This window comes from Meles meles, chromosome 3 (genome assembly GCF_922984935.1).
Source record: "Meles meles chromosome 3, mMelMel3.1 paternal haplotype, whole genome shotgun sequence".
Classification (NCBI taxonomy): domain Eukaryota; kingdom Metazoa; phylum Chordata; class Mammalia; order Carnivora; family Mustelidae; genus Meles; species Meles meles.
This window is the reverse complement of record NC_060068.1, coordinates 27,984,277-28,054,274: the sequence shown is the minus strand read 5'-3', so window position 1 is coordinate 28,054,274 and position 69,998 is coordinate 27,984,277. Positions and strand designations below refer to the sequence as shown.

Here is a 69,998-nt window from a genome sequence, read left to right as displayed (position 1 = left end):
CGGTTTAAATGTGATTAGTGCCCTCATAAAAGAGGTCCTGGAGAGCTCCCACTCATCCCTTCCACATCAGTGAAAGCTTTATCACCACTGAAAAGACTTCCAGCTGTCTAGCAATCAGGAAGCAGGCCCTCACCTAGCCCGCAGAACTGGAAGAAATAAAGTGTCACTTAAGCCACCCAGTCTATGTGATTCTGCTGTAACAACTCAAATGGACTAACATCTTCACGAGGTGAAGGTGGCCAACTGGAGCTGATGCCAGGGATCCTCCCACACCCCCCTCTCCTTTGAGTAGCTGAGAAATGATACACAAACTACACTTCAAAAGGTACAATAGCAAAGCCCAGACAGGACAGAGAGGAAGGAGGAGGTTTGGGCTGAAACAGAATCAAGGCTGAGGAAAGGCCTGAGTGGAGAAGAGAGAGAGGAGGCAGGAGGGCAATGGGATGAAAGCACGGCAAAGGAAGCAGCTGAACCTGGGAAGACCTGTTGACATAGCCTGGCTCACCTTGCAGGTGGCATGGTTGAGCATCTCCTGCCAGGTGGGGTCTAGCCGGTTCTTGTCAGCCATGACACCCTGCTCAGCCACAAACACCATCTCCCGGGCAGCATTATGCATGCTCACAGCCCGCTCGTACCGCAGCGCTGCCTTCTGGGTCTCTTGCTGAGCCTGGGAAGAGAGGGCCATCAGGATGGGGAGCCCCAAGGACCCCTGCCCGCCCATGGAGACCCCGCTTAGATGAGGACAAGGAGGAAGGCCGATTGCAATGTAGGCTTCACTTCCCAAACCGCACTGAGCGTAAGGGCCAAAAAAGTAACATTTTACCTATAAAGAGAATTTTGTAAGGCTATGACAAATAAAGAAATGTAGAAACAAAAGTTGGAAAATGATACTGCCACTAGAGGGTGAGTGTGTGAAATCGGCATTTGCAAAGGCCACCGGCCTTTTCTCCCCTGCAGAGAACAAAGAAAAATCCCCACCACTTTAGATGCAAGGTGGTTAGCGACACGGACCAAGTCTTACAGAAAACACACCCCTGATTTCATCAACTCCAGCTAAGCAGGTAAGCTGACGAAAGGAAGACAAGCACTCAGAGACAGTCATCACAGCCATGCTTATCACAAAACAATGGAAACCAACCTACGTTTTCAGTTACAAGCAACTGATTAAATGAAAAATAATAATAAAAGGAGGAGAGATTAGGCAGTTCTTAAAAATTACAGCATGGATGTGTATTTTTTGACACGGAACCATGTCATAATATAAGTAAAATAAAGGAATAAAAATAGCACATACCATGTCATCTCATTTTGGCAAAATATGTACCCACCCCCAAAATTAAGGGGTTATCTGTGCTATATTAAGTATGTTTTTTATTTTCTATATTTTTGATGCTTTGAAATCTTGGGGGCCTTGTGGAACTCCCAGGGCTAGCTAACTCCTAAAAATAGTAAACTCCCCTATGAGCACACCTCTCAAATGCAAACCAACCAATCCAAATCGCACCACCCCCTTTATCTAACTCTCACACACCAGCCAGTGTTTCCCCTGCCCTGTGTTACCCCAGGGCCAGACACCAAAACACAGAGACCACCCCCAGAGTCCAAAGCCCATAATTATTTAAGCCATCTAATTCTAAATTTGCTAAAGGTTGCCTACCCTGCCTTACCCATTCCTTCCCATTATAAGCACAATAAAGGCTCTAAGCCAAGGTTTCCTCTAGTACCTTCCGTCCCCTACATGGTGTGGCATGTCCTTTCTTCTCGGAAAGATTAAGTAATAGACTCTCCTTTCAAGGCAGCTGTCTCTGTGTCTGCTACCCTACCATACTTGACTGAAACAAATCCTAGGTACAAAAAACATGAAACACGCACACGGTAGGATTTGGGGTGATTTTGGTTTTCTTCTTGTCTTACAGTTACAGTTACATTACAGTCTTCCAATAACGAACCCACAGTATTTGTGTAGAAAGAAAGAAAAGAAAGAAAATAAGGGGCGGGATGGGGAAGGGGAAGGGAGAGAAGGAAAGGAAAGGAGAAAGAAAGAAAAAGAAGGGGAAGAAAAGGGTAAAGGAATGGCGGGGTGAGCAAAGAAAAGAGAAATGAACCAAAGGGAAGAGACATAAAAAAGAAATGAGAAAGTGTTCCGTCTCACACCCCACACAGAGACAGAAGAGTCCAGGGCCGGGCTCTGCACACGGCCATTCTGGAACACACATCAGCTGGCCATACCTCCTTAGCAAGCCTCCGAGCCTCATAGTAAGGCCGGGCCTTCTCGATGCAACTCCCCAAGTGGGAGCCCTGCGTGTTGAGCTTCCTTGCTGACTCCTGCAGGATCCTCCGATAGGTGGTCCTGGCCTCCTGGCAAAGGGATAGGGACACAGGGCAGAGGGAAGGCATATGTGTGGGTCCCAGCCCCTCCAGCTTTTCATACATGCCCCTTCCCTGCCGCCATATTGAACAGGGAGAGGAGACACCTCCAAGACCAGCCCCAGGGCGTGAGGAAAAGGAGCAACACTCACATCCAGCTGCAGCTCCACCTGGTTGATCTCCTCGCTTGCCTGGTTCAGATGCTCTAGCTCTTCCTGCCGGAGAGGGGCAAAAAATTAGAGCAGTGGAAAGCAGCCTCATGCGAACCACGTGGGCTGGAAGGGCAGTGCAAGGAGGAAAGTCCGCCTGACCAGAGAAGGGAAGAGATGCAGGAGGCTCTGCAGAATGGCTCCTTGAAGGAGACCTAATAACATAGTCTCCTGCAATCCTCCCCAACTCCATCTCTGCATCCGCTCATTAAACCCCCATTTTAACAATGAGGAAATCAACATTCAGCAAATGGAACACACATGCACCCGCAGCAAAATGGCAGCAAGCCTGCCCTCTCTTCATCAGATCGTGCCACCTTCTCTTCACACTCCAGCCAGAGGTCTCTGCGGAGCTAAGTCAGAGAATGCTACCCCTAGCTACTCACCCATCACAGGTTTTCTACATATGCATCACAGCTCAGCATTGCTGAGACCCCAGCACTCAAAAAATAAAGAGGTGGCCACTCTCGGCCCAGTAAGCAAGCAACAGGCCCTTGGCAGTGCAAGCAGCTGTAAGAGGTGGGCATGCTGGGGGCAGCAGGGTTATCTGCCTCGGCAGGAAAGGCCAGGGCAGGATGCTCAAAGTACTTGCTACTAGGCTGGGCCTTGATGGATACAGAGAAAAGAAAACCACCAGTGACAGGAAGGAGCCAAGAATCAGAAGGAGAGCAGGTGCCTGGGGCAGGGAGCTTGTCAAGTAAGAAGCCAGCAAGGCTGGGGCACAGAGCAAGGATACCACAACTTTTCCCAGTGGCAGGGGAAGCCCCTCAGCTTGGCACCACCTGGTCTGTGGTTCAGGAAGGCAGATCTGAGCCATACGAGGGACGTTTACAAGAGCCAGGGAGAGGCTGTCTGCAGTATTCCAGGTGGGCGAGCTCAGGGAGGATACCAGACAAATGCAGGACACAGAATTATGAGTCTGACAGGTAAGGTCAAAATTAGGAGTATCACATGACTCAAGAGGCTTCTAGGCCTGCCTGGGCAGTGGACTGTCAGAGACCCCAGGTCCTCACATAACCGAGTCTGTTGCAGGGAGGGAGAACCTCAGGGAGAAATCATGAACCCACCATGCCAAGGACACTCCTGAGAAAGAGCAATGCCCAGTGAGATTCATGACACTCAGCTACGGGATCCTCTCCCAGGGGCCTCGCAGCCCCTGGACAGGGTGGTGGAACCCAGCCTGAGTCTGCTTGCTGCCCACGACCCAGACATGACCCGCACTTGGCAGTGAGTGATGCTGCCATCAGTGGCCCCACATGCCTCATCTGGCCCTTCCAACAACCCAGTATATGATCCCCTTTGAGTCTTTTTATTTCTATGCCTTTCCTCAACCCCTAAAAGGTTTGAGTCAGCAATTAAGAATCCAGGAAACCAAATTATATGCCCAAATTACAGTGAAAGGAAGAAACATATAACAGAACCAGGAAAAAGGATAGGGAAATATGCACGCCAACAACAATGCATGCCCTGCCTCAAAGAAGGCCATAAATTTGGCTCCAAACTTTACAGAGCAGAACAATCCAACAAATATATGTGAGCCTCGGATTCAATTTTTAGTTTTCTGGCAACCATTTTTTAAAAATGCAAAAACAAACAGGTTAAGTTGTTAACAATACATTCCACTTATCCCAAATACCCAAAATGTTAAAATATTAACATGTTATCAACATAAATGATGGAACATTTTTACATTCCTTTCAATTTATGCCTTTGAAATCCTGGTACATTTAAGCCTTAGGGCACATCTCAATCTGGCCAGCAGCATGTAGCTCCCACCCTGGACACTGTGGCTCCAGAAGCTGGTGTACGTTAGTCACACAACCCAGTGACCATAAGATCACATCAAAATGCTATGGAACTACAAACAGGTGACATGGCTCAAAGGACCCCTGAAGAGGACCAGGGGCAGAGCCAACACCACCCGACACACACAGTTCTGAGTTTCACAGAACTTTCCTACCCAGGACATCACCTTCAGTCGAGGGAAAGATTCCTCAAAAACCACAGTTCTTCCTGAGGATACACACAGACTGAAAGTGAAGGGATGGAGAAGCATCTTTCACGCCAATGGGCCTCAAAATAACGCCGGGGTAGTGATTCTCATATCAGATAAATTAGATTTTAAACTAAAGCCTGTAGCCAGAGATACAGAAGGACACTACATCATTTTAAAGGGACTATCCACCAAGATGATCTAACAATTGTAAATATCTACGCCCCCAATATGGGAGCAGCCAATTACATAAGAAAACTATTAATCAAGATAAAGAGTCATATTGATATGAATATATTGATAGTAGGAGATCTTAATATGCCTCTCTCAGTAATAGATCATTGAAACAGAAAATTAATAAAGAAATAAGAGCATTGAATGAAACATTGGACCAGATGGACCTCATAGATATATACAGAACATTCCACCAGAATACTCATTCTTCTTAAGTGCACATGGAACCTTCTCCAGAATAGACCACATACTGGGTCACAAAGCATGACTCAACCGATACCAAAAGACTGACATTATTCCCTGCATATTCTCAGATCACAATGCTTTGAAACTGGAGCTCAACCACAAGGAAAAATTCGGAAGGAACTCAAACACCTGGAAGCTAAAGACCACCTTGCTTAAGAATGCTTGGATCAACCAGGAGATCAAAGAAGAACTTAAACAATTCATGGAAACCAATGAGAATGAGACACTTAGGTCCAAAACCTATGGAATACAGCAAAGGCGGTTCTAAGGGGGAAATACATAGATATCCAAGCCTCCCTCAAAAAAATAGAAAAATCAAGAATAGACCAGCTGTTTCTACATCTTAAAGAACTGGAGAATCAACCACAAATCAAACCAACTCCACATGCAAGAAGGGAAATAATCAAGATTAGAGCAGAGATCAATGAGGTAGACACCAGAGATACAGTAGAATGTATCAATGAAACCAGAAGCTGGTTTTTGGAAAGAATCAATAAGATCAATAAACCACTGGCCACACTAATCCAAAAGAAAAGAAAGTCCAAATTAATAAAATGATGAATGAAAAGGGAGAGATCACAACGACCACCAAGGAAATAGAAACAATCATCAGAAATTATTACCAACAGTTAAATGCCAATAAGCTAAGCAACCTAGATGAAATGGATGCATTCCTGGAAAACTACAAACTCCCAAAATTGAACCAGGAAGAAATTGACAACCTGAATAGACCAATATCTAGTAATGAGATTGAAGCAGTGATCAAAGGCCTCCCAAAAAACAAGAGCCCAGAACCTGACGGATTCCCTGGGGAATTCTACCAAACTTTCAAAGAAGAAATAACACCAATTCTCCTGAAGCTGTTTCAGAAAATTGAAGCAGAAGGAAAACTTCCAGACTCTTCTTATGAAGCCAGCATTACCCTGATCCCCAAACCAGGAAAAGACCCTACCAAAAAGGAGAATTTCAGACCAATATCACAGATGAATATGGATGCAAAGATTCTCCACAAGATCCTAGCAAAGAGGATCCAGCAGCACATTAAAAAGATTATCCACCATGACCAGGTGGGATTCATCCCTGGGTTGCAAGGTTGGTTCAACATTCGCAAATCAATCAGTGTGATAGAACACATCAATAAGAGAAGAGAGAAAAACCACATGGTCCTCTCAATTGATGCAGAAAAAGCATTTGACAAAATCCAGCATCCGTTCCTGATGAAAACGCTTCAAAGTATAGGGATAGAGGGAACATTCCTGAACTTCATAAAATCTATCTATGAAAGACCCACAGCAAATATCATCCTCAATGGGAAAAAGCTTGCAGCCTTCCCGTTGAGATCAGGAACACGACAAGGATGCCCACTCTCACCACTCTTGGTCAACATAGTATTAGAAGTCCTAGCAACGGCAATCAGATAACAAAGAGAAATAAAAGGGATCCAAATGGGCAGGGAGGAAGTCAAACGCTCTCTCTTCGCAGATGACATGATTCTTTATATGGAAAACCCCAAAGACTCCACCCCCAAACTACTAGAACTCATACAGCAATTCAGTAACGTGGCAGGATACAAAGTCAATGTACAGAAATCAGTGGCTTTCTTATACACTAACAATGAAAATACAGAAAGGGAAATTAGAGAATCAATTCCATTTACTATAGCACCAAGAACCATAAGAGACCTGGGAATAAACCTAACCAAAGAGGTAAAGGACCTGTACGTGAGGAACTACAGAACACTCATGAAAGAAATTGAAGAAGACACAAAAAGATGGAAGACCGTTCCATGCTCTTGGATCGGAAGAATAAACATTGTTAAAATGTCTATACTGCCTAGAGCAATCTATGCTTTTAATGCCATTCCGATCAAAATTCCACCAGTATTTTTTGAAGAGCTGGAGCAAATAATCCTAAAATTTGTATGGAATCAGAAGAAACCACGAATTGCTAAGGAAATGTTGAAAAACAAAAACAAAACTGGCGGCATCACGTTACCGGATTTCAAGCTTTGCTACAAAGCTGTGATCACCAAGACAGCGTGGTACTGGCATAAAAACAGACACATAGACCAGTGGAACAGAGTGGAGAGCCCAGATATGGACCCTCAACTCTATGGTCAAATAATCTTCGACAAAACAGGAAAAAATATACAATGGAAAAAAGACAGTCTCTTCAATAAATGGTGCTCGGAAAACTGGCAGCACCACCAACATGTAGAAGAATGAAACTCGACCATTCTCTTACACCGTACACAAAGATAAACTCGAAATGGATAAAAGACCTCAACGTGAGACAGGAATCTATCAGAGTCCTAGAGGAGAACCTAGAGGCAGTAACCTCTTCGATATCAGCCACAGCAACTTCTTTCAAGATATGTCTCCAAAGGCCAAGGAAACAAAAGCAAAAATGAACTTTTGGGACTTCATCAAGATCAAAAGCTTCTGCACAGCAAAGGAAACAGTCAATAAACAAAAAGGCAACCCACGGAATGGGAGAAGATATTTGCAAATGACAGTACAGACAAAAGGTTGATATCCAGGATCTATAAAAACTCCTCAAACTCAACACACACAAAACAGATAATCTTATCAAAAAATGGGCAGAAGATATGAACAGACACTTCTCCAATGAAGACATACAAATTAACTATCAGATACATGAAAAAAATGTTCATCATCACTAGCCATCAGGGAGATTCAAATTAAAACCACTTTGAGATATCACCTTTCACCAGTTAGAATGGCCAAAATTAGCAAGACAGGAAACAACGTGTGTTGGAGAGGATGTGGAGAAAGGGGAACCCTCTTCCACTGTTGGTGGGAATGCAAGTTGGTGCAGCCACTTTGGAGAACAGTGTGGAGATTCCTCAAGAAATTAAAAATAGAGCTTCCCTATGACCTTGCAATTGCACTGCTGGGTATTTACCCCAAAGATACTGATGTAGTGAAAAGAAGGGCCATCTGTACTCCAATGTTTATTGCAGCAACGGCCACAGTCGCCAGACTGTGGAAAGAACCAAGATGCCCTTCAACGGATGAATGGATAAGGAAGAAATGGTCCATATACACGATGGAGTATTATGCCTCCATCAGAAAGGATGAATACCCAACTTTTGTAGCAACATGGACGGAACTGGAAGAGATTATGCTGAGCGAAATAAGTCAAGCAGAGAGAGTCAAGTATCATATGGTTTCACTTATTTGTGGAGCATAACAAAGAACATGGAGGACACGGGGAGATGGAGAGGAGAAGGGAGTTGTGGGAAATTGGAAGGGGAGATGAACCATGAGAGACTATGGACTCTGAAAAACAACTTGAGGGTTTTGAAGGGGCAGGGGGTGGGAGGTTGGGGAAGCAGGTGGTGGGTAACAGAGAGGGCACATATTGCATGGAGCACTGGGTGTGGTGCAAAAACAATGAGTACTGTTAGGCTGAAAACAAATAAATAAATTAAAAAGAAAAAAAAAAACAACACAGTTCTTGTCAGGATGAGAGGCAACCTCTCTCACCATGAGCCTACTCTCCTCTAGCTTGATTAGGCTCGTAGCAGGTTTCAGGCTATCCCGGAGTGGAGGTAACAGTGCTTCCAGCAGCTCCTGCAATACTCTTTCTCAGCTCATTCAAATTTGCTGGATCGGAAACAATGAAGCAGGGAATTAGGAGCAAAATTGAAACTGGACCTAGGACCTGATGAGGAATCTGGCTTTCCTGCTACTGTGACCACCATCCTAGAACTAAGGACATCCTTGGATGGATGCCTCAGAGAAGACAGGAGTACAACCACCTAGAAAAACCACAGTCTTGGTAGGAAAAGGACATGCAGGCCTCAGGAGGAAATAAACTGAGTCTAGAGGAGAAGAGGAGGTCAGTAAAGGCCATCCTGCATCATTCCCGTGGGCAAACCAAGGTCCGATACTGGATGCCACTCAGTTCCATGGCCCAGCGTGCTCCCAGATCCTAAAAAGATCATCACAGGAGTGAACAACTCTCCATAAATCATCCCCCTGGGAAAAGGATGTGAAGGGATCCAGCTACCGGCAAAGGGCAGGAGTGGGCACATCTTTCTGTAAGGGAACTTGTGCCCACACAGCACTTTCAGCAACTAAAATCTTTTGATGATGAGGTCCACCACTCAGTAGCAAAGCTCTTTCTAACAGGATCAGGAGACCAGGGAACAGAGTAGACTAGAGGGCAGGGTGGACAACCAGCCTGGGGCAGACCCAGGGCAAGGCTGAATGGGAAGCCAACGAGTACTCAGGGCTCTGTTTGGGGAAGCTGGCAACACATTCCATTTGGCCTGCTCCACCAGGGATTCCTGGCACCCGGATGAAACGGAATTTGAACACGATGAAGTCTGAGTCAGCACACATCATCCATCAGGGAGGCCGCAACCAGCAGGGAGGGTGAACTTCCTGGGGCACACCGGGCACATTCCAAAGATGCCAGGCCACTGAGTCAAAGGCACGGGTGCTCAGCTGACAGATGCTCCTGCCCACCTTGCGCAGGCCACTGAAACATTTAAACCCATGGTGATGCAGGGCCAGCGTGATGCATGGCCCAAGGATTGAGAAATAGGGGAAATCTGACTGTCCTGTGAGAGCTAAACTGATACTGGGGAGGAGGATGAAGAGGTTACAAAGTCACTCTGAAGAGCCTACAGAGGAGGTAAGTGACTATGTCCACTCACCTGAGGATGAACATGCCCATCACAAACGAAACTGAGAAAGTCGCAGGGGAAGAGACGCAGACCCATCCTAGCACCACCCTCCTTCATTTCTTCCCTCCACGGGGACCCTTGCAGAAAGCCGAGCACCAGACTGAAGGCCTCAGAGAACTATGCTGAGGTCAAGGCATGGAAATAAAACCAGTAACCTTCCCTGGGGGACAGCACACTCCAGGCAGGCCTAGAGCTGGCCTCCAGCTGGCTTCCCTCCAACTTCCAGAGGCATCCACCAGACAACAGCAACACAAACTGCCTGCCAAGAAACCCTACTCCCGACAGGAGTAAGAGCCTTGCCTTAAGAGTGACCATTTCTGGGAGTGTCAGAAAATAACTGAACAGAGTCCCTAGCCTTTGGGATATCCCCTGGCTCAGCAGAGACGTGCAGGCTGCATGTCAGATCCACTTCTCACCCCACCAACACCAGAATTCACATTTCTGGGCATGGCTCAGGAACGGGTCTTTTTAAAACCTGCCAGTGGATTATGACAGGTCTGTTAGTGGAGACCCACAAAATACACTGAGAATCCATTTAAAGCACTGAGACAGTTACTCCCGAATAACATGGTCTTGTGTACTATCAACACCAAGAGGGAGCTCACATGACACATGTCCCAATGTCTTCCAAACGCAGAGTGAATTCCCGCAGCTGAATGCTACCAGCTTTCTCTGAGAGGTGCCCCTCACATCAGGCTACCTCTCCCACATGGCAAGAAGATGCAAAGGCACTGCTAAGGGCAGGGCACTGGCCCAGCCACGAGTGTGCCGTCCAAGGTGGAGGCCCCTACGACAAGACCTTCCCTCCATACACGACCCACACCGTTCCACAATGTGCCTCCCTGTTTAGCAAGAGAGACTGCGGTCTGCCTGTCCCTCTGCTCCGCTAACACTGTGAGCTCCCTGGGTTCAAGGCAAATCTTATGCCTTCGTGGTACTCTCCGGCTCTCATCCAGTAGGACTCTGATGGTGGAAACTGTTCTACCTCTGCAATACCAAGGGCAGCTGGAGAACTGCAATTCTATTTTTTATTTAATTTTAATTGATCTTACTGAAGTAGCCACATGCGGCTAACAGCTACTTTATTGAACAGCACAACATGAGAGTGCCTCTTCGTGCTGCGGCCTTTGCCTGTGTGGGCACTGGAAAAACACGGAGGAGCAGGAGAGACTGAGCGAAGAAACCACCCACAGCAGATTCTCCCCTGGAGCAGAGCAAGGAGCACTGGAAGGAGATGCATGAAGCGCAACACCCAGCCATCCTGCCCACAGAACAGAGATGGGTCTCTTTCCCTAAGTACTACCTACGAACTTCCACCGAGAGATAAGCAGAAGAGTTGTGAGAGCCAAGAATCAGGACCACGGCAGAAGAGAGCAACGAGCTGAGCCAATCAGCTCCACCAACTCCTCACTTTATAGATGAAGGAGGTGAAGCTCAGAGATTACATAACTCGCATGAGAATCACAAAGTAGGGGGCTGGAGGTTACTCCAATCCCGGCCCAACGCGTTTTTCCCTAAAACTTACTTCCTCAGTAGATGACGAATCTGTGGAATTAGGAGAAACTGAGCTGTTTTCAATGCGACACCCATGAGACATGGCAGAAATAAATTACTGGCTCACGCCAGTAAACAATCGGCTCACCACAGCTCCAGTGTAAGCGTGGACACAGCTTCCTGCCCCCACGTCCAGGGAACCCCCAGCAAGAGGGTAGGAGGATACTAGGATCAGATTTTATTTCTTCTTCACTTACAGAAACAACCTAATAAAGGCCTGTTGGCAGAGAAGCCCAGGACTGCAAGCCCTGAGATGCTCTTGCTCATCTACAGGTGTGAGTCACCTCTACAACCAAATCTTGGAGATGCTGCCAGACCTTACAGCAGACTCGGCCCCCAACACACGGGAACCTCCCGCCTTCACCCGCCCAAGCAGCTTTCCCCGTCATTGCCCGGAAACACTACAGTCCCACCTCCGCTGACCAAGCATCTCATCCGCACCTATGCCTGTCCTCCTCCCCCACGGCTCCGAGGTCCCCTTCAAGGATCTGCCCATCCTAACAACTACTTGTCTGTCGATACTCCAAGGTAATAAATCAGCTTCTCTGTTCATTGGTTGTAACCAGAACTGGGAATCTGTGTTATTAAGGACTGACCATGGCTCACCACCACTCCCTAAACACATGGGGACTTCCCTGGAGGCCCCCCTCTGTGGAGCCACTGCAGCACGTAACATGTTCCACCATCTACAGATGCGACCGTCCCTGGGAAGGCGCTGATGAGGAAAGGAGAGAACGGAAGATTCGAAACTGCCTCCCAATCCCAAAATCACCGTGTCGCATGGCGCATCTCTGAGCTGAGAGCCCCTTCACTTGTCCGGAAAGGAGAACAGGAGTCCCCCTCTCTGCTGACCCAGAGGAGGCCCTGCATCTGAGGCCGGTCTGCAGCTTCGCGGGGTCGGGAGGCCTTCGGCAGCGGCCCCTCTCGGCACTGGCCACGCCGTCCTGCGAGGACCTGCTGACAAGCCTGCCTCCCTTTCCTGCCCCAGTGCACAGGGCACAGGACAGAGGGTCAGTATGACCCGTCGCTCATCGGACAGCTCCCCCGGCGAGCTGGAGTCTGGGCGCCCTGCGTCTTCTCACCTGTATCCGAGGATCCAGCTCTTCCTCTTCCCTAGTAGACAGTTTGGCCTCGCCGCCGTGGCTGCCGCCTCTCCCGGGCTCCTCCGCGATCGGGCTCCGCGGGGCTTCATCCTCCACCACCTCGGCCCGAAGCTCCCCCTGCGGGGTCTCCCGCCCCCCTGGCGCCGGCCTGAATTCGGCCATGCTAACCGGGAGAGGGCACAGCCCTACGCACAAGAGAGGACTGACATGCTGGGACCAGGGCCCCAGCTTGGGACCTCCCGGGCTCTGGGCTGCAATAAGGGATTGTCCTCTCGACGGGTGGAAGAGGGAACAGAGGGACACCCCCACACCGGGTTAGAGGCCGAGATTCAAGGAGTTGGAGGCGCTCCTGCAGCGACAGCCTTGTCTGTGGAAAAGTTCTTCCCTGTCCGCCACGAGCAGTCCACCGGGGGAGACCCGGAGCAGCCGCTCCGAGGCAGGGGGCAAAGGGGGTCTGGATCCCGGGCCGAGGCCTGCGAGGAGTAGCACCATTCGGGAGGGCGGAGGCAAGCGCCTCCAGGCTGTGGCGGCAGCTGGAGAGACAAGGCTGGCCGGAACCGAGGCTGCGGGGTGCCGGTGTCGGGGGAGCTGCGGGAGAAACAAAGGCCAAGCGCTCAAGCAGCGTCAGAACACACTTGGGCCACCAGCTGCGTCCGCCCCCTCGGCCCCCCGGGAACAGCACGCTCGTCCTCGCAGACTCCCACATCCTGAGCGGACCCCGGAGCGACTACTTTCCCCGGCCCTCAAAGGCTTGAGGTCCGACACCCCTCCGCGTCCCAGCCCCTCCCCGACTTCCCTCCGAGCTCCCGTCCTCTTTCCACCCTCCCCTTCCCTCAGCCCGCCCCTATCCACCCCACCCCGGACCCGAGCTCTGCAATTCCCCTAGTAACCCCCCCAGCCCCGCCCCACCTCCTCTCTTCAAACCTGAGGACAGCCTGAGCCTCCCGCTCCCAACCCCACTCGCTCCCTCAAATCCCGATGCCCCTGCCCCCAGTCCTCCTCCACAGCCGAGTACAAAGCCTCCAGCCCCCCACACACGCGCGCCGAACCTTACCTCAGTTTACCCTCCCGTACACTGAGCTCCTCCACTGCAAACAATCTTCCCCCTCCCTCCCCGCAACAAGCCCGTCCAACCAAATACGACTGGGCCGAGAGGAAGCGGAAATACATCATCCGCTAACCCCCGCCCCCTCCCTTTCGCCCCGCCCCACACGCGCTCTGGTTCGCGCGGCCAAGTCTGGATGCCCCAGTACCTCGTCCCCGCCCGGCCTTTGGTCTCCGTACAAAATGGCGTCCTGCGGCGCTCACGGTCGCCACCGTACATTGCCTCTGGCCCATCCTGCACCCTGGCTGAATGACATGGAAACATCAGCGTGTTGTGCTGAGAAACGGCGGATCCGGGATAGCAGTCGAGAGTCCCTGGCGGATGGGGAAGGGCTAGAAATAAAGCGAAGATCGGACAGTCCCTTCGAAGAGAGTGCTGCCATCTTGCTTCAGGCGCGGCGGCGCGGGCGGCCGGAAAGCTACTTCCGGCCTCGCCCGGGAAGGCCGCCGCGGCGCCTCAAGTGAACCTGTTGGCTTCCGTCGCAAAGGCGGTGTGGCGGCCGGAGTGCTCGGACGAACCCGCTCCGCAGTTAGGACGGAAGGTCGTGGTCCTGAAGTAACTGATCACTCCGGGAAGTCAGCGGTGCCTTAATAACGAGGGCTGAACGAACAGCTGTACTAGGTAAATGTGTCCTTTCGGGGCCGCCGGCCGGCGCCTCAGCAGCCCCGTGCGCGGCCCGGCCTCTCGCACAGACGGGAAACGTTTCCCGCGCGAGCACCCGTTAGAACCCTAGGCCACCCGAACTCGGTGCTTCAGAGCCCGCGAGAAGTTTGTTATCTTGCCTTGTATGTCGGCGAGGGGACCTGACCTGAACGACCCGGGGTTGCGGGGGGGGGGGCACTTCTAGATGCCGGCAGGCGAGGCTTACGGGGAAGACTTGAGGGCTCCGGTCTTATTTTTGCAAAAGACCTAACTTACTAAGAACCGCCTCAAGGGTTGCCCTGATCGCCTCAGGGAAGGCGACTGAACTGAATGTTCTTCCTCGCCTTTGGATTTCGTCCCTCCGTTCCCTCGCCGCACGAATGACCATATCCAGGAATAAATGAAGCAGCAGCGGTGGAGCCAAATGTATCCTTTTAAAACTAATTTAAGGAGCGCCTGGGTGGCTCAGATCATGATCTTGGGGTACCGGGATCGAGCCCCACGTGGGGCTCCCTGCTCAAGGGAAGCCTGCTTCTCCCTACCCCGCTCCTGTTCTCTCTCTCCAATAAATAGATAAAATCGTTTTTGTTTTATCTTTTTAAAATTTTATTTATTTGACAGACAGAGATCACAGGTAGGCAGAGAGGTGGGCAGAGAGAGAGGAGGAATCAGGCTCCCCGCTGAACAGAAAGCCGGATGCGGGGCTCCATCCCAGGACCCTGAGATCCTGACCTGAGTTGAAGGCAGAGGCTTTAACCCACTGAGCCACCCAGGCGCCCCCTAGATAAAATCATTTTTAAAAAAGAAAAAGAAAATAAGTGATTTAAAACGGATTTTTTTCCCCACAAAGTTGGAAATTTTATTTTTTTATATTCTAGAAATGACTTCTCCTTTGAGTCAACGGAAAACTGAGCTAAAGCGTCTAAGTGGACGGATCTCGTGGATAATGATGCGTCACATTCCTTTTTTGTTACTAAGGCAGCCAGGAAAATTACATACCGAAGTTAGAAACAATGTATTTCTTTGTCCTCTGCTAGTAACTGATTTTTTAAAACGAATTTCACCGTAATGACTCCTGCTTTACTCACCGTCTTCTGTCTGACCTAATGACTCCTGCTTTACTCACCGTCTTCTGTCTAACCTGACCTGAATTCTCCAGACCTTTTCTAGCCAGCACTACTGTCATACCTGTCCTCCTTACGCCTTGTGCTGCAGGTCCTTTTCCCTGTGCACTCGAGCTGCTTCTAGTTGTCAACGTATTTCTGTTGCATGGGGTGGGATAACACTACATGTAACCTAGATCACATCCTCAAGTGCACTAGCCTCCCTGTTATCTCCACCGGCCTTTCCTAGGGTTAACTCTTACTGAGACCAAATGTAGTATCATTGATTGATTGTCATTTCTCTAGCAGTTTTGGGATTTTGGGGGGTGGGGGGAGGTGTGTTTTGTGTTTTGCTAGATTTGGATAATGTTTCAAGTAGGAGGAGTTTGGGAGCAGTTTACACTGGCTTGTTTTATGGAGACCAACACAGACATGATGAATTACAACTTTTCTCTAGAATAGCACTCTCTTACTGCAATGACAAATGTTCTGTGTCAGCTCTGAGCAGTATGGTAGCCACTAGCCATAGGTGGCCATAGAGCAGTTGAAATGGAACTAGTATTATTAAAGAACAGCATTTTAAAACTTGTCTCAGTCGTTAAGTGTCTGCCTTCAACTCGGGTCACGATCCCAGGGTCCAGGGATCAAGTCCCAAGTCAGGCGTCATGCTCAGTGAGGAGCTTGCTTCCTCCCTCTGCCTGTTTTGCCTGCTGCTCTCCCTGCTTGTACATGTGTGCGCGCGCGCTCTCTCTCTCTCTGACAAACGTTTTTTAAAAAGAAGGTGACATTTCAACTTAGAAAGTTTAAAAAAAATTAACTCTAATTTAAATAGCCACATAGAGCTAATGAGTGGAATCGTTAGTTCTAGAGCATGTCTTTCTTACATCTCTTCCAGGCACATACTCAGCTTTCACATCTTCAATACAAAACAGATGTCTCTCCATTGTCATTTTCCTCCTTTCTACTCCTCTCCCATTTACTTCCACAGTCTAGCTTCTGCTTCTGTCAGTTCACAGAAATTGCAGACATAAGGTCATCACTCATGCTCTGAATGTCAGCAAATTACTGACATCTGATACTAGGTTATTTATTCTTTCTCACCCTTCTTTAGCTTCTGAGTCACCCTTGTCCTGGGTTTCCCCTTCTCTGGCCTGTTGATTATTCCTTCATGTATTATGTCTATGAGTGTCTACTCTTCCAGGATTTTATGTAATGAAGAAAAAGACACTTGTTCCAGTTTGCATGTAGCTTAATAGTCTGTGGTACTTGTTTTATAAATCAGTGACATTCAAACTAATGGGACCACAACCCAAAAATATGTTTTACCTTGTAACCCAATGTATGTATATTTGTGTAAATATAACAAAAGTTTCAGGAAAAGATCTTTATTCAAATTACCTGCAAAGCTTAAGCTTATTAATATTTTCTGTACTTTTTTTTTTTTTAAATGATGGTAGAGACCTATGCCACTGATTCATGACCCACTCATGTTTGAAAACCTTACCCTACATGCTAGGACTTCTCAGGCTCTGATGCTAGCCTACAACCATCTCATGCATCATCCAGCCTGCTTTCTCTGAGACCCCTTGCTAAAGCGCATGGCCCCTACCTATGGCTACTATTCCTTTCTTAGAGCACTATCTCCACCCAGACCCCCCATAGATCACATTTTGAGATCCAGCAGCTTCTTTCTTTTTTAATTTTTTATTTTTTTATTAACATATAATGTATTATTAGCCTCAGGGCTACAGGTCTGTGAATCACCAAGTTTACACTTCACAGCACTCACCATAGCACATACCTTCCCCAATGTCCATAGCCCAGCCACCCTCTCCCTACCTACCTCCCCCCAGCAACCCTCAGTTTGTTTTGTGAGATTCAGAGTCTCTTATGGTTTGTCTCCCGATCCCATCTTGTTTCATTTATTCCTTTCCTACCCTCCAAACCCCCCACATTGCCTCTCAACTTCCTCATATCAGGGAGGTCATATGATAATTGTCTTTCTCTGATTGACTTATTTCGCTAAGCATAATACTCTCTACTTCCATCCACATCGTCACAAATGGCAAGATTTCTTTTGATGGCTGTATAATGTATATATATATATATCTCCCCGCATCTCCTTTGTCCATTCATCTGTTGACAGACATCTAGGTTCTTTCCATAGTTTGGCTATTGTGGACATTGCTGCTATAAAAATTCAGGTTCACGTGCCCCTTCGGATCACTACGTTTGTATCTTTAGGGTAAATACCCAGTAGTGCAATAGCTGGGTCGAGGATAGCTCTATTTTCAACTTTTTGAGGAACCTCCATGCCATTTTCCAGAGTGGTTGCACCAGCTTGCATTCCCACCAACAGTGTAGGAGGGTTCTCCTTTCTCCACATCCTCACCAGCATGAGATCCAGCAGCTTCGCAGACCAGTGACCTTTGCAAGGATTACCTCTCACTGAGTACAAATCTGATTTCATCCCCTTTCCCAACTCCTACTTCTATATTTTGTTGGTGAATGGTTCTACCATCTACCCATTTACCTGGGGAGAAACATAGAAGACATTAAGAGGAGTGCTAGTGGGGGCAGAGGGGGTGGGGAGAGGCAAGGAGAGAGGGAGAAAATCTTAAGCAGACTCCACACCCAGCAGGGCTCAGTCTCACAACCCTGAGATCATGACCTGAGCTGAAATCAAGAATAGGATGCTTAACTGACAGCCACCCAGGCACCCCATCAGGCTTTCATTGGTAACTTATTTTTTTTAATTTCTTCACAGACATACTTTAAATTACCTTCATCTTCAAAAACTTTTTTTTGTGGTTAACTACCCTTCTATGTTCTTTGATATTTTTTCTCTACCTTGAGACAAATATTTAATACATACTAGCATCTGCTAATGAAACATAATAGTTTACTAAATGGATAGTGACAGAAGACAGATAGTTGTTGCCAAGTGGAGAGAAAGGAAGGAGTACAGAGAAATTTGTGGGTAGTCGATGTGTTCTTTATCTTGACTGTAGTGAGAATATGATTTGTATATACACGTCAGGACTCTTCAAATTGCGCATTTCGCAGTGCAAATTACTAACCACTGTAGGAATACAGCGAACTACCAGGCACCTGCTCAAATTGTACATTTCAGTATGTGAGATTTTATGTCTATTATACTTCAATAAAGTTTTTTTTTAAAAATTTGGTTGGAAACTTGCTCTGGGAAATATATAATGTAAAATTTGCTAATAAATGTTAATTAAAGGGGCAGCCTATATTAACTAAAATCCCTGAATTATTTCTACTCTTGTTAAGTCTGCTGAGTTTTTGAGAAATAAATTATTTTCCCCTTAGCTTGTCATCTCATTGAATAATAAAAACACCAAACACATATATTGTGTTAACCCTCTACCAGGTACTGTTGAGTGGATTTATATCTATCATTGTTCCTCACAACAACTAACTGAAGTATATTGTACCTCCATTTTTTAATTGAGGAAATATAAGGACTAAAGGTTAAATAACTTGCCCAAAATCATACTGCTGGTAAGTGACGGCACTAGTCCACTAGTCTTTGAACTAAGACAGTCCAGGCCCTTAGTCACAATGATAAATTGCCTCAATTAAGCTTTATACAGAAAAGTATTTAATATTACTTAAAATGTTTTTAGTAAAAATCATATGTTAAGTTTAATGGTACCTACTTAAATTTTAAGTGCCTCAAAATCTGTGAAGGGAACTGAAATCAAAAGATTTTCTAAAGATACTACAGGTTTCCATGTGATACTAGCAGTGTTTTACACTTCTGCTTCTAAAGTGCCTTTCAAGTGATTTCAATCATAAAACCTGATTTTATCCTTATCATGTATTTTACTTCAATTTTCCCCCAGAAGTTATGCCTCATAATTTTAAGCTCATTTTCCAAATCTTACTTTGTGAACCAATGATTTTTACATGTGAGTTTTGAATATAATTTTTATCTTACATAACATTTTTAAATTTATTTAAATTCAACTTAACATGCACTGTATTAATACCTTCAGGAGTAGAATTTAATAATTCATCAGTTACGGGGCCCCTGGGTGGCTCAGTGGGTTGAAGCCTCTGCCTTCGGCTCAGGTCATGATCCCGGTGTCCTGGGATCGAGCCCCGCATCAGGCTCTCTGCTCAGCGGGGAGCCTGCTTCCCCACTCTCTCTCTGCCTGCCTCTCTGCCTGCTTGTCATCTCTGTCAAATAAATAAATAAATAAATAAATAATAATTCATCAGTTGCATAGAACACCCAGTGCTCATTACATCAAGTGTCTTCCTTAATGTCCATCATCCAGTTATCCCTTCCCCCTGCCCACCACCCTCCAGCAAACCTGTTTCCTAGAGTTCAGCATCTCTTATGGTTTGCTTCCCTATTTTCATCTTACTTTTCCTTCTCTTCCCCTATGTTCACCTATTTCTTAAATTTCGCATATGAGTGGAATTATATGCTATTTGTCTTTCTCAGACTGACTTATTTTGCTTAGCATAATACCATGTAGTTCCATCCATGTTGTTGCAGATGGCAGGATTTCATTCCTTTTTGATGGCTAAGTAATATAGACCACATAATAGACTACATATAGACCACATCTTTATCCATTCATCTGTCAGTGCACATCTGGGCTCATATATTTTAGCTACAGTGGACACTGCTGCTATAAACATTGGGGAGCATGTACCCCTTTGAATCACTATGTTGGTTCCTTTGGGTAAATATGTAGTGCAATTGCCTGGTCATAGGGTAGCTCTATTTTTAACTTTCAAAGAACCTCCATACCATCTTCCAAAGTGGCTACACCAGTTGGCATTCCCACCAACAGTGTAAGAGGGTTCCCCTCTCCACATCCTCATTAACATCTAAATTAACAGTTGTTAATCTTAGCCAATCTGGCTCATGTGAGGTGGTGTCATTGTGGTTTAATTTGTATTTCCCTGATGCCGAGTGATGCTGAGCATTTTTTCGTGTGTCTAACATAACTTTTTTTTTTTTTTTTTTTTAAGTTAGCACTAAGGACTAAGGAATTTCAGGGGAAGGGGAAGAAAAGACTAAGAAATTTCATCACTAAGGATTTAGACATCATCCATATCTAGTTTACTAGAGCTTTTCACAATTAGTTTACTTACATAAATGTAAAAATAAGTAGCAGTCTCTGAATCAGCAACTGAGACTTTTAAGTTGACTGCAGAATTTGAGCTGCACAACTTCCAATCACTTCCTATTAAGAGTGCTATTTATTTTTTTCAATTTTTTATTTAAATTCTAGTTAGCTAAAATATACTGTAATCCTGGTCTCAGGAGTAGAATTTAGTGATTCATCACTTACATATAAATATCAATTGCTGAACACAAGGGCCCTCCTTAATACCCATCAACCATTTAGTCCATTCCCAGCCCACTTCTCCTCCACCAACCCTCAATTTGTTCTCTATATTTAAGATCTCCTACAGTTTGCATCTCTCTAAGAGTGCTGTTTAAATTAAAAGACATTTAGTCTATACTGCCCAAAGCAAACTACACATTTAATGCAATCCCCCAAAATAACACCAGTGTTTTTCACAGCTAGAACAAACAGTCCTAAAATTTGTATGGAACCAGAAAATACCCCAAATACCAAAGCAATCTTGAAAAAGGAAAGCAAAGCTGAATGCATTACCATTCCAGACTTCAAGCTATATTATAAAGCTGTAGTCATCAAGATATTATAGTACTAGCAACTACATGGTAAATTAATCTTTCAACAAAGCAGGAAAGAATAACCAATAGAAAAAGACAATCTCTTCAACAAATGGTGTTGGTAAAACTGGACCACTTTTTTACACCATACACAAAAATAAATCCAAAATGGATGAAAGACCTAAATGAGGAAATACCAAAATCCTAGAGAACATAGGCAGCAATCTCTTTGACCTGAGCCATAACAACTTCCTACTATTTAAGATTTTATTTATTTATTTGAGAGAGAGAAAGAGCGCGTGCACTAGCAAGGAAGAGAGTAAGAAGCAGGTTTCCTTCAAGCAGGGAGCCCAGCGTGAGGCTGGATCCCAGGACTACAGGATCATGACCCGAACTGAAAGCAGACGCTTAAATGGCTGACCCAACCAGGCACCTCCGCAGCTTCTTAACTAGACACGTCTCTGGAGGCAAGGGAAACAAAAGCAAAAATGGACTATCGGGATTTCATCAAGACAAAAAGCTTCTGCACAGTGAAGGAAACAGTAAAGAAAAGAAAAGTAAAAGGCAGCCTACAGAATGGGAGAAGCTATTTGCAAATGCTATATCTGATAAAGTGTTAGGATCCAAAATCTGGAAAGAACTTAACAAACTCAAAACCAAATAATCCAGTTAAAAAATGGGCAGAAGACATGAACAGACATTTTTCCAAAGAAGACATCCAGATGGCCAACAGACATATGAAAAGATGCTCAACAACACTCATCATCAGGGAAATACAAATCAAAGCCACAATGAAATACCATTTCATACCTGTCAGGATGGCTCAAACTGACAACACAGGAAACGAGATGTTGGCAAGGACTTGGAGAAAGGGGAAACCCTGTTATACTATAGACTGGTGCAGCCACTGTGGAAAACAGTATGGAGGTTCCTCAAGAAGTTAAAAATAGAGCTATTCTATGACCCAGCAATTGCCCTACTAGGTATTTACCCAAAGGATACAAATGTAGTGATTCAAAGGGGCACATACACCCCTAATGTTTATAGTAGCACTATCCACAATAGCCAAAATATGGAAAAAGTTCAAATGGCCATCAACTGACAAATGGATAAAGATGTGGTGTGTGTGTCTGTATACGTTTTGTATACAGACACACACAAAATGGAATATTACTCAGCCATCAGAAAGAATAAAATCTTGCCATTTGCTGTGACACAGGAACCAGGGTGTGTGATGCTAAGTGAAACAAGTCAGAGAAAGACAAATACCATATGATTTCACTCGTGGAATTTAAGAAACAAAACAGATGAGCATAGGGGAAGGAGAAAAAAGGGGGGTGGGGACAAACCATAAGAGACTCTTAACTATAGAGAACAAACTGAGTGTTGTTGGAAGCATGGGAAGTGCTAAATGGGTGTTGGGTAGTAAGAAAGCACTTGTTATTACAAGAACTGGGTATTATATGTAAGTGATGAGTCACCTAAATTCTCCTGAAACCAATATTAAACTATATGTTAACTGGAATTGAAATAAAATATTTAAAAGACATTTAATCCTCTGTGTCACATCATTAAAATTAATATGTATATTGATGCATTTTAAGTTGTTTCTTCCTGAAAATCAAAATCAAAAATTTTTTTAAATATTTTATTTATCTATTTGACAGAAAGATCACAAGCAGGTAGAGAGACAGAGAGGGGGAAGCAGGCTCCCCGCTGAGCAGAGAGCCCGATGTGGGGCTCGATTCCAGGACCCTGGTATCATGACCCAGGCTGAAGGCAGAGGCTTTAACCCACTGAGCCACCCAGGCACCCCTAAAATCAAAAATTTTGATTTGGCTTTACAAGTTGCAAATGCAACTTGAAATTAATAAAAAATAAAAATTCTCATTGCTTAAAAAAATAAAATCTGCAATTCAAAATTTTATTAGATCGCCTGTTCTTTCCTGTCTTCATTATAGATTGTTAGATTTCACTTTTCCGTCCTTGGTTCTTTCTACCATTGGAAAACTGACAGTTGACATCTATGGAGTTATCTGGGAAACAAAGGAAGTTATCATGTTCTAGAGGCCAATGTTTTTATTGTAAATGGGACTAAAATTGGAATCCTTGAAGAACAGAAACATTGTATTTAGTAATACAGGAAGTAAATGAAGTTGAAACTGTTCTCGTCTTTATATCACTGTAACAGCAAGCCTTCCAAATTTTATTTGATCAGGCTCACGTTTCAAATAACAGATTGAAATAGAGTCTATACCCTTAACTCTGCTTACTTACCTTTCATTTTCCTCTCAACTGTAATGCAAAGCATGTGCTATCTGCCACATGCCCACAATGAATATTCAGTTCTTTTACTCCCCTTTCTGTCTCTTTTTAAACCACTAACAGTGACTTCTGGCCAAACCCAATGAACTGATGTTGCCATAACATTACTGCACTTAGGCAAGCTTTATGCACTGACTGTTTTCTCACATGGGATCCAAAACTTCACCCTGTCTTGGGGTGCCAGGGTAGCTCAGTCAGTTAATTGTCCAAGTCTTGGTTTCAGTTCAGGTCATCATCTTGGGGGTCTGGGATTGAGCCCCGTGTCAGGCTCCATGCTCAAGGCAGAGTGTGCTTGGGATTCTCTCCCTCTCTCCCTCTACATGCACCCTCTCTCACACACAAATAAATAAATCTTATTTATTTAAAAAAAAAAAAAAACTTAGCCTGTCTTGACCCTTCTTTTTCTCAAAGTCTTTACTGCTTTTACAGCTTCCTCCTTTCAGAGACCAGTGCTAGGGTTCTATCTTCAGTCTCTTTCTTATCCACAGCCTCTCTGGGAAATGTCATCCATTCTCATAGCTTCATCTTTTCACTTCTAACTTGCTGGTCCTTACAAAACCTGATGCACCGTGGCTCTTCCCCTGCCCAATGAGAGAAGTCCAAACTCTTGAATGTGGCATCAGTTATTTTAACTGTACTGTAAGAGCATGTTAGGAGCACATTTCTATATTCCCATTGCCCAGCCAGGTGAAACTGGGTGTGCCCTCAATTGAAGTCTTGTGGGAGGGAGGGATTCTTTGAATTAGCCAAAGTACTTTGAGTTTCCTTTCTCAACACCTGTTCCCCCTCCATTTCCTAGAACTCTTGCCCTGTCCCACTCATCATCCTCCACAGAATTCTGATCTGCATCTGCTTACATTTTGTCCACATTCTAGAGCAAGAGTATACAAACTCCTTTCCTGCTTATCCCATCTCTCTGTCCCAACCCAATCCCAGCATCTCTACATTGGCAGAAAGCTCCCAAGGTATGGAAATCATTATTATCATCATCCTAATACAAAATCTTGGCTAGGTGTTAAATCTATGAAGTTTGCCGATGACTTATAGCAGAATTATCCTGTTCTTCTGTTCTAGCTTTATACCACTTTACAATTTACATATAATGGGAAGGCATTAATGGAAGTCTGTCTTCCCACACCACTCAAGAGACTCAATTTCTGTTTTGTCTCTAATACTAAATTCACTTCCTTGAATGTAAGCAGGCATTCAGGAAAGTGCACTCAGTAAGAATGCCTTCAAGCTTACAATTTATTGGGGAAGATAAGATATGAACATAATTCTAAAGTGTATGGTAAATGATAATAAATACAGGTGGCGTCTTATGCCTCTTATGGCCTGTAAGGACAACAAATATTGCACTGAAAGGCAACCATCTGGGTCAGATATTTTCAAGTTGACTCATATACACACAAATTCTTGACCTTTCTTTCACTAAACTCAGTATTCCTGTTCCAGTTACTATTCCTCTCTGTAATGACTCCCACAGGAAACAAAAATCCACACATACCCCCACATTTTATCTCCACTGAGTTCTTTCCTCCATAGTTACAGGAAAGAAAGTTGTCTGATCCAGATGTCTTTCATATGACAGTTTGTCAAATTTTGTGTACAGTCATGAACACCTTTCTCCTTTGCAGGTTAAATATACCCAGACCCTTCAATTATATAATGTATTTATCACTATTCTAGTCAATCCTCCAGAACTGCCAACTGTATCACATGTCATCAGTGCTGAAAAATGAGTCCAGAAATGTCCTAATTAATCCTTTTCTCGGGCCTGAAAGTCTTTGGAATTATTCTCAACTAGTCCTCTTCTGCATAACTACCTTACCTGCATATGGCACTTGACAGCAAGCACGTTTTTCTTCTCTACTCTCCCACCTCTATCCCTTCCTGGCTCAGGCCCTCATCATCCCAGGCCTGCGTCCTGTGTCCATTTTTTGCTTCCTTGCTGGTGCCATCCTGGACTCCTTGCTGGTGCCTGCTGGTGCCATCCCTGGACTCCTTACTGTAGGGGCGGGCCAGGCCAGCTAGATGGAGACGGCCAATCAGTGGGGCATTCATATATTTACTGAGGTGAGTTGCAATCCCATTGGCTACCTGTGTGTGGGCCGGGCTCAACCACCTCTATAAAGGCTGGTCTGTGAGGCTGGGGGAGGGGGGCGAGGTAGCAGAAGGAGTTAGAATAGCCATTAGGGGAGCCTTTGGGAGCCCTTAGGGTAGTGGTAGGAGTGGTAGTGTTGGGATTGTGGAGAGTGACAGCGCCCTTTTCATCGTCGGGTGCGTTGGGAGCAGCATTGCTGGGAGCCTCACCGCCCGAGCACCGGCGCTGTCACTAGACCGTCGGGGAGCGGCCTCGTCAGGAGCGGCCTGTGGTACAGTGAGGGTGAGGCAGGGAGCCTCCAGGAGGAACCCCGGGGCAAGGAGGCGGTGGCCCCCAGCAAGGCTCAGGCACCTACCGGTCAGTTTGATTTCTAATGCATGGGGCTCGGGCAACTACCGGTCAGTTTTGTTTCTGATGCATGGCACGAAATAAAGCTTTGCTTGATTTTCGCTTTGTGTCAGTCTCCTTCCTTCCATCACAGACCCTAACACTTAAACATCACTGTCACATGTGAGTCAGCGAACACTTGTTGAGCTGTGCATCACTCATTGTGATGTGCAGTGCTCATGCTTCAGAGCATCAATTATGAGCAAGACGAGGCCTTTACAGAGGTGAGGGCCATTATCTGACTATACCAACGTGTAGAGAGGGTTGCATTGTAGCATGGGTGCACACCCAAGACTGAGGGTGGAAAACGGCATTCCAGCATAGATTAATCGAGATGGCATTTGACTAAACTTTTAAGAATGGTTGGAATTAAAAGCAGGAGAGCATTCCAGGGTGAACCAAGAGGTGGGTGAGGGGTCTCATGTACAGTGGGTTCCTGAGCAGAGCAAGAGGGACGGAAGTTCTGGATGTGCAGGAGGAGCAGTACAAAGTGTTCTCGAAAGGAACATTAAGGCAGGTAAAGAATGACCCTGAGTGCCATCCTCGAGATTCTGTTCTGGATAAGCCTTGAAGGGGCTGTTGGGCTCCCAGTTGCATTTCCATCTCTCAGTGGAAGACACTGCAGTATCAACATTTGGACAAGAAGCCCCGCCTAGCACCTCTTGTAGAGGAGGCTGGGAAGCAGACCGGAGGCTGAAAAGCAGCTTGGGGAAAGTATCCCCAAACCTGACAGTGCGACCCTGGGTGAGTCGCCAATTCGCGGGAACCTCCAGGGCCGAGCTGCGGGGAGGATCGCACTCTTTCCCATAGTGTGGCCTCACTATAGACAGTCACTGACTTCTACTGGGACGATTTGGGAGGGTGGCCCCCGCGGTCCGTCCACAGCAGGAACCCGTTAGCCGGGAGGCAGCAGCAGCAGGACTCCCCTTCGCGTCCCCGCGGGCGTGCGGGAGCAGCGGGAGGAGCTGACTGGGCACATGGAACTCCGCCACAGCAGGCTGAGACGGTGCGCAGCGCCCTTTCCTCGGATTGGGCGGAATCATGCCCGGAGATATGTCAGAGACTGGTTAACCCTGGGAAGAGGGCGGAGCCTTGTCAGGGAGGGAGGCGGGACTTGGCTCCCGGTGGTATCCCTGCCCCCTTGTGGCGTCTCGGCGGGGGCTGGAGACGCTGAGCAGTCCGGGGAGAGTTTAGGGCTCCTAGTCATCCCAGCAACCGGTGACGCGGCCCTCCTAAGGCCCACCACTGGCCAGCCGGGGAAAGGGGGCCAGAACGTGACTCCCTATCCTGAGGAGCCTCCCAGCTCCCCACTCGGCGGCCGCGCGCTCCTCCAGCCCCTTCCTCCCTTCAAAGCCCTAGTCCCGAAGTCCGGGAGGCGGGGGTCAGCGAGCCACTGAGTGGGAACTGCGCGATATACAAGGAGCCTGTCGGCGACCGGTGAGGGGACTGGGGCTGGGAGGGCAGGGTTGGCGCGGGGAAGCGATCTCCAGCTACCGCCCGTCTTCTCCCCTCGGCTCCCGGCGACCAGCGTCTGCGGCAGAGGCAAGCGCCGCTAGGCAACGAGTGACGCTGAGGCGGGGCGGGACGAGCGATTGGCCAGTTCCGGCTCCCAAACGCCGGCGGCCAGCTCCTCCCAGGCCTTGCCCTCAGCCTGTCCTCCCCCGCCTTCCCCTGGTGACCTCTGGGGCGGGCGGCCACACGACGCAGACATCGCAGGGCTAAGACGGACTTCGCCCACCAGACCCCGTCGGCGTTAATCATCCCGGACTCCTCGCTAGGTTTTCGATGGGCGGGCGCCAAGGGCGAGGAGCTGGGGTGGGACAGTGGGTGGGAAGTTTCGCCCTTGGAGAATCCGCGTAGCGACTCGTGATGAAAGGTGACTGAGGCGCCCGGATTGGCTGCCCTGCGACCTACTTAGGTGTGGCGTTCCTCTTCCGGTGGATACTTGCGGGCCCTTTCCCGGTCAGTACCAGGTAACAAGCCTTAAACTAAGTAACCCGGCTTCCTGATTTCCTCTGAAAGCTCCCGGGTGTGTCGTGGTGCTACAGTACAGAATGCCCACGCTGTTCTAGCCACGTGAAGCAGGGTTCTTTGGGGGTCGGGGAAGGACTTACAAAACTTGCAGAACGTTCAGAATCCTTGAAGTAGAGGTAGGAGTCAGCCTCCGTGCTCGGGATCCCTCTTCAGAGGGGCTGTCCTGAAGTGGGTAAGACCTAAAAACGCAGCCACCACAGTTCTCAGACTTACACATATCTCAACCGTCTTTTCATATGAAATGTTATGATAGCTTCCTTTACTGAGTTCTCCCAGACAGGAGTGTCCGACATCTGTCGTCCCCTGTCCAAGGTTACACAGCTAATAATGGAAGAAGCAGAATTTGGACACTTGCCTCTGCGGTTCCCATACGCATGTTACAGTTCCATTTCAGTAAACCAAAGCAGAGCATTTGCAGCATATGCAGTAGATAGGACTATGTAGAATAAGCTGACTGGTGAGAGGCATCCTCCTCCAGTACCCTGCCGTTGGGAAGAATTGTATTCCAGATTAACACATCATGTTTAAAAAGCACTGGATGCCCTCTGGATGCCCAACTTCTTGCTAGGCCCAGGGAAGTTGCAAAACACCATGTATCATCCCTTCCTACGTCCCGGTTCTGGGATGCTCTGTCCCCCTTTGGGTTGCAGTTTTGCCCATGTGTCAGAGGAAGTAAAGACTAGACTATCCTACTACGTGTGTTCTCTCCCTGCCAACATCCCGATCTTCTCCATGGTTTCCAGTTCACAGGAAAATCTGTGTGAAGGCAAAACATCCAAAACAGCGTACTTGGATCATGATCAGGCTTGGGCACTTGGGATGGAAAGCAGCTGTCATTCCTATTTCTAGCAGTTCCTTAAACATGCCAGACTGGATCTGAAACTGAAATGGGCAACTTCTTTTGAAGTACTGGACCTTGTTTCTATTAGGTCAAGAGTGGCTATTTTGGTGCTCTAGATTCCACACTCCATCCTTACCTAGAAAAGGGGCTCAAGCCTTCCTGGAATGGATGGGACTACTATTCCCTGTTACTTTCATTGATCATTCAGAATAAAGCCAAGTAAGGGACGGGGCTGTGGGGTGTGAAGGTGCTAAGCAGAGCTTCTCTGAGGAGGAGTTATTGGAGCAGAGACCTGAATAAAGAGGTGAAGGGACTTTACAGCTGGAACTATAAATGGGAAGGCCCCAAAGTAGGCAATTAATTTAAATAATACATTTCCTTTAGCCCAATATATCCAAAATATTATTATTTCAATATATAATCAACATTAAACATTATTGAGATATTTTGCATTTTTTTTTCATACTAAATCTTTGAAATTAGGAGTGTATTTGACCCTTACAGCCTATCTCAATTTGGACCAGCCAGCCACATTTCCAGCACTCAGTCCCATATGGCTCATGGCTACCGTAGTGCGCAGCACATCTGGGGACAGCCCTCAGCCCCACTCCTGCACCAGCTTTACCCAGCTGTGGCTTCAAGATGGAGGAATTGCAAGATGATCACTTGTCTCTTCATTCTGCCCCAGAAGTATTGGCCTGGCAGAACAGATAGCCAGGAAAGAAAATCTTTGTACTAACTGAAGGACACAACTCAGAAGAAAAAGAACTAAGCTGCTGTCATAGTAGATTGTTAGTTAATGTACTAAATGCTGGTTAATTACCACACTCTTGATCTGTAATATATCAGATATGGTTAGATGTGGAATGAAATACCTGCAATATCTATTAAGAAACAAAAATAAAGTGATATATGAAACTTTATTTTTAATCAATTTTGAATGTTAACTTTTTCATTAGCTTATCTTACTTAGTACCTGTTTTCAGTTACATATATAATATTTGTAAATATTTGTACTTATAACTATTTAATATAAATGCTTGATAAGTACTAAAATATTTTAAGTATTGAATGACTAGGACTTTTCACCAACTCACACATTATTACCTCCTTCCCTCTTTCCAAGCCCTCCTGTACTTACTTTTTTACTTAAAATGAATTTGGTAGTATAACAACTTGAAAACTCTGTCAGAAAAAAAAAAAAAAGAAAGAAAGAAACTCATTTGGGAAACTGGTTAGGAAAGTCTAGAAATCATTCTCCTTTTTTGTACAATAATATTTTTTTTCTTTCAAATTTCCTCCCAAGCATAGACCCCTTTGCTTCCAGGGCAAACTCCAGCATGGGGTGAGGTACAGAAGAAAGACTTCAGGGGTGTACTCTGGCACTCAGTTACCAAACCTGCCCTCAGGGTCTGTCTCACCGCATCTATAATGGGGGAAATTATATCTTTGTTTATATGCCATTTATGTATGCATGTTTGTGTTTGTGCATTTGTCATACCTTCCTTGGGCCTGTGCCCTGGGAGGCAGAGGGTGGGTTCCCAGAAACTTGGCCTGAGAGGTGCCACGGTCCCTGGTATCCCTCAAGTGAGGTGGAACCCTCACCAGCATGGTGCATTACTGTCTTTGGCATTTGGATCAAACACTGAGTCCTGAGGGAAAGTTTTATTCACATGAGGGCAGACATTCTTTTGAACTGACAACCCCGAATAGACAGCCCAAGTATCTGGGCTGAAAGTTCCCTCTGGAAGAACTGAGACATTGTCTCTGAAGACTGCTTTCAGGTCTGCAGAGGGACTCCTGTCCCTGCTTTCAGCTTTTGCTTAAACTCATTCTCTGTGAATAAGATGTCTGGGATTTAAAATACCAAAGGCCAAAAAAAGAAGAAAAAAAAAAATGTGTGGGAGAGGAGTGCAATAGAGGAAACGGAATAGCAAAATGTAGATAGATAGATGCTAAAGGTGAGGGATTCATATTATTCTTCAGTTTTTTATATTTGAAAATGTCCATTTAAACAATACTCTCCTCCAAAAAGTACTCCCCTCTTCTTTCTTTCCCTGCTTCTGTCCCCTTTGCTCAATGTAAATTCATGTTGTCCCTCTTACTTCATCCCTGCAGGGTACAGAACATTCTGCTCCAAAGGAATGAGAAGAGAGCATCATATCTTGGCCACTCCTGCCCAATGTGAAGGGGAGCAGAAGCTCCAGAGCCCACCCCTGAAGGTTTGTGGCTTTCAAGGCTTTTTTTCAGTGGATCTCATTTTTGGGGTGTTTTAACCAGAGCTCTGGGTATTTATGATGTTTCCATCTGCCAATAAGAAAATGACTGCCGATCATTTTGTTTGCTTCCTCTCCCTGACCTATTGAATGACACAGCCTATAACTCATAGCAACTATACCTAATCTCCACTGAATTTAGCTGGGACCAAACCATGAGCCTTGAGGAGAGTAGTCAGTCATGACGCCCACAGGAGTTTCTGTACAGAAAGGCTGATCCTGCTCCCAGACAGCCACCTGGACCAACTTGTCAAAAGGACTCATGGATAACATTTGAGATAAAGAGGATAGCAGATCAGATCCCATCCCCATAAAGGGGTTGCTCTGCTACTCTGGATTCTCAGATCCCTGGAGCTAGGGCAATGAGAAAGGTTTGCAGAATGTTTGCAAACAATGTGGATGACCTGAGAATTAGGAAGGAATGCATCTTCCTTCTCCACAGTTTTCCTGAAAATGTGAAAAGCACTTCTAGGCTAATGCCATTAACTTTCAGTATTATTCTTTGTGGATTATTCATGTTCCTTTTTGGCCTTTTCCTGGGTCCCGAGTTGCTTTCTCAAGGCTAGGCCAGGGAAATTTGAGGCTGGAGACCTTTGGAACTTTGGTGTGGAGTGATTATCAGCTACTGCCCAAAGCCAGGGCAATACTTTGCCATTTCTTGGATTACCATCCCTTGCCCAGGCGCAAGCCCTTTCTGAGACTTTTGCCCAAACTGCTGTTTCTCTACAGGTTTATGCTTCATCTCATTGCCCTCCTTGTCCTTCCAACCCAGATTTGGCTGGGTTCACATTGGTGACTTTAGAAATCAGGGTCTCAGAGGAAGGTGTTGATGTAGTTGAGGCCCAGGGGCCCTCTCATTGCCTGTCCCTCCTTGGTGTTTTCTAGTGCATGTCCAGGCCGAGGCCTCTGATCTAAGAACAGAAAACGGGCTGCTGGGTACTCCTCATTCCCTGCCAAGCAGAGTTTTGGAAGCAAACTCCCTCTCTGAATCCCTCCTGCCCTTCCTGATGCCATGAGGACCGCCCCCCAATACTTCTAGGAGTCCTATGGCTTTGCTTCCTCTTGGAGAGTGGAATCCAGGAGATGGCCTAGCTGAGGAAATCACAACAAATAGGGGCCCTGTGCCTGCCTCTCCATTCCCCGAGGTGTAGCTGTTGCAGCTGTTACTGTGGCTTACAGTGACTCTTCCTATAGGATGAAGGGTGAAGGGTGAACCTGGCTGCAGCCCACCCTAGAAAAAGCTGCAGAGCCTGCCCACAAAAGAAGGAACCTGGCATCTGCAAGCCAGTTTTCCAGGCCTCCCCTTCTTCCCTGTGCTACTCCCTTTGTAGGCCTTCAGGAAACTGAAAATAACAGGCAGTTTGAGGCGGTGGACCCCGGCGTGGGAGTGGCACACGTCCCTGCCAGCATGGCCCCCAGCCTGCGTCCCGAGGGCACCCCAGCCTAGCCCTCACCATGTTCACTGCATCAGAGGCGGCGGTGGTGGCCGCGGCGGCAACAGGAAGGCCTTACGTGTGCAGTGAGTGTGGCAAGAGCTTCAGCTACAGTTCGGTGCTGCTGCGCCACGAGCGTGCCCATGGCGGTGACAGCCGCTACCGCTGCCTCGACTGCGGGGAGAGCTACGCAGTGGCCGCCGACCTCCGCGCGCACCGACGCACGCATGCTGGCCAGACGCTCTACATCTGCAATGAGTGCGGCCAGAGCTTCCGTCATAGTGGCCGCCTGGACCTGCACCAGAGCACACACAGACAGCGCGGCCGCTCCTGCCCCTGCCGCGCATGCGGCCGCAGCTTTCCACACCTCTCAGCTCTGTGGCTGCACCGGCGCCACCGGCACCCCCCCGAGCGGCCCTGCCGCTGCCTCCTGTGCGCGCGCACCTTCCGTCAGAGTGCGCTCCGCTTCCACCAGGCGCGGGCACACCCGTGGGGGACACCCATCACGCCTCTCGACCCGCTCCACCGCTGCGCACAGTGCCCACGGGCCTTCCGCAGCTCTGCAGGGCTGCAGAGCCACGCTCGCGTCCACGCGAGCCAGCGTCCGGCTCCTGAGCCGCACGCGCCGGGTGCGCACCAGTGCAGCGTGTGCGGGAAGAGCTTCGGCAAGAGCTCCACGCTAACACGACACCTGCAGACGCACTCGGGTGAGAAGCCCTTCAAGTGCCCGGAGTGTGGGAAGGGCTTCTTGGAGAGCGCCACGCTGGTGCGCCACCAGCGAACGCACACGGGGGAGAAGCCTTACGCGTGCAGGGACTGCGGGCGCTGCTTCAGCGAAAGTTCCACTCTGTTGCGCCACAGGCGCAGCCATCAGGGAGAGCGGCCGCACGCATGCGCCACGTGCGGCAAAGGCTTCGGGCAGCGCTCGGACCTGGTGGTGCACCAGCGTATCCACACCGGTGAGAGGCCCTTCCCGTGCGCCGAGTGCGGCCGCCGCTTCAGCGACCGCTCTGACCTCACCAAGCACCGGCGCACGCACACCGGCGAGAAGCCCTATCACTGTGAGCTGTGTGGCAAACGCTTCACATGCGTCTCCAACCTCAACGTGCACCGGCGCAACCACACCGGCCACAAGCCCCACAAGTGCCCCGAGTGTGGCAAGACCTTCAGTGTGGCCTCCAAGTTGGCGCTGCACCGGAAGACCCACCTGGGCGAGCGGCCAGCGCAGTGCGCCGAGTGCGGCAAGTGTTTCAGCCACAGCCGCTCGCTCTCCCAGCACCAGCGGGCGCACACGCGGGCTCGAGCTGCCGCCGCCACCCAAGCCACCGCAGGAGCTGTGCTTATCCTTGCTGGGCGAGCAGAACAGGAAAAGCCGGACTTCTTGTGTCCCAGCTGAGGGACCCTTGCTGAGAAGCTTTTCTGTAGTAGGCTGGGCACGTAGCAGGCACTGCCACAGGGAGGTCTGTGTAAAGATAGCACGGCCGGCTGTCGCCTTTCCCCATCTTCAGTGGTAGCCCTTCACCTGGACTGCAGCCGGGCTCCTACATCTACTTCCCTGGTCAGCTCTTCCTGTCCTCCATCCTTCCTGTCCTCCCCTGGGGTGTAGGGAGGCAGGAAAACCTCCTAGACAGGAAAGAGCCCAGGTATGGGTATATTCCCACTGCTGCTGTTGTGCCCTCGGAAGTTTTTCTGCTTTCTGACCTGGGTTCAAACTTTTCTTGTCCCAACCCCTTTTCCAGCCCAAGTCTCCTCTAGCTCTCCTTCCCGTGTTCGTTTGTTGTCCTGCCTCTTCAGGTAATGATCACAGATGTGGCCACAGGGACAACCCACCCACCTTGTGGTCTTCTTGACTCTTGGTTCTATTTGAGTCTCTGCTACATTCTCCCTAGGCTCAGAGATGGGGAATTTGTAGGCAGAGAGATGATGGGACAGCTCATTTCAGTGAAATACATCATGCCAGAAGCCACCAGCCTGCTACCTGGCAGAGAAGGCCCACCACAGTGAAGCTGGGGGCAGGAGCCCTCAGCAAAGCAGCCACCAGTCCCATGGAGCACACCTGATGGTATCCAGATCAACGTGCCTCTCAGGGCAATATTCTCCAGCTAGGTGGGGGGACATTAACTTTGAGACCTAGACCGAGACCCTGTGGGGTCTATAAAGCAGAGTACTGCCAAGGGGAGCATCAGAATACTATTTCCAAATCAAGCCTGGAGCCATGGGCAAATGGAGCTCCACAGAGTCAATAGTGCAGGGCAGAAAATCTGGAATTGGCCAGCAGTTGTTTTGCTTACGACCGGTGAAATAAAGCTTGGTTTTTTGGGGGGGTTCCAGAAGCCAAGAGCCTCCTTTGTTATACCAGAAGCTACCATCTTTGCAGAATTCAGGAGTGATCCAAGAGCCAAGCCCTTTTGAGTTCTAAGATGTCCCCTCCCAAGGTAGCTCAGTGATCGTGCATGCACAGCCTGCTTGATTTTGCACTGGAAGGCAAGACTCTTCAAGCATGTACGTTTGGTTCTCTTGGTCAATGCAGAGTACGAATGTGGCTCAGGCTCACATACTTCCATTCCTGTTCCAGCTAATCTCCTGGAATGACCCAGTGCTCTCCATATGTCGCAGCCCGCACTTCTTGAGTGCAAGAACAGGTATGACACTCCACAGAAAAGGACTGCAAAGTGCCAAAGCAAACTAAGAAAGCAAGCTAGGTCCTGGAGGTAGGGGCCTGCAGAGAGAGCAATACAGCCCACACCCATGGTAAACTCAGGTATATTCTAGCAGCACCTGCTTCTAGAGGAATCAGGATTCCTGCACTTCAGGTGCCAAAATACTCACTCTGCCCACGTACGTCCATGTAAAATACTGGGTTTATTCTGTCCTTCAGGAAGACTAAAGTAGCCTGGCTTGTTTTTCTGCCCCCACCCTGAACTCCCTGTCACCCTGGTTTCTGGGGACCAGGCACCTGGCATTCTCTTCCTTGCTCCTCTTCAGTCTCCAGGGTCTGGTTCCTTAGAGCTCAGGAATGCTCACTGCTGAGGAAGCACAGTCAGAGCCTGAGGAACCACAGAGGGGCTGGACTCATCACCAGACCTCGGGGTCACAGAGGAAGAGATGCTGGGACAGGGCTCCGACGGGCCGGGTGACTCTTGTGGGGCTGGGAGCAGGGCTGGATGGCTTTTGCTGCAGTGAGCTGCAACGCTGTCTGGCTTCTCGAAACGCTTGCCGCAAAACTCACAGGGGAAGCGCAGAGTAGCGGCTGTCTCTGCATGCTTGCGCCGGTGCCAGTTCAGGGAGGCCTTCTGGCGGCAGGTGAACCCGCAGATCTCACACCTGAGCCAGGGACAGCGGAGGGAAGGACAGGGTTTCGGCCCATCGTGACCTCCCCAGGGGCTCTCCCTCCTTCAGCACTCTCTTGCTGGCCCACCCGCAGCCCAACCTTCCCTTCCTCCTCCCACCACACTCACTGCAGGGGTTTCTCTCCAGTGTGGATGCGCCGGTGAATGACAAGGTTGCTGCTGGTGCGGAAAGACCGGGCACAGAACTCACAGATGTAGTCCCGGGTGTCTGCGGGTTCACAGGGGTCACCCCAGCATCCATCCCCGGGCCGTGGCCCCTCCTCAGCCCAGCCCACCTGTCAACTCTCACAGGAGTACTGGCCCCATTCAACCAGTTTATGCACATCCCCCCAGCCCCCAACAGTGCCCCTTGGCTGTCAGCTGCCAATCTGCTCCATTTTCCTTGAAACTGCCTCCCTACCAGCACTGACCACCTGCCCTCTGTGCTTCTCCAGCAGCTCTCACAGTCCCGCTGTGGTTTTTCTCCTATACCTCCCAAGTCTCTGGGCAGGCTCTACAGGAGGTATCCCTGCTTCTTGGGGCATTCTTTAGACATGTCTCACCACTGCGTGTGTAACCCCACACGTACCCCTCCAGCCTTCTTCCCCATTACTCCATCACATTCCCCAAATCTCTGGCCCCAGGCCCTTTCCTCAGCCATTACTCATGCTATTGCTTTGCCTTCTACACGTCCAGCACTCCACATTTCTGTTCCCGGACCTGCACTGACCTGGTCTCCCACCCATCTCAGCCGCCACTCCCAGGGCACGCCCCATCACTGCACCTCCTTGAAATCGCCATTTCAAGCATCCCAGCAAGGGCCTTCTACTTTGTCCGGCTACAATAAGCCTGTGGCTGCAGGCTGCCAGTGCAGCAGCCTGTTGCCTTCCCACTGTCCCCCTCCGCACTCCTTACCCAGATCCCTCTCTGGGGTGTCTTTGTAGCCTCCTTCGATCACTCTACGAATTCACTGGCTGCTCTCTCCCTTAGTTGTACCAAGGTAAACACAACCCTTGGCCTGTTCCAGGAATACACAGGTGTGGTATGGGGAGCAGAAACACAACCCACAATCCGTTCGCCTACCCCTCAGCCTTTCCTTTTCATTCACAACCACAAGTCCCAAAGGCCCACCATATGCCTCTGCATTTCGTGGCCAGTTCACTCTGCCGCTCTCAAGAGTCCAGAAGGCCATTTTCCATACCACCTCCTCTCTCTGCTAACTCACTCAGCAATGGTCTCATTCTTCAGGTCACCAGGGAGAGAGAACCCAGGGGAAATAAGCACACGGTCCCCTGACCTGATCCATCCACCAGCTCACCTCTGCCCATATCCATCCACTGCAGTCGCCCTCCAGCTATGCAGAAACCCACTGCTTCTCCCTGACCTTCCCCCCAAACCCAGACATCAGTAAGCCTTTTCTCTCAGTGCGATCATTTGCATCTCTGTACCCCCAAACTCACAGCTTCCAGCTAAGACCCCATTTCTCTACTTGTCTTCAGGGCAACACTCCAGAGAATGGCCCCTACTCGCTACCTCTACTTCCCCAGCTGCTCCCTGCCTTGAACTCACTTCTGTCTGTCCTCCTTTGTCACACACCACCTTGTCGTCTAGTCAAAGGTGGCTTCCCACCACATCCAGTAGCCTGTCCTCAACTGACTCAGTCTCGTAGCACTGGCACAACCCACCCCCTCCCCCACAGAACACTCTCTCCATGTGGGTCCTCAAATACTGCTCTTTTCATCTGCTTCACCAGGCGCTTGGGAGCTGCCCTTCCCATCTGCACCGCTCAGAACTCTCTTGTACCTAAGCTCACCCCATGGAGGTACCCTATACCCTCAACCCCAAAGACCACCCACCTGCTTGTGATGAACACATTTTCCCCCCATCATCTCTGAACTCCAGATTCACATCTTCTGGGATGTCTAAATTAGCATGTCCCAAATAAAATGTCCCATTCCTAAAGCCTGCCTCTCCCTTATTTCCAGGAAATCTCATCACCTCTGCCCAGTTGCTCAGGCTGGAATCCTTCAAGTCAGCCTTGACGCCCTCCCACCAATCCACCCGTGGCCACTCTGTCCTCACAGTGGCCTTTGGGCTCTACCTTCACACTTCCATCAGCCTCCAGCCACATCCCTCCACCAACCCAACTGGACCTGCTGTCATTGTGTGCTGCGTGTTCCTATAGTCCCATTTCTCCACACGGCAGTCACTCTGCTCCTCTTAAAGTCAGTTGTGTCCTTCTGCCATACACGACCTTATCTCGTTTGGCCAGAAGCCAAGTCATACTGATGGTAGCCTTGGAGACCCCCACCACCTGTCTGATCTCTTTTCCTTCCTTTCTAACTTCCTGGCCTCCTCTCCCTTCCTGGAACACGCCACACAGAAGCCAGGTCAGGGCCTTCCCAGTGCTGCCCATAGACATGGACAAGCCTCCATTTCTCCCTTCACTTAGGTCTTTGCTCAAAGCATCTTCCCTTTCTACCAGAGAGACTCCTCCCTTGTGCTCTCCTTCCCCTTCCGGGCTTTTACATCTCTTTGTACCCCTCTTATCACTAGAGTGGACGTCTTATAAAGTAAGGATTTCCTTCTTTATTCACTTTTGTATCTCAGCACCTAAAACAATCTCAGGCAGGCGGGTGCTCACCACACAGAGAACTGAGTATAAGAGTCATCCCATGGAGGGGTGCTGGGATATGCAGAAAGGAGGTGATGAGCCCCACAGGGAAGTGAAGGGACCCACAGGGGCAGGGGACAGCACCCACAGGAGGGAAATGAGGAGGCATTTCTATCACTCACCACTGTGCAGTTTAACATGCTCCTTCAAGTGTTTCTTAAAGTTGAAGGACTTCCCACAGGCTGGCTCTGGGCAGGAAAAGGACTTTTGGTGGATGTGCTGGTACTTCTTGTGGTGCTAGGAAAGGAAACAGGTAATGTCAGGGAGGCCACCAGAGCTGGCCCAGCAGGCAGGGTCCTCTGCCCACCCACCTTCCCTAGTAGTTCTGTCACCACCAGCTCCCATCATCCTGGCCAGTCCTCATACGACTGGGAGCACCCCATCCCATCCTGACACCAAACTCTGCCCTCATCCTATCCTGTCCTTGACTTGCATTATCTCACATTTCTGCCACAACCTCTTTACAAAGCCCAGTTCTCTGAACAAAGGGCCATTCTGGTGACGCTCTTGGTTCCCTAATCATGAAGTTGCTATCTGCTGGGAATGAGAACACAATCTAGGTAGGTATGACTACCTTTTTCAGTATTAGTGTACAACAATATTGCCCAAACTGCCTACTTTATTAATAGCTCATCATGGGTGTATATTATATGACGTTTTCCTGAATCTGCTTTGGAAACACACATACACACATGCATGCTCTCAACGTGGGACACTTTAAAGGTAGTCTGTTCTTTAACTCCCTGAGTATGTCTGGGAAATTGTTCTCCTGTCTGACCGAATTTTAAATCCTGGCTCCGTAAACTGCATGGGTTGTCCCCTCTTCTATAATCCCACTTTCTCATAGTTAAACTGCTGCTAAAGGCTGCTTCAGTCTTCTTCATTAACAGCCTCCTGTGTTTGACTAGCCCCACTAAAGTCCTCATCCCAGAGCTTTTCTACCACGCAGGGCTGACGTACCCATGTCCTCTCCCAAATCCCATCCACCATCGCTTCGCCATCCCCCTGGTCTGGGCTCTCCCTCAGCTTCAGGACGTCATCTGGGAGGGCTCTGGGTTAGGTGTGGGTCTGTGGCCCTTCCCTCTTTGTGCCTCAAACCTCTCCTGCAGTTAGGCTGCATCTTCTGGTCCTCTGGCACTAGAACTACCCACTCCAGCCAGCAGGGCCCAGTGGCTGAGTGCGGACTCTGGAACCCCAGCGCGACCACGCACTAGCTTTCAGTGTGCCTCAGTTCCCTCACCTGCAGGAGGAACAGTCTTGGCACCTACTCCCTAGGGATGTTTTGGAGACCAGAAGACTTGATCCACATCAACTGCTTAGAAAGATGCTAGCCTTCCAAGAGCCTGAGGAATGCCACTGTCATCCCCATGTGACCCTTGGAGGGCCCACGCAACCAGCGGTGGTGAGCAGCAGCTGTGCACCTGATGCTTGGTTTTCTTCCTTATCTACAGCTTTCTGGTTTAGTGATTAACTCTAGGTGAGCTCTGCAGGTCCAGCCCTTCTCTTCCTATCTCCAAATCCACCCACACCCTGAGCTTCTTTGCTTCAGCTTCTCCTTCACCTCCGCATTTCCTTAAGCCCTTCTCATATACCTCTGAGGCCACATAGAGCCCAGTCTGTGACCCTCATGTCCTCACATTCAAATACTGCCGGTTGGAGAAGATCCTTCCACAGCCAGGGAAGTCACAAGGCAGCAGCTCTCTTTTGGCAGCTTTCCTTGGGGGGGGTGGGGAGGATAGGCAGGAGCATAAGGACTCCCACAGGCTCTCCTCAGCCCCCTCTTCTCACTCCCCATGCCAAGGCCCCCTCCCCGAGGCCTACCTAATTCTCTTGGAGCCGATCTGTGTCGTGTCTTCCTCCCAGGCCAAGGTCAGAGCAGACTGGGCCTGACTCCCAGGGCTATGGGCAGCAAAGAGGGAGCAGAGGGCCTCGAGGCTGGGCCATGTCCCAGGATGCCCCTGCCCTCTGTCTCAGCCATCAGGTTACCTGGCCAGGGGCTCAGTCTGCTGGGCTACTTGAGGGGTCCCTCTGAGTTCTGGCTGTACCCCAACTTCCGTAGGCAGAAGAGGTCCAGAACCCGATGAGGATGTTGATGAGGATGGTACAGCAAGAGGACTGAGGGGAGCTGCTGGGGCCGGGGGTGTCTCCCCATCCTTAAATTCATGGGTGACAGGGGAAGGAAGTACTCTGGGGGCATCTGGATCACTGCTGAAAAGAGAAGGGAAAGGAAGGCATTATCTCCCCAGGCTCTCAGCTAGCCTTCAACCCAACCCCAGCACCTAAATTGCCAAGATCCCAATCTCAGAACAATACTACCCACACACTAGGATCTATGTTCACACCTACTTTCATCTTTCATTTTCCTCTAAGCCTACTTTCATCCCCTTTCCCCAATTCAGAGCCTCCAATTCTTTCTGCCTTCCCCACCAATAAGCCTTTCCCTTGATTCTGGAAAGCCTGGGATCCCTGACCAGCTGTCCCCTCCCTGCTGCTCTATTCAACATCTTTCCACAACCCCAACTTGCTCATCTGGGGAGGAGCTGTAGGTCCATGGGCTGGCATCACTGAGCATCTCCTCTTCATCCTCATCTTCCTCCTCCCCATCTTCTCCTGGGGTTGGGAAGGTCTCCAGTAGGGGTCCCACTTCCCTGCTGGACCAAGAAAGGGAAGCCTCAGGCTGGGCTCCCTCACCTGTGATATTCACCCAAGTCTATCCTTTCCCTCCCATCCCCAACCTCACCTGGGCAACTTGGCCTCCGGAGTCCTCTCTTCATGCTCAGATGCAAAACCTGTTGGCAAAGGTAGGGTCAAAGGGGAAGGAACTCTGGGCTGGGGGGATGAGGACGCATACATTTCTAAGGTCTGAAGTGGTGGGAGGACTCTTGGGAAGGAGGAGGAGGGTGCAGAGGCTACAGGGATCAGAAGGGGTATTTTCTTTAGAGATGATACATTCACATGATTCAAAAAATAAAAGTACAAAAAGGTACACTTTGAAAAATCTCTTTCCCGATACTGTCCCCCAATCACCTAGTTCTTCCCACAGAAAACCTGGTTGCCTACATGCCCTTCCAGAGAAATTTTATATACATTCATAATATATATACATTCATTCTCCTCTTATTTTCCACCAATGGTAACACAACACAAATGTTATTCTGTATTTTGCTTTTTATACCTAAAATATATATTTTAGGATGTACTTCCTTGTCAGCATAGTTTTCCCACTGAGAAAGGATCATTTTTAGAAAATGGGGCTCTAAGCCACAGAGATGGGAACCATTCTCCTTCGCTTTGTTTTGTAACTCTTCTTTCCTGAAGCCTACCTGCAGGCTCCTGTCCGCTCCTGGCCTCCAGGCACCAGCTTCTCCGGGCAGTATTTGTACAGGAAACTGGCTTGGGCTCCTCTGGAGATATGGAGCCTGAAGAGGGGCCCCAGGAGAAGGTATGGCCTGCAGAGCACTCCCACACAAGCCCCCCATCTTGGCCCCCAGGCCCTCGAAGCCCCGGCACCAGGCTGCACTCTCGGCTGTGGGCATGAGACAGGAGCACCAGATACTGCAGACCCTTGGGAGGCAAAGGCTCAGGACCTGAAGTGGTGAAGGCAACAGTCAGGGCAAGCTTCCCAGCAGTCAGGGCAGGCTTCCCAGCCTCCCACTCTCACCCTGGGACACGCCCTCATAGCTCTGTCCCCCAACGCCCTGGGCAAGGCCAGTCCCTAGTTCCGTTTACCATTCTTCAGAGCCCAGAACCCCCAAAGGTCCTGAGACGTTGCTGTCTTCTCCGCAGGCTGCCCCCCATCAAACTACCCTGGGCTCCCCAACTCCTCCACCTTTTCCCAAACTCACTCTGGGTCTCCTCTTCTCCAGTCCTTCCTGAGGCTGCTCCTGGGTCACATCACTCCCTGTTGCCCCTCTCCCCTCCCTGGCTCCAGACCCCCTACCTCTAGTGATCTCCTCCCTACCTGCACAGAGCACACAGCCTGAAGAAGTGTACCTGCGAGGGGAATGGGGGCGGGGGGGGGGAGAGAAAACGGGCAGTTTAGGGAGGGATCCCGACCAGCGGGTGCCCTCAGCTCTCAGCGCGCACACACTTTTGGGCGCCCTATTCTCCGGGGACCAAGAGGAGGGCAAGGGGCCCACAGAAGCCGCCAATCGCACAGGCTGTTGGGCCGAACCGAGGCCGCTGCAGGTGGGGAGGAGCAGAGGGCCGGCACAGGGCCGGGGAGGGGGACTGGGCGGGGCAACCCGGGCGCCCTCCCCCGCAGCCCGCGCCGGCCCCTAACCGGTCCAGCAGGAACTTAGCGAGCTGCGAGTGCAAGGAGAAGCCCAGCCGCTCCTTGAGGAGGCACCACTGCTCCATGTGGCCGCCCAGGCGGATGCGGCACTTGCTGCGGCGCGCGTCCAGCTGCCGCCGCTTCTCCTGCCGCCTGCGGGACGCGTCCACCGGAGAGGAAGCCATGGGCGCCGGGACCTACCGGGCGGAGGAGACGCGCGTGTGGGCGGGCCCAAGGCCCCGGCTCCGCCCGCCGCCGGGGCCGCAGTGGGCTCGTTGGCGACCTGGCAGCGGCACCGAGACATCCCGGGGGCGGCCGCGGCCCCGGCGCCCTCACCGCCCCGGCTGACGTTACGGCGCGTGTGAGCCGGCGCCGGGCGGCTGGCGGCGGCGAGACGGGGTCGAGGCCTAACAATGGCCGGACCCGAGACGCCGGCACGGGGCTGGGCAAGGGCGTGGGACTCACGGAGGACTCTCAACTGGGGCTGCTTGGGGGGCAGGGGCAGTTTCCCCGAGGAGAGCACGGGCCTTGACTGGCTGCCGGGGACAGGAAGCTGGCGCCGCCGGGGGCGCTCTTCGTGGCGGGGCGACCGTGGCTGGGAGCGGGTCTGGACGGCGCCCCCACCCGGCTCGGGCCGCCCCACTTAACGCTCACTGTGCGTAGGGCACTCCGATGCCGAAGGCAGCGCGCTGGCCACCGAGAGCGCCAGCCGCGGTCCACCCCTACCCGGCCTTACCTGCGCGCCCCCACCCGCCCTCAGCCCCACTGCGCCTGCGCTTCCCCCGCCTCGCGCGCAGGCCCGGAGAGCCGCGGGAGGACGAGGGCCCACCTCGCGCGCACCGCCGCCGTTTCTCTTTTAAGAGGAACCCGTCCCCCTCCGCGTCGTTGGATGCAGCCCGGAACAGGGGCTGGGGCGGCTGGGAGGGGACGAGCCGAGGCCGCGGCGTGCGCCTGCGCATTGCCAACGGCGCGTACTGCCTGCCGGGAGGCGTAGTTCTCGCAGGGATGGCTTGAGCTCGCCGCTGAGGTGCGGGGAAGCCGTGCGGCGGTGGCTTCTGTCGCGAGTCCCTGCGCTTATGGGGGAAATATATAGAGCCAGGCCCTGCCCCTCCAGCCTGTTCAGGGATGTTGCCTCCACAGCGGTTCCTGTTTTGTACCTCACCAACAAGTTCTCCGTCTCAGTTGCCCCCAACATGCAAACACGTGCCGCAGAATCCCCCACCTTGAAAACCACCTAGACACCTCTCCAGAACCCAAGGGCCCATCCAGCTCCGGACCCTTCCCTCTGGGGCATCAAAAGTCCTCTGAAGAGTTACCGAGATTCACTGTGGACTCTTCTCAGCTTCCCATTCTCTCTCCAGATGACTCAAGGGGAGGGTTCCTCTCCATCAAGCCATTGGAATGGTTCTTCTCAAAGTCACTTGGGGCGGCCTCTCCGCCTTCAGAGCAACATCTGGCAATGCAGATGTTTCCCTCCATCCTCCTCTACCCCAAACCCCAATGGCTTTTGGGACTTAACACTTTTCCTGGTTTTCTACCTTCCTCATTCGCTCCTCCTTTCCTTTGTTGGACCCGCCACCACTGTACCACCAAAATACTCTGCCCCATGGATTGGAACCAGAATCAAATATTCTCTTGGATCTTTTCTTGAATGATCTACTTGTCCCATGGATTTTTTTTTTCTTCTAAGTTTTTATTTAACTTGCGTTAGTTAATGTACAAAGTAATAGTGGTGTCAAGTGTGGGATTTAGTGATTTCTCACATATAACACACAGTGCTCATCACAACCTGTGCCCTGCTTCATACCCATGACTTATTTCATCCATTTCCCACACCCAACTACCCTCGAGCAACCCTTAGTTGGTTCTGTATAGTTAAGAGTTAGCTTTCTGGCGCCTGGGTGGCTCTGGTCATGATCTCGGGGTCCTAGGATTGAGCCCCCACTTCCACCTGCCCTCACCCCCCTTGCTTGTGTGTGCTTTCTCTCTCAAATAAACAAGTAACTTAAAAAAAAAAAAAAGGAGTCTGTTTTTCCTCCTTTTTTTCTTCTCCCTACCTGTGAGGCTTCTTAAACTCCACATATGAGTAAGTAAAATCATGTGGTATTTATCGTTCTCTGATTCAGTTCACTTAGCATTATATACTTTAGCTCCATCCTGTTGCTGCAAATGATAAGATTTCATTCTTTTTGATGGCTGAGTGATAGAAGTATATGTGTGTGTGTGTGTGTGTGTGTGTGTGTGTGTGTGTGTATCACATCTTCTTTATCCATTTTATCCATTCGTTAGCTGATAAAATGAACATTTGTTCTCTTTCCATAATTTGACTATTGTGGACACTGCTGCTATAAACATCAGGGTGCATGTACCCCTTCAAATCAGTATTTTTGTATCCCTTGAGTAAATACCCAATAGTGCTATTGCTGGATCATAGGGTGTTACTATTTTTACTGTTGGAGGAACTTCCATACTGTTTTCCAGGATTAGTGCACCAGTTTGCATTCCCACCAACAGTGAAGGAAGCTCCCTTTTCTCCACATCCTCACCAACATCTGTTGTTCCCTCTGTTAATTTTAGCCATCATGTCACTGTGAGGTGGTATCTCATCATAATTTTGATTCATAGTTCCCTGATGATAAATGATGTTGAGCATCTTTTCATGTGTCTATTAGCCATCTGAATGTTTTCTTTGGAAAAATGTCTATTCATGTCTTCCACCTATTATTTAAGTGGATTATTTGTTTTTTGGGGGGTGTTTAGTTTAATAAGTTCTTTAGATATTTTGGGCAGTAACCCTTTATCAGATATATTATTTGCAATTGTCTTCTCCCATTCCATAGTCTGCCTTTTAGTTTTGTTGCTTGTTTCTTCCACTGTGCAGAAGCTTTTTATTGACAAAGTCCCAATAGTTCATTTTTGCTTTTGTTTCTCTTGCCTCTGGAGATGTGTCTATTAAGAACTTGCTACTGCCTAGGTCAAAGGGAGTGTTCCCAGTGTTCTTCTCTAGGATTCTGGGGGTTTCCTGTCCCACATTTAGAGGTCATCCATCCATTTTGAGCTTATTTTTGCATATAGTGTAAAAAAGTGGTCCAGTTTCATTCTTCTGCATGTGGCTGTCCAATTTTCCCAGCACCATTTGTTGAAGAGACTGTCTTTTTTCCATCAGATATCCTTTCTTCCTTTGTCAAAGATTAGTTGATCATAGAGTTTTGGGTCCACTTCTGAGCTATCTATGTGGAGGCCGAGAAAATTAAGGCCATCCCACCTCAGGTTTAGCTTTAGCATAAGTACAGCCATCTTGGCAAAGCAAAAGCTGGCACCTTGCACCCCCTCTCCACCCGCTCCCCTCGCCTCGGCAGTATGTGTGACATTCCTCAGGCATCCCTGACTGCCCTAAAAGAAAAACAAATAGTTAACTTGCAGAGATCACAATCCTGAAAGGCAGGAGTCTCCCTTGGTTTACAAATGTCCTTGAGATTTACAACAAAGAAGTTACCTTATCAATAGCCCAATTTCCAGAGGCACACATAACTCGGTTCCTCAAGCCCTAACATCACCCTCCCCGCCATAAAAACTGAAGGAGGCTGAGGCTGAGGCGGAAGAAAATGGAAACAAAGTTAAACCTAAATCTCACTAGCAAGAACACTCGATAGCAGGAATGTGACATTCCACCAGGAAACTCCCAATTGTCGTCATGTTAGTGCCTCATCAGAGGGAGAAATGGCCTTGATTTGATAATAACCAGGCCTCCGATATCCTGACAGTCTTTTTTACCCTGATAGCCTTTCTGAACATCCCCTTTGTCCTCACTTACTGCTGAGCCAGCAGTCATGGCCCAATTATCTACTGCCAAGTCCACCCCCACTCTGACTTTAAAAACTCTGACTGTAATCTGGTTCGGGGTCCAAGTCCCTACTCTGCTGCATCAGGTATACTTGGACCCAAGCTTAAACATGTCACCTCGGGGTCCAAGTCCCTACTCCACTGTGTCACGTGTACTTGGGCCCAAGCTTAAGCTTGTCAAATAAACCCTTGTGTGATTGAATCCGTGCTTGGCTCCTTGGTGGTCTCTCGGACACGGAAACTCGGGCACAACATCTATTCTCTTCCATTGATCGATGTGTCCATTTTGCAGCCAGCACCGTTCTGTCTTGAGACTACATTTTTGTAATACAGCTTGAATTCAGAATCCTCATCCATCCAGCTTTAGTTTCCTTTTTTGAGATTGCCTTGTTATTTGGGGTCTTTTGTGGTTCCATACAAATTTTAGGATTGTTTGTTCTAGCTATGTGAAAAAATGCTCCTGGTATTTTGATAGGGATTGCCTTAAATGTGTAGATTGCTTTGGGTAGCATAGACATTTTAGTTTAGTTTAGTTTCTAGATATGCAATTAGCCATTATTAGCTTTTAATATAGTGTTCAGTGATTCATTAGTTGTGCATAACACCCAGTGCTCACCACATCACATGCCCTCTTTAATGCCCATCACTCAGTTACCACATCCCCTCACCCACCTGCCCTCTGAAACCCTCAGTTTGTTTCCTGGAGTCAAGAGTCTCTCATGGTTTGTCTCATTTGCTGATTTCTCCCCATTCAGTTTTCCCTCCCTTCCTCTATGATCCTCTGTGCTATTTCCTATATTCCACATATGACTGAAATTATATGATAATTGTCTTTCTCTGCTTGACTTATTTCACTTAACGTAATCCCTTCCAGTTCCATCCATATCGATGCAAATGATGGGTATTCATCCTTTCTGATGGCTGAGTAATATTCCATTGCATATATGAACCACTTCTTCTTTTTCCTTATATCTGTTGAAGAACATGTGGGCTCCTTCCACCGTTTGGCTATTGTGGACATTGCTGCTATGAACATTGGGGTGCATGTGCCCCTTCTTTTTCTACATCTGTATCTTTGGGCTAAATAACCAGTAGTGCAGTTGCTGGGTCATTGGGTAGCTCTATTTTTAAAGTCTTGAGGAACCTCCATACTGTTTTCCAGAGTGGCTGCACCTGCTTGCAGCCACTCTGACCACCAACAGTGTAAGAGGGTTCCCCTTTCTCCACAGCCTCACCAACATTTGTTGTTCCTTGTCTCATTAATTTTAGCCATTTTGACTGGTATAAAGGGCTGATATCCAAGATGTATAAAGAAATTATCAAACTCAACACCCACAAACAAACAAAACATTTGTTTTGTGGGTGTTGAGTTTGATAATTTCTTTATACATTTTGGATATCAGCCCTTTATCTGTAGCATCATTTGCAAATATCTTCTCCCATTCCATGGGTTGCCTCTTAGGTTTTTTGACATTTCCTTTGCTGTGCCAAAGCTTTTTATTTTGGCAAAGTCCCAAAAGTTCATTTTTGCTCTTTTAGGATAGAATGTTCTATATAGTTCTGTTAAATCTTTCCAAAGAATCCCTGTGTTTATAGTGGGGGGTGGGGGTGGAAAATGGCAGCTGGCAGCTCCCTTGTTTTCAGAGAAGTCCTGTACATGCTCCAAAACCATTACAAATAGGTCTGTCTCCCATTTGCCCCCTGGCATTGTGTGAACTGCCATTTTCATGTTGCCTTCCGTGTGGACTGCTGTCTCTTGAAGGGATGCAACCCAGCTAACACTCACACTCCTGGCCAACCCTGTGGTGAGCCAGCATATTTTTTAAGTTCCAGGCTCCAAGTCCCGACTGTTTTTACAAACTCATGGATTTCAGTCCCTCTGGTTTTTAAAGCCAAATGTTATGTGGTTTAGTATTACCTCTGTGAGCTTAGGATGGGAAAGAGCATTTCTCTGCCCTCTCCATGTGTGTCCTCCTTGTGGCAGTCTCCCTCCACCTTTCGGACCTTCCTAACCTATGAGATACAGCTTCTTCACTGTATTTAGTGGTGGAGTTTGTTCTGTCAGTCTTTGGATCACTTCCTACTTTATTGACTGGGATACTGACTTAGTTTTAAACATGGAATGTGCTGAGCTCAGGGTCCCCCTACTGGGTTATATTTCTGATTTGTAACTCTGTGTGAAAACATATGTAGCCCTGCCTCAAATGTTTTTCCCCAGAGTACTCTCTTCTTTGTGATGATTATGTATCCTAAGTTGCTGTCCTTGGATACAATTCGAGTCCTTGGGCTGGAATAAGATCTCTTCCTTATTTTTTTTAAGGTTTTATTTATTTGTTAGAGAGAGAGAGAGAAAGCACAAGCAGGGGCGAGCAATGGGCAGAGGGAGAAACGGGCTCCCTGCTGAGCAAGGAGCCCGATGTGGGACTGGACTCGAGGACCCTGTGATCATAACCTGAGCCGAAGGCGGATGCTTAACCAACTGAGCCACCCAGGCATCCCACTTCCTTTTTTTTTTTTTTTTTTTTTCAGAAATCCTACAAGGTTTGTTCATTTTGTGTTGACAATAAATGAGTCCCAACTGTACCAGAATTCAACTCTCTCTCACTGCTTGTCTTGCTGCCACCCAGTTTAGTCAAGGGGCCTTGTGCAGCCTTGACAGGGGCAAGCAGCCTGTCAGTTGCTCTCCCTGCTTCACTCTTGCACTCTAGTGTCTACTCCCCACATGACAGCCAGGACATCCTAGGACAGCAGACCATACCTTACCACACCTCAGCTCAAAGCTCTCCTCTTTACTCCGTGTCTTGCACAGACTGGCATCAGTCCCTCTTGCTCAGTTTCAACCATACTGTTTTTTGGCTTTCCTTGTTGGCCTTTGTATTTGCTCTTCCCTCTTCCTGAAGCCTTCTATCCCCAGATACTTTACCTGGTTTCTCCCTGACTCTCTACAAATTTCTGCTCAAAACGCACTTCCTGAGAGGTCTTCCTCATCACCTGCCTCTCTACCTTTCTTTCTCTGCTTTATTTTTGATCACAATACTTATCACTCCCAACATATAATAATTTTATTCTAGGTCTTTCTCTACTGGAATATAAGCTTCTTAAGAAACAGATTCTTTGTTTTCTTCTCTGCTGCCTCCAGGATCTTAGGTAGAGTAGGGCCTTCTCTGGGCATGGCAGTGGGGGTGAAGGCAGACCAAGCAAGCTGAGGAAAGGCAGCTAGCTCACTGGGGCACATGGGAGACTGTGAAGTGGGGTCAAGCTGGCCAAAAAGTCACGAAGGCCAAGTAAGCTACCAGAGAACTTGAATATTATCACAAACAGTATAGAAAACGCCATCTCCAAATGCTCGTGTCCTCCCTTTAGTCAGGGGCACAATGTGGTAAGAAACGATTTTCCAAAAGTTGTAAATAGACAACATAGATAAATAGTGACATTCTCCCTGACTCAACTTTCCTTAGGCTCCTCTTGTCACTGGCCAGACCCCCTGAACTCAGGAAATTTCTAGTAGAAGCTTCTGCATAACTGTCAATGTTTCTTGTAGAAACTAAACCGCTAGAAGCTTCTGTGTAGCTGTTAGTCTTAACTTTTAGAAACAAGCTAACAAACTACTGGAACAGAAAAAGAAACATTTGAGGGAGAGCCTGCCCAGATGAATCAGAAAGTGCGAGGAGTGACCAACAGTGACTTCAGCCTCATTATATTAAAATCCCTTTCTGAATATTCATCCCGCACCCTAAAGGAGCCTGAGTTTCCTCCTTTGGGGAGACACAGCTTTGGAAATTACTCCCTGTCATTTCCTTATTCATACGAATAAAGATGGCCTGCAACTCCACCTGGTGTAGTCTCTGTCTGTAACTCACTGGGGAGCAGGCACACTTTGGTTCAGTAACTCTTTGAGCCCTTTTTTCAGAGAGGCCTCAACCTTGGACTTCCACGTTCCTCCTTGCAGAGTCTTTTTTTTTTTTTTAAGGTAAAGTGGTATTTACCCCAAAGATACAGATGTAGTAAAAAGACATCAAAGGCTTCAGTTTAGGTCTTAATCCCGGGATCCAGGGATCCAGTCCAGGGATCAGGTCCAGGGATCAGGCCCTGGATCCGGCTCCCTGCTCCCTGCTCTCCCCTCCCTTCTTGGCAGGGAGCCTGACTCTCCCTCTGCTTCTACCCCCTGCTCATGCTCTCTCTCACGCTCTCTCCCTCTTTCAAACAAATAAGTAAAATCTTAAAATAAATAGAATCCAAAACCTCTTTTTACAAATAGAATAATGAACAAATTAGGAGTTGTAGTAAAACAGCACAAGGGGCAGAAGAAATCAGAGAAGCACATCATAGTTTAACTCTACTGTAACACCTGAGGTTGTCAAAAAGTAAAGCCTCTCAATCTTAGAAAATACGGGTAATCCTTCATCACACATCTCTGTTTTTACTTCCTATTTTATTTTTGCTTTTAATTTATGTTAGTTAACATATAGTGTAGTATTGGTTTCTGGAGTAGAACTCAGTGATACCTCACTTCCTATTCTTGACGTTAGATTCTAGAACCTAAAAATACTCAAATTAGTATTATATCTAGTTATCTACTGCCAGAAACATCTTTTGTTATGTTGTCCACAGCAGCTAATGCTGCTGAAACCTCTTTGATTAGACTCCAGTCATACCCCCTCAACTGCTTAAAGAGAAACAATATCAAGGCAAAGGTACGGGACCCTAACAGACAAATCCTAGGAGAAGTAATACAGCCACTACTCAAGCTGAGATTGAATAATATGCTCATTGTCACACATCTCCAGACTGTATGCTCACAGAGTACTTGGGGGAAAAAATCCATTATTCGCTGGGTACTAAAATACTGGGCAGTTTGCTCTTTTACACTATTTTTTAAAAATATTTTATTTATTTGACAGAGAGAAATCACAACTAGGCAGAGAGGCAGGCAGAGAGAGAGGAGGAAGCAGGCTCCCCGTAGAGCAGAGAGCCCGATGTGGGGCTCGATCCCAGGACCCTGAGACCATGACCTGAGCCAAAGGCAGAGGCTTTAACCCACTGAGCCACCCAGGTGTTAGGGTCTGTGATCAAAGGAACGAGACTGACACAAAGTGAAAATCAAGCAAAGTTTTATTTCGCGCCATGCATCAGAAACCAAACTGCATCAGAAACCAAACTGCATCAGAAACCAAACTGCCTCAGAAACCAAACTGCGTTAGAAACCAAACTGACTGGTAGGTGCCCAAGTCTTGTTGGGGACCACCGCCTCCCAGTCACTGGGATCTCTCCTGGAGGCTCCCTGCCTCACCCTCACTGTACCACAGACCCACTCCCGTTGTGGCTGCACCGTTGGCTCCTGAGAGGCTGCTCCTGATGGCGGCACTGCCCGAGGCAGCGTGGCTGCTTGCGGCAGCGCTGCTGCTGTTGCTGCTGCTGATACTCTGGCTCAGGGTGGCGTCGCTCGTGGCATTGCTGCTGCTGCTGCCGCTGGAGGTGGCGCCGCTGCTGCTGCTGCTCTGGGCGGTGCACGGGGCGATGCCGCTGGAGTTGGCGCTGCTGCTGCTGCGGCTGCTGCTCTGGGCAGTGCGGTGCACGGGGCGATGCTGCTTGAGGTGATGCCGCCATCACTGCTGCTCTGGGCTGTGCACGGGGCGATGCCACTCACTGTGGCGCCGCTGCCGCTGCTGCTCGCAGTGGTGCACGGGGCGAGGCCGCTCGCTGTGGCGCCGCTGCTGCTGCTGCTGCTCGCGGTGGTGCACGGGGCAGCGCCGCTTGTGTTACAGCTCAAGGCATCACCCCGTGCACCACCGCGAGCGGCACCGGCGCCACAGCGAGCGGCATCACCCGTGCACCGCCCAGAGCGGCAGCGGCGCCACAGCGAGCGGCATCGCCTGTGCACCGCCCAGAGTGGCAGCGGCGCCACAGCGAGTGGCACCGCCTCCTGCACCGCCCAGAGCAGCAGCGCAGCAGCGCCACAGCAAGCAGCACCGCCTCGTGCATCAGAGCAGCTGCGGCAGTGGCGCCACCTTGAGCTGTAACACGAGCGGCGCCGCCCCGTGCACCACCTCGAGCAGCAGCAGCAGCGGCGCCACAGCGAACTGCATCGCCCGGTGCACCACCGCGAGCAGCAGTGGCAGCGGCGCCACAGCGAGCGGTATCGCCCGTGCACTGCCCAGAGCGGCAGCGGCGCCACAGCGAGCGGCACCGCCTCCTGCACCGCCCAGAGCAGCAGTGGCAGCGGCGCCACAGCAAGCGGCACCGCCTCGTGCACCAGAGCAGCTGCGGCAGCGGTGCCGCCTTGAGCTGTAACACGAGCGGCGCTGCCCCATGCACCACCGCGAGCAGCAGCGGCGCCACAGCGAGTGGCTTCGCCCATTGCACCACCGCAAGCAGCAGCAGCAGCGGCGCCACAGCGAGTGGCATCGCCCCGTGCACAGCCCAGAGCAGCAGTGATGGCGGCATCACCTCAAGCAGCATCGCCCCGTGCACCGCACTGCCCAGAGCAGCAGCAGCAGCGGCGCCACCTCAAGCGGCATTGCTCCGTGCACCGCCCAGAGCCGCAGCGGCAATGCCGCGAGCGACGCCACCCTGAGCCAGAGTATCAGCAACAGCAGCAGCACCACCGCAAGCAGCCACGCCGCCTCGGGCAGTGCCGCCATCAGGAGCAGCCTCTCAGGAGCCAACGGTGCAGCCACACTGGAAGTGGGTCTGTGGTACAGTGAGGGTGAGGCAGGGAGCCTCCAGGGGGGACCCCAGCAACTGGGAGGCGGTGGTCCTCAGCAAGACTTGGGCACCTACCAGTCAGTTTGGTTTCTAATGCAGTTTGGTTTCTGATGCAGTTTGGTTTCTGATGCAGTTTGGTTTCTGATGCATGGCGCGAAATAAAATTTTGCTTGATTTTCACTTTGTGTCAGTCTCGTTCCTTTGATCACGGACCCTAACACCAGGCGCCCCTCTTTTACACTATTTTTAAAGACAGACCCCAAATCATTGACAGAATTGCTATAATTGGATCTGGGGCTACAGAGATTCCTCTTCACAGCTGACTGCTCCATGTCTGGTTATTCCAGGCTTGGGGCCACCAGGTCTGACTATTCCAGGAACAGTTGCTCCAAGACTGGCTTTTCCAGGTCTAGTTGCTCCAATGTGGGTTATACCAGGTCTGGCTGCTCCATGTTGGAAGGTTTTCAAAAGCGTTCATCAGGAATCCCTGGGAATAGGCATAGAAGCCTAGGTATTCTATAGTCACACTGTTGCTCTTGGCCAATTGTTTTCCTGCTGCCTCTTATATTTCATTCTCTGGTTCTGGAACCAGGTCTTCACCTGTTTACAGCAAAGGTTCAGAAAGTTAGAAAATTCTCGCATCTGCTGGAAACTGAGGTGTTTCTGTCTCTGAGATCTGTCACTGAGTACATATAGCTGGGTCTGAGAGAATATGGTTCTGGTCTTCTGTTTCTTGCTCTGGACTTTATCTTCCTTCTTCACTGTGCTCTCCTCTACGGAAGTGGGTAGAAGTCTATGGAAGTGGGTAGAAGTTTTACTCTAGGGCTGGTGATAAAATCAAGGTGTCCTGAATAGGCAGATCCATGGAGGAGGAAAGAGGAGAGAGGGTCTCCTTCTGGGGGGTCTCTGTAGATGACATTTGCAAGGATGCATAACTTTCTTCAGGCCCATAAGTCTCGGGCATTGAAGAGTCCCTAGAATTTTGGTGGTTCAGGATGAGGTGGGCACTGGGGATGAGCTGTATCCACACTTATTGCAAGGCCATTGTGATGCAAAAGGTAGCTGCCAAGTTGTCCAGACTGGGTAGGGAACAGTTTCCTGGGGCCACAGAGCCTTAGTTTGCCCAGAGCTATGAAGTCTAATTTTAATAATCCTAATAATAATAATAAGAATAGATGGATTTTATTTTAATAATCCTGATAGTTTATCCAGAATCCTTTCCCCTTGATATCCAATTGCTCTCCATATCTAATCAAATTCCTCATCCCCCACCATCCTCCAGGTGGTATCTCATGACTGGCCTGCCCTTAGCAGAAATCCTGTTAGCAAGAATCTCCCTACTCTCTCTTCTCAATCATTTTTCATCCACTGACTCTCATCCTGCTCCTTGACTACAAATTCTGGCTTGTCCTTGCTATATTTAGAATTGAGCCCAGTTCTATATGAGATTTCATATTTCCTACTATAGCAGTTTCTGAATAAAATCTGTTTTTACTACTTAATTACTGTCCAGCTCTTGTCCTCTTGCATTCTAGGCGTCCTAAGAGTGGAGTACTTAGCCTTGTGTAGCAGACCTTTTGGGGATTAACTGATTCCATGGGCACCTTTGATTAACTTGGCTATTTTATAATTTTGCAGGAGTAGAGGTTAACTTGGAGAAAAGTGATAGCAATACAAAATGGTTTCTGTTTGAGAGCAAGGCCAGAGATTCCTACTTAAGCAATATAAATAAAATTTGTCAAGAGATGCCCCTGAATTCTCTCTGGTAAAAAACAAACAAAAACAACAACAACACAACCCAAAAAACCCAAACCCAAGTAGAGATCACAACTTAAAGCACCACAGTTTATTACTTATCCTTGGGATCTTAACCTCCCTTCCATGTTAGCAATCTTTTTTCAACATTCCTTTGATTGACTCATTATTTTTTTAAAAAAAGGGGGGGTGGGCGCCTGGGTGGCTCAGTGGGTTAAAGCCTCTGCCTTTGGCTCAGGTCATGATCTCAGGGTCCTGGAATCGAGCCCGGCATCAGGCTCTCTGCTCCGCAGGGAGCCTGCTTCCTCCTCTCTCTCTGCCTAGTTGTGATTTCTGTCAAATAAATAAAATATTAAAAAAAAGAAAAAAGAAGTCCTTTAAAAAAAAATTCTTCAAAATTCCCTTTGGTCTTAGCATCATTTGTGTCTCTCATTAATGAACTGAATAAAATCTTGTCATGTGTGGATCATATATTGCAAGAGAGTCGTGTATTTTACTTTTCAAAATTATTTTTGCAAATGTCACCTCAGCAGGCCTTACTGATCATCCCAGTCTAAAGATACAACTTGCTACTTCACTGCCCTACTTTTGTTCCCACGGCCCGTGTTTTCATTGTGCAGATTGATTCCCTCACTAGCAGTCAGTTTTCTGGGGCAGGGGCTTCTGAGTTTGTTCATTGCTGTATTTTCAGTGGAGCCTCAATACTCAGTGAATGAATGAACGAGTGCGGGTCTGGAGCAGAGGAGCTGGGCCTTCCCACTGGTTGCGAAAACACACTAGCTGTTTTTTTGTTTTTTTTTTAATTTATTTATTTTTATTTGTTTATTTACAGCATAACAGTGTTCATTGTTTTGGCATCACACCCAGTGCTCCATGCAGTACGTGCCCTCCCTATTACCCACCACCTGGTTCCTCAACCTCCCAACCCCCCCACCCCCCCGCCGCCCCTTCATAACCCTCTAGTTGTTTTTCAGAGTCCATAGTCTCTCAGGGTTCATCTCCCCTTCCAGTTTCCCTCAACTCCCTCTCCTCTCCATCTCCCCATGTCCTCCATGTTATTTGTTATGCTCCACAAATAAGTGAGACCATATGATACTTGACTCTCTCTGCTTGACTTATTTCGCTCAGCATAATTTCTTCCAGTCCCGTCCATGTTGCTACAAAAGTTGGGTATTCGTCCTTTCTGATGGAGGCATAATACTCCATTGTGTATATGGACCACATCTTCCTTATCCATTCATCCGTTGAAGGGCATCTTGGTTCTTTCCACAGTTTGGCGACCGTAGCCATTACACTAGCTGTTTTTGCACTCTTTTGTTCACCGTCCCCCTAAATTCTTTTCCGGCTAGGCCTGACTTTTGGACTTCCCTGTCTGTCTCCGCACTGTCCAGTCTCAGCAAGATTCCTGCTGATCAGGTTAGCCAGAATCTCCCATCTTCGATATCTGATCATCCTGGATTATCTAATGGGGGTTCCTCATCCTCCACCACCTCCCAAGGTGGTATCTTACTACCCTGTCCGCCCGTTGGAGATAGAATTTCCCCCCCTTACCTTTGATGGTGTTTTCTCTTACTAATTTTCTGGGGGTCCCCCCCGCCCCGCATCTGGCTCCTTAGCTACAAAATTTCACTTTTCTTTGTTGTCTTCCGAATGGAGTCCAATCTCTTCCCCCACCTCCAATGCAAGACCCCACTGCAGTGGTCCCTACACCCACCCTGACAGCCGCCCTTAGCCTTCCTTACTGTACTTTAACAAGTGTCGCGAATGAATATATTTTTTTAATAGTTAGCATAATCGTTTTCTTTAGCACTGTTTCCCCGTTATCTCCAACCTCGAGTGTGCGACTTAGCAGAGGAGGAGAGGCGGATCTTGAAGGACGGCTGGGCAGGGACAGGAAGGCAGAAATACCGAATCTCAGTGAAAACTTGCCGCTTGCTCTGTGGCGAGTATATTTCCACGTGCTCTCCCTGGATTAACTGGCCGGGATTTCATCAGCGAGCGCCAGCGGCGGAGCCAGGCGTCTGGACGCTGCAGGTGGCCGCGCCCTGCAGGAGCCAGGATTTCTCCTTGCCTTTGCCGCTGCGGGGTTGCGCCTTCGGTGGGCCCGAAGCCTGCGCAGTGGTCACCAACCCGTTTAGTTTTCCAAGGATTTTGGGTCCGACGCCTGCGCAGTGGTCACGAACCCGTTCGGTTTTCCAAGGGATTTGGGTCCGACGCCTGCGCAGTGGTCGCCAACCCGTTTAGCTTTTCAAGGGGTTTGGGTCCGACGCCTGCGCAGTGGTCACCAACCCGTTCGGTTTTCCAAGGGGTTTGCGCTTGCCTCTCTTTTGGCTAGTTCGATTCTCTGCGCGGGAGACAAAGGTTGGACGGTTTGGGGCATCACAGACCCCGCACTCTTCGGAATTCTAGGCGAGCCGCAGGCAGGAGAGCAAGAGTAAGCCCGCGCGGCGGGGGCGGGACGTGGGCGGGGCGGGGCGGGGCGGCGTGGCGTGGCGTAGCTACCCGCACAGGAAGCGGGTTCTGCACAGCCAGGATTTGCTCCGGGTGTCAGGATGGCCGAGTGGTCTAAGGCGCCAGACTCAAGGTGTTCACCTTCCCTGCGGGTGTTCTGGTCTCTGAATAGAGGCGTGGGTTCGAATCCCACTTCTGACACATACCCTTTTTCCTTCCCAAAGGATCCCAAAATCATCCAGTGGCTGCTGACGCTTTCTTTTCTTTTCTTTTCTTTTCTTTTCTTTTCTTTTCATTTTTTTTTCTCAGAGGGCAGCCACTCTCAGAATATAATTTCGCTGCAGCCCTCCGTTACCTCCCTTTCCAGATCTGCGGTGGCGGAGGGACTGCTACTAGGAGAAGGAGGAGGTTCAGGCACCTAAAATTTAGCCAGTCGTGTTCATGCTCCCAATTTGTGTCATAAATCGTATATTTAGTCTAGCTTATCAGCACAAGCACTGGCAGGTCTTCCCTGGTGGTCTAGTGGTTAGGATTCGGTGCTCTCACCGCCGCGGCCCGGGTTCGATTCCCGGTCAGGGAATTTTTTTTTTTCCCCCCTTTCACTGCAAAACCTGTAATTCTATCGCAAAACTCACTTTTGGCAAAAAGTAACGATCAGAGGACAGTACTACGGTTAGTGAGAGCTGGCGGTGTGTTTGGCATTGTCGGATACCCCGATGCAGGCAGAACCAAATGATGCGAAAAGATATGCCTGGGGTTAAGAAGCCTCTCCAGGTGTCCAAGACATTTAGAAGGGGACCTGTCACCTAGAGGGGCTTCTCAGGGGCGTCTTAGCTTCTCACAACGACTCAGACAGTTGTTACTGGAAAGTAGTCTGGTCATTCTCCCCCATCCAACATCTACCTTTTTATTCTGAAGATATGTTGAAGAGTTAAAATACTGATAAAATACTGACACAACAAACACCGTTGTTCTCGCTACCTAGATACGACGTTGGTTAATATTTTTGCCGAATTTCTCTCTTTCTTTTTTTTTCTTGCACCCCCAGCTTGGCACCCATGTGAAAGTTGCAGACATCATTAGGCTATTCAACATTAACATATTATCCTATGCCAATTCATATTCAAATTTCTACCAATTGTTCCCAAAATATCTTTTGTATCTTCCCCATCTTCAAAACGGATTGGAAGGGAGCCAAACATATACAAAAACAAAGGAAAAAGAAATTTGAAAGTTCAAACTTCTAAATGTAACTTGGGATTGTTTTATGATTTTTCTATAAGTGGTACGATTATGAAAAGTCTTAATTTTCTTGTAATGTTATGCATATGCTAATTTTTATACCATGGGGATATAAAATTTATTAGCAGATGAATCACTTTATTTGAAGAACTGCTCACATTTTACACAAGAATCAGCTCAAAATGAATTATATATTTAAATATTACATATAAAACTATAAAAATTTTAGGAGAAAATCGTCAGGACTTAGGGCTTAGTGCAGAGCTCTTAGAGAACAACAAAAGTATAATCCATAAAAGAAAACATCATTAAATCAGACCTTGTAAAAATTAAAAATTTATTCTGCAGAAGACCTCATTAAGAGGATGATAAGACAAGGTATAGATAGAAAAAATATTTGTAAACCACATATCTGATAAAGGACTCATACGTAGGATACATAGAGAACTCTCAAACAGTGGTAAAAAGGTAAAACAATCCAATTAAAAAAATGAGCCAAAGACATTAATATATATTTTATTGAAGTACAAATTAAAATCACAATGAGATACCACCACTCTCTTTGCAGAATGGCTAAAATAAAAAGTAGTGATAACACCAAATGCTAGTGAGGATGAAGAGAAACTGGATCACTTATTCATTGCTGGTCAGAAGGTAAATGGTACTGCCACTCTGGAAGGAGTCTGGCAATTTTTTACAATATCAAACATGTACTTACATTACAACTCAACAATTACATTCTTAGGCATTTATCTCAGGATTGATAGAGAAATGAAAAACTTACGTTCACAAAAAAACCTTTACACAAATGTTCATAGCATATTTATTTGTAACAACCAAAACCAGGAACAGCTGACATGCCAGTCAGTGGGTGAATGGTTAAACAAACTGTAGAATAGGATTCCATAGACTAGCACCATAGAATACCATAGAATGCTACTTAGCAAAAACAACACATGAATTCTTGATATAGACAACAGCTTGGATAGAGAGCTCAGGTAATTATGCAGAGTGAAAGAATCAGTCTCAATCTCAGAAGGTCAAGTACTTTTATAACATTGGTGGGAGTAGAGAGTCAGGACCTCCCTGCCCAGACAAGTGCTGGGAGGAGAGAGCTTCGGAGGAAAAGATGAGATGCTGACTCACGCTCTTTAGGGTTATTAGGAAGACAGCTTCCCATTTCTCCATCTCTGCTGACTCTGTCTGACCTCAGAAGTCCTCTTCTGAAGCACTTAATGGACTGGTTAAAATAGGAAAGACAGGAAAAGTATTCATCTGTCTGAATGGTGGCCTGGAAACTGGCTTGAAGGAGGCTTTGTCATCTTCCCTGGACCTTCCTTTTTTCCTTCCCTCATTCCTTCTTTCACAGTTAAAGACTGATTGAGGAAATCATCAACAAAGTGCCAGGCTCTCTGTTACCTTAAATGTCTTTTGGAACAAGGGGCAATTGAATGAAGAAAGGCAAGAAGAAGGAAAGAAAAGAGACTGGGAGGAAGGGAAAAGGAAGGAAACGGACAGGGAAGGAGGAAGCGAGAGGGAGGGAGGGGGAAAATGGCCAAATGGACATGCAGAGTCAATTAAAGAGTAGACACATAATAGTGTTTATTAAATCACTGAAAAGAATAAGAAAAAGCCCCTGCCTTCAAGACCTTCTTATTTGCATAAGTAAATAGCTGTACTGAAAAATAACTCAACCACTCTATCCATCCTTCATTCAAATCTCTTCATTTAGTTACTCTGAAATCTGCCTGAATACCTGCGGAGCACAGGGACTCTCTTCCAGAAGGAGGTTGCACTGCAGTTGCTCCATCTCTGACCAGGCTTCTAGTGCCCCCCATGAGATTCCCAGAACAGAAGGAACTCAGCAGGCAAGGTCCTCCTTCCCCATCTCAGGGCTCTTTCCTCAGGCCCAGGCACCAGAGTACTTCTGATTCTCCATCAGCAGCTTGGTTTGGGTGGATGTGGGTGGCAAGAAGAGGGTGTGATGGGTGATTACATGGATCTCTGGGGTGAGCAGGGGTAGTGTTGTGGGCTTGGTGTGGACGTAAGTCTACATTACTGGAGGTAATTATCATGCATTTTGTGTTGAACAGAGAGATGACAGGTAGACGCAGCAACCTGTCTGTGTGAGGGTGTGTGTGTGCATCTCTGGAACCAGTGTGGAGGTGAATATATGGGCTTATGTCTCATAGCCTATGCCTTTCTTTAATCTCTCAGTCGGTATGTGGGTAATGCAACATACACTGTATATGGGTAATGCAACATTCCCAACATACATGTGTGGGAAGTGGCCACTGAATTCTGCTGTGTGTACCCAGAGCTCCAGAAATCATCCCCTAGTCCACAGAGAACTATAGGCAAAGGAGGAGAGTCTCACCCACTGCCCCTCTCTTTTATCACATAGCATGCAGGTATATTATATTTAAAATTGATACACAAAGATAAAAAGGTGAAAACTACATAATTTGTTTATTGTCTCTTGGAAAAAATGATTTATTTATCTTTAAAGATTTTATTTATTTATTTGACAGAAAAAGAATGCACAAGTAGAGGGAGCAGCAGGCAGAGGGAGAAGCAGGCTCCTTGCTGAGCGGGGAGCCCTTGGTGAGGCTCAGTTTCCAAGCCTGGAGGATCATGACCTGAGCTGAAGGCTGTCGCTTACCTACGGAGCCACTCAGGCGACCCCGAACAACGTAGTTTAGGCTGACACTCACAAAACATTTCAACAATACCGTTCAGTTTTGAAATCAATTTGAAGGGTCATGATGTACCAGTTATTTTATTTTATTAATTTATTTATTAATTATTAATTAATTAATTAATAATTAATAATTTATTTATTATTTATTATAATAATTTATTAATTATTTATTAATTTAATTGATTATTTAATTTGTCTCATCCAGAAACACTCTCATAGACACTCATAATGTTTCTTTAATTGAGATATAATTGACATATAACATTGTATTAGTATTGTATTAGTTTCAGCTGTGCAAAATAATGATTCGATATATGTATACATTGCAAAATGATCAGCACAATAAATCTAATTCACATCTATCACCTCACAGAGTTACATTTTTTTTCTTGTGATGAGAACTTTTAAGATCTACTCTTTAGTAACTTTCAAATATGCTCTTGTATATTGTATTGCCTTATTAAAAATAGTCACCATGCTATATAGTAAATCCCCATGACTTATTTATTTATTTATCTATTTAAATTTTACTTAGTTAACATATGGTGTGATATTGGTTTCTACAGTAGAAGTTAGTGATTCATCACTTACATACAACACTCCCTGCTCATAACAAGTGGCCTCCTCAGTATTCATCACCCACTTAGCCCATCCCACACACACCTCCCCCCATCAACCTTTAGTTTGTTCTCTATGATTTAGTTTGTTCTCTTAGAGAACAAACCTTTAGTTGGTTCTCTTATGATTTGTTTCCCCCTCTCCTTTTCCCCCCTTCCCTTATGTTTATCTGTATTATTTCTTAAATTTCACATATGAGTGACATCACCTATGAGTGACATCATATGGTATTTGCCTTTCTCTGCCTGACTTATTTGGCTTAGCATAATACTCTCTACCTCCATCCATGTGGTTGCAAATAGCAAAAGACTTATTTATTTTATAACTGGAAGTTTGTACTTCTTAACCGTCTTCATTTCACCCACCCCCACCTCCCACCTCATTTAAACCCAACTGCCTCCAAAGGGCCCCATCTCCAAACACCATCGCTTTGCGAATCAGGGCTTCCACATATGAATTTGGGAAAGAATGGATGACATTCAGTGCATGTCACCTTCCACCTCTCTAGTTCTCCCTAAGGGTAAGCGCATTGCCCCTTCTGTGTGTTGGGAGCCTCATGGGGGCAGAACTTGCAGGCTTAGCTGCCAGGGTGGGGTGGTGTTGGGGTGGTGTTGGGGGGTAAAAGAGGGGAGAGGAGGGGCAGAGTCCTAGCTCACAGCTGTGTAGGGAACAAGCGAATTGAGTCACTCTCTGGCCACAGTGTCCCCAGGGTAGAAGAGTCTCATGGTTGAGCACTTATTCTGAGCCAGGTCTGTACCTTTGATACTGTAATTCATTTAACAGGACAGCACTATTGCCTCAAAAGCAACAGTGTGCCTTGTACGAAAGCAAGACTCAAAGACACTAAGTAACTTGAAAGATCACACCACATATCCAGAAATGGTAGAAACAGCAGAGCCTGGCTCCTGGTCGCTCTGTATCTTCTGACTCCCCTCACCAGTGGAGTGGGCAAGGGAAGAGATGATGGCCGCCGCGGGCCCACCGTCCAGAGGCAGCCAGAGTGCTCAGGGAGCAACACAATTCCATCAGTCAAGCATGCATGGGGTCCCTAAATGTCCTGTACATTTTTTTTTCCCCTGCTAGAAATCCCTTTAATGGGCATCAGACTAATCTTTCCACAGCTGGGCAGACAAAAGCACAGTACTGTTTGCATTGAAGCTTTGGGAAACTATCTCTTCACGGTGAGTCAAGGAGTTTCTGGGATTCCCCTGGTTCTGCAAGAAGAAGGGGGTGAAGGACAGAGGACCTGGAGAGGTGGCGAGCTGGGGTGCTAACATGTTTACTGATGAGGCAACATCAACAGAAGCTCCCAAACCCTGACAATTCCAGCTGCTGTGTGATCCTGGACTGGGTCCTTCTGTAGCTTCACTGAGTTCTTGTTTGGTCAGAGCTGCTTATCTCCAGGCCTCAGACAGTAGAGGGCCATTTTGTTACCATGTGTCTTCCTAGGTGGCACTCAGTGCTTGTGAGGGCCCTCCCTAACTTCCTGCCCCCTTCTTCCTCCCTCCCTGTATGTTAAATAACTAAACTTTAAATAAAACTTTTAATTTTATTTATATATTTTTATTATTATGTTATTTTTAAAATTTAAAAAAGTATAAAAAATTTAAAACTTTTAAAAGAGGATATTAGCTCACACCTGTCAGAATGGCTAAAATCAACAACACAAGAAACAAGAGGTGTTAGGATATGAGCAACAGGAACCCTCTTGCAGTGTTTCTGGAATGCAAACTGGTGCACAGCTGCTGTGTAAAACAATATGGAGGTTCTTCAATTCATTAAAAATAGAACTACAATTGTGCAACAATTGCACTACATTTGGAGAATAACATAGGACAGATTTATCATCTTGAATAGAAGTTAAGGAGGAAAATCAGGCATTTACCCTGCCTTTCTTGTGTGGTTTTAAGCAATGGGTAAACAAAAAGGAAAGAGGGAGAAATATTCTTCATAAAAGTACTCTCACTAAAAAGAAAAAAAGAATAGTTTTTTTTTTTAAAGTTTTTATTTTATTTATTTGACATATAGAGATCATAAGTAGGGAGAGAGGCAAGCAGAGAGAGAGAGAGGAGGAAGCAGGCGCCCTGCCAAGCAGAGAGCCCGATGCGGGGCTCAATCCCAGGACCCTGGGATCATGACCTGAGAGAAAGGCAGAGGCTTTAACCCACTGAGCCACCCAGGCGCCCCAAAAAGAATCGTTTTTTAAAAATCATATTTTTAGTCTCCAATAAAACAGTGGATTTAATGGATTTAAGCATTGAGCATCAACAGCTGCTAATATCACAAAAGACAAATTAGGCATGAGGAGCCTAATGAAGGAACACAACAGTATCCTCCATACTCCTGCCAACTTGCAACCAAACTTGCATCCGATTGAGCCTCTGAACCAGTCTGCAGGAAACTCTGAGGACAGAGAAGCAAGTGGAACAGCACAATGAATCCACAAACAGCAACATCCATACTGGGAGAAACTTCAGGTCCAATGACAGGGACCTTTTAACAGGTAAAGGAAAGAAGAGGTGGAGGAGGAACTTGCAAATTAAAAGAGACATAAGACATTTTGAATTCTGAAAAGCGTTAAGGATGGGACTTAATCATCATGTCCAGGGATGTTCTTTGGGTGATATAAAGCTATAAAGAAATGCAGAGGTGGGAGTGAAGATGGCAGAGGGTTTGTCTCCTCCTTGAACACAGCTGGATAGTCATCAAATTATTCTGAACCCCTGAGCAGTCAGTGAGAGGTCTGATGGAAGAAAAACTGCAAGTCTACAAGTGAAAAACTGACCATCGTTTGGAAGGTAGAAGGTGCAGGAACTCGCATTTGGGGAGATAGAGCTGTGGATAGGGTGGCGGGGAGGGAGCCTGCTTGCAGAGGGTATACGAAGTACTACTGCAAGTAGCTGAGTGCAAAATCTGAACTTTTGGAAGTCTGCTACAGTGGGGGATGGGCCTGACCTACAGGTGCTCAGGTGGTGAAGCAGGGCAGAATCCCAGCGGACAGTGGGGTCTGAGGATCCCCTGGGTCACAGGAAGAACCAGTGATTCCCAGGTGCTGGACCGTGCTGGACCGTTCCCAGGCGTTCTCCTGGTGGTGGAGATGCTGGCTTTCTGCTCTGTGTGGCCATAAACTGGGAACTCCTTTGTGGTCCTGCGACTGCTTTCCTAGGATGGCCCAGCAAAGAGCAGAGGGCTGGCGAGACACCCTCCCTGGGAGGAACCGCATGGGTCCAGGCCTGGAGGGAGTCCCTAAATTTTGGAGGTTTGAAAGTCAGTCGCACACCTGAGATAAAAAATGCTCAGACACAGGCAGGGTAAGCACAGGATTCTGACAAAAACCCGCAAGACCAGAGTGACTGAGCGCTTTTCTGTGAAGGCTCCCTGTGGAGTAGGGGAGCCTGCATTTTCAGCTCAGGGACTGGACAGCAAGGCACTGCCATATTCTTGGTGCCCATCAGTGCTAAAAACCTTCAGGAAGCAAAACACCACCACCCAGGCCTCCTTGTGCCCTGGAGGTGCATTTCCATTAGGGCAAGTCCACCTTCAGGGCAGCAAGCCCCTCCCCCCAAAGCCGGCAGGAACTACTCCCTCCCACTGAGTGTACGGATTATAAAGGGCCACAGAGCTTCAGCTCTAGAGGAAATTAGTATCTAGCCTCCTTTGTACTTTTAAAATTTTTATTTATTTTTATTTTTGTATTATTTAAATGTTAGGTAGTTAACATACGGTGCATTATTGGTTTTGGGAATAGAAGCCAGTGATTCATCACTTACATATAATACCCGGCACTCATTGTAACCAGTGCTTCCTTAATCCCCATTACCCATCTCTCCCATCCCCTACCTACCTTCCCCCCCCATGACTTTATTCTCTGTAGTTAAGTCTCATGATTTGTTTCCCTCTCTTTTTCTCCCTCTCCCATATGTTCAACAATTTGTTTCTTAAATTCCACACATGAATGAGATCATGTGGTGTTTGTCTTTGTCTGACTGACTTTGTTTCACTTAGTACCACACCCTCTAGCTCCACCTATGTCATTGCAAATGGCAAGATTTCATTCTTTTTGATGGTTGAGTAATATTCCATTGCATATACACACACAAAATAAAATAATAAAAATAAGAATATATATATTTCTATATTTGATATATATCATACCACATCTTCCTTATGCTTTATCCATATATAATAGATATAATAATATATATAAATGTATCTATTCATATCTGCTGTCCATTACTTATTTGAATTATTTTGTTTTTTTGGGTATTGACAGTGATAAGTTATTGCTAGATTTTGAAAATTAGCCATTTACCAGAAATGTCATTTGTAAATATGTTCTCCCATTCTGAAATTTGCCTTTTAGTTTTCTTGATTGTTTCCTTTGCTGTGAAGTTTTTTTTTTATAGATGAAATCTCAATAATTCATTAATTTTTTTTTTAATTCAATTACCCGGGGCACCTGGGTGGTTCAGTGGGTTAAAGCCTCTGCCTTCTGCTCAGGTCATGATCCCAGGGTCCTGGGATTGAGCCCCGCATCTAGTTCTCTGCTCAGCAGGAGGTCTGCTTCCTCCTCTCTCTCTCTCTCTCTCTGCCTGCCTCTCTGCCTACTTGTGATCTGTCAAATAAATAAATAAAGTCTTTAAAAATAAATAAATTCAATTACCCAACATACAATACATCATTACTTTCAGATGTAGTGTTCAACAATTTATCAGTTGCATGGAACATCATGTACCCTGTCAATGCCCATCACCCAATTATCCCATTCCCCCACCTGCCTCCCCTCCAGCAACCCTCAGTTTGTTTTCAATAGTTAAGAGTCTCTCATGGTTTATCACCCACTCTGATGACTTCCATTTAGTTTTCCTTCCCTTCCCTTATGATCCCCTGCACTATTTCTTCTTTCCACATTTGACTTATTTCGCTCAGCATAATACCCTCCACTTCCATCCACATCGATGTAAATAGTAAGTATTCATCCTTCCCGATGGCTGAGTAATATTTCACTGTTTACCACATCATCTTTATCCATTCATCTGTCAATAGACATCTTTGCTCTTTCCACAGTTTAGCTATTGTCAACATTGCTGCTATAAACATTGGGGTGCAGGTGTCCCTTCAGATCACTGCATTTGTGTCTTTGGGGTAAGTACTCAGTATTGCAAATGTGGGGTCATAGGGTAGCTCTATTTTTAACTTCTTGAGGACTCCATACTGTTTTCCAGAGTGGCTGCACTAGCTTGCATTCCCACCAACAATGGAAGAGGGTTACCCTTTCTCCACATCTTCAGTAACATTTGTTGTTTCGTGTCTGGTTAATTTTAATTATTCTGACTCATGTGAGGTGGTATCTCATTGTGGTTTTGATTTGTATTTCCCTGTTGACAACTGATGTGGAGCATTTTTTCATGTGTCTGTTGGCCTTTGGATGTCTTCTTTGGAGAAATGTCCATTTATGTATTCTGCCCATTTCCCTTTTTTTTTTTTTTAAAGATTCTATTTATTTATTTGACAGACAGAGATCTCAAGTAGGTAGAGAGGCAGGCAGAAAGAGAGAGGGGGAAGCACGCTCCCCGCTGAGCAGAGAGCCCAATGTGGGACTCAATCCCAGGACCCCAAGATCATGACCCAAGCCAAAGGCAGAGGCTTAACCCACTGCCACCCAGGCACCCCTCTGCCCATTTCTTGACCGGATTCTTTTTTGGGTTGAGTTTAAGGAGTTCTTTATAGACTTTGGATACTAGCTCTTTATCTGATAGGCCATTTGACAATATCTTCTCCCATTCAGTCAGTTGTCTTTTGGTTTTGTCAACTGTTTCCTTTGCTGTGCAAAAGCTTTTAATATTGATGAAGTCCCAATAGTTCATTTTTGCCTCTGTTTCCCTTGTCTTTGGAGATGTGTTTAGCAAGAAGTTGCTATGGCCCAGGTCAAAAGGTTGCTGCCTGTGTTCTCTAGGATTTTGACGGATTCCAGTCCCACTTTTAGGTCTTTTATTCATTTTCAATTTATCTTTGTGTATGGTGTAAGAAAAATGCCCAATGTTATTCTTCTGCACGTGGCTGTCCAATTTTCCCAACACCATTTGTTGAGGATACTGTCCTTTTCCATTGGATATTTTTTCCTGCTTTGCCAAAGATCAGTTGACCATAGAGTTGAGGTTCATTTCTGGGTCTTTGTTCTGTTCCATTGATCTATGTGTCTGTTTTAGTCCCAATACCATGCTGTCTTGATGATTACAACTTTGTAATACAGTTTGAAGTCTGGTCTTGTGATGTCACCAGCATTGGTATATTTTTCAACATTCCTCTGGCTATTTGGGGTATTTTTTTGGCTCCATACAAATTTTAGGATTATTTGTTCTAGCTCTGTGAAAATGTCTATGGTATTTTGATAGGGATTGCATTAAATGTGAAGATTGCTCTAGGTAGCATAGACATTTTAACAATATTGGTTCTTCCAATCCATGAGCATGGAATGTTTTTCCATTCCATTATATCTTCTTCATTTTCTTTCATGAGTGTTCTATGATTTTGTGAGTACAGATTCTTTGTCTCTTTGATTAGGTTTATTCCTAGGTGTCTTATGGAGAAAAGGAAATTTTTAAACTGAAATATAAATGAATCATGAGATAAAAAATCTTGAGTTCTATAAACTATTTTCCCCTAGAGCTGTAGTTTTGCAGTGCCGTGTGCTCTGTAAACTTGGTGTTCCCCGTTCTTCCAGTTAATCTGGGGGAGGATTCTGCTGCATTGATTCTCAGGAGTCTTTGCCTGGGAGAAGTTGTACTGCCCTTTGCCAGAGGGCTGGGCTCAGTGTAAGCTGTTTTTGATTTTTCTACATGGCTTTTGTTCCCTGAAGGCTTTCTGGGAGTCTGTAGAGGATGAAAATAAAAATGGGTGACCCAGATCTCCATCCCCAGAGATGAAAGACTGTGGTCCCTTCTGTTCAGTAAAACTCAAGGATAAGCAGTCTTTACTTTTGTGTGTGCCACACTCTGCAGACTCCTGTGGTGTCCATCTGCACTGATCCTTCTGGGGGAAGACAGAGGGTCTCTGCATTTCTATTCTTTGCAGGACCCCCAAGGAGAGCAGTTATCTGGTTCTCTCTTCACCGTGGTGTCCCTACCTGGGAAAGAGAGAGGGCTACTACTTTTTGGTCCTTTGCAAATCCCCCTCCCCAGGTGATGACTGAGCAGAAGGCTAGCTGAAGACAAGGCCTAAGCTGACACCCTGTAACCTCCCCCACACCCCACTCCTGGGTGGGACATGGGTGACATTCTTCTGGGAATCTCCCAACTATCTTAACGTTAATGCCTTGCTAAAGGGGAAAGGAACCTGAACTCGACAATGGCAAGGCCTCTGGTATCATGTAGGTATCTTGTAGGTTGGAAGCATATGAGAGTTTTATTGAAAACTCCCTTTTCCTAACTTCCCCCAACTCCCACTTTTCAAGACCCCAGAGCAGCAGCTCGTTCTGCCCACGGGTCCTCTCCTCGTCCTTTAATAAAACCACCATTTTGCATCAAAGATGTCTCAGGAATTCTTTCTTGGTCATCCCCTCCAGACCTCACCCCACTGGACCTCACCTATGTCCTAAACACCGCATCAGACCCACCGAGTGCTGTCACTGGATTGTGCAGTACAAATTGTGTACTGTTGGGGAAGTATATTTGCAGCTTATGGCAAACTGAGGTGACAGCCCCCTCCTGGGCTCACAGACTGTGACTGATTTCCCCACCCCAATACTTGGGAAATCTGCCACACTCAGACACCATGTTCTTTCCGTGGCCCCAGGGTCCTGCAAGTTATGCAGCCCATGTGGGTGTTGTGCTGCTTCTTGCAGATGGCTCTGTGTTCATGCTGAGGGGTGGCAGAGTAAAAGGTGCTGGCCAGCTCCTTTGTTCCTGGAGAGGCCTCTCCGTGGATGCTGCCTCTCAGGGATGTGCTCCACGACAACTGACTAATTTCCCTGCTGGGTGCCCCAGGTGTCCTTCCAATCATGCTGTCTGTCTCTGTGTTGTTTACCTGCCTTCTCTCCAGGAGCA

The 69,998-nt window shown here is 47.7% G+C and overlaps 3 protein-coding genes, 2 non-coding genes and 1 pseudogene across 16 annotated transcripts in view; 3 read left to right on the top strand and 3 right to left on the bottom strand.

Moving 5' to 3' along the window:
- The window catches only part of SH3BP5L (SH3 binding domain protein 5 like), a 17,580-nt gene extending 4,981 nt beyond the window's left edge, over positions 1-12,599 (bottom strand). The window contains exons 1-4 of the mRNA XM_046000338.1: positions 12,403-12,599; positions 2,520-2,582; positions 2,230-2,358; positions 506-667 (exon numbers count right to left, since the gene is read on the bottom strand). Coding sequence (XP_045856294.1) covers positions 506-667; positions 2,230-2,358; positions 2,520-2,582; positions 12,403-12,585 — 537 coding nt within the window. The 5' untranslated portion in view covers positions 12,586-12,599. The remainder of the gene's footprint in view (positions 1-505; positions 668-2,229; positions 2,359-2,519; positions 2,583-12,402) is intronic.
- A 14,494-nt stretch (positions 12,600-27,093) lies between these two features.
- Positions 27,094-35,065, top strand: ZNF672 (zinc finger protein 672). Of its 4 annotated transcripts, none has more exons than XM_045999533.1 (3): positions 27,609-27,740; positions 30,772-30,875; positions 32,261-35,065. In XM_045999533.1, the coding sequence occupies exon 3, from the start codon at positions 32,385-32,387 to the stop codon at positions 33,756-33,758; it is 1,374 nt and encodes a 457-aa protein (XP_045855489.1). In that variant the 5' UTR covers positions 27,609-27,740; positions 30,772-30,875; positions 32,261-32,384; the 3' UTR covers positions 33,759-35,065. The 4 variants fall into 4 exon arrangements, with proteins under 4 accessions (XP_045855486.1, XP_045855489.1, XP_045855487.1 ...); XM_045999531.1 differs by having other exon boundaries at positions 27,616-27,751; XM_045999532.1 differs by having other exon boundaries at positions 27,616-27,751; positions 31,815-35,065.
- Positions 35,066-35,205: 140 nt separating this feature from the next.
- On the bottom strand, positions 35,206-44,555 carry ZNF692 (zinc finger protein 692). Of its 9 annotated transcripts, none has more exons than XM_045999526.1 (12): positions 43,468-44,555; positions 42,648-42,835; positions 42,327-42,358; positions 41,689-41,952; positions 41,106-41,154; positions 40,891-41,013; positions 40,352-40,570; positions 40,187-40,264; positions 40,003-40,081; positions 38,488-38,602; positions 35,821-35,920; positions 35,206-35,686 (listed from the first exon to the last, which is right to left on the bottom strand). In XM_045999526.1, the coding sequence occupies exons 2-12, from the start codon at positions 42,821-42,823 to the stop codon at positions 35,383-35,385; spliced, it is 1,539 nt and encodes a 512-aa protein (XP_045855482.1). In that variant the 5' UTR covers positions 42,824-42,835; positions 43,468-44,555; the 3' UTR covers positions 35,206-35,382. The 9 variants fall into 9 exon arrangements, with proteins under 9 accessions (XP_045855482.1, XP_045855480.1, XP_045855481.1 ...); XM_045999524.1 differs by having other exon boundaries at positions 40,352-40,573; positions 43,468-44,554; XM_045999525.1 differs by having other exon boundaries at positions 40,891-41,016; positions 43,468-44,553.
- An 8,844-nt stretch (positions 44,556-53,399) lies between these two features.
- Positions 53,400-54,349, bottom strand: LOC123939183 (annotated as a pseudogene).
- A 3,138-nt stretch (positions 54,350-57,487) lies between these two features.
- Positions 57,488-57,593, top strand: TRNAL-CAA. Its single transcript has 2 exons — positions 57,488-57,525; positions 57,548-57,593. It is a non-coding gene; the product is annotated as a tRNA-Leu (tRNA).
- A 307-nt stretch (positions 57,594-57,900) lies between these two features.
- On the top strand, positions 57,901-57,972 carry TRNAE-CUC. The gene has a single exon. It is a non-coding gene; the product is annotated as a tRNA-Glu (tRNA).
- Positions 57,973-69,998: the final 12,026 nt, after the last annotated feature.

What these genes read in the sequence shown, in the direction of transcription:
- ZNF672 (XM_045999530.1), top strand. Translation starts at nt 32,385, where the DNA reads ATGTTCACTGCATCAGAGGCGGCGGTGGTGGCCGCGGCGGCAACAGGA.
- ZNF692 (XM_045999520.1), bottom strand. Translation starts at nt 42,942, where the DNA reads ATGTCTCGGTGCCGCTGCCAGGTCGCCAACGAGCCCACTGCGGCCCCG. An exon ending in AGGCTGTGTGCTCTGTGCAG is followed by an intron (nt 41,953 to 42,326) that starts GTAGGGAGGAGA and finishes TCACCACTTCAG; the next exon opens with GTCCTGAGCCTTTGCCTCCC. An exon ending in CCGGAGGCCAAGTTGCCCAG is followed by an intron (nt 41,017 to 41,105) that starts GTGAGGTTGGGG and finishes TTCTTGGTCCAG; the next exon opens with CAGGGAAGTGGGACCCCTAC.